The following is a 62,921-nucleotide window of genomic DNA, read 5'->3' on the forward strand; positions in this document are numbered from 1 at the left end:
TCTGCAGTCGAAAAACGGCTCGCTGTACGACGTTAATCCGCTTAAGACAAAGCTATAGGCTTACCATGACGCCAGCAGGTAAATTTACGTTAACTACGGTAAGGGTTGTAGGGTGACAGTTGCATGTTGTTGCGCGAGTAATCGTGAGGTGTTGGTTTACAGCTGTGCGCTTAAAGCTCCGTGGGCAATAGGCACATAGTTTACCCTTAATCCCGGAAGCCCATTAGTCCAAAAGGGGCACGACGATGTTAAGAACCCCGCTAAAGAGTCGTAAACGAAAACTGGCCTCCGATTCAACTCAATTCACCCGAACTTTATCTGTCACTTAGTCACTAATGTAAACGACTCAGGTGACGGCAAAGGAAAAGTAGAAAACTTTATCAACTTAAGTACCATCGACGCTGCACCGGATAGCAGACCATTGCCTTCTGTAATGACGGGGACATAGTGACCCCAGCCGTAAATATTCCATTTAAGCATCGACGTCTCACGCAGTTGTCTCTAGCGATATTGTTGCTTCGCAAATGAATACCACAAACACGCACATCTTTATAGAGCCATTAAATTTGCCTCCCGCCTTGACAAGCGCGTATTTTTATACGCTGCTCATCTATGATCCGTCTATGACACGTCCTTCTGCGTCGTGCCTCACGCAGGGGCCTGGAAGGCTTCCACTTAGAAGCAGTTCATGTTTACATCTACCTCTGCATTGTTTAGATGAAGAGACCGGCAGATACGATTTAAATTTTAAAAAAAAAGCTATTAATTCCCCGCTGCTCACACGGGAGGCCTAGTCTGTAAGCCCATTAACATATGTATGCGATATCATGTAGTTACATTCGTGCGTAACGAAACGTTTCAGTATCGACTTCACTGATCCAACTGGATGAAAGTTGAAGGGATCGGGTGTGACCATATCGAGGGTCATATAGAGAACTGCCGTTCATATCAATGTTATTGCTGCTATATCGCTGACGTTGTTTACATTAGGCACTGTTATCAGCACAGAACGTGGACGAATTTGATTTAAATCTCGGGAGTCCCCTCGCACTAAATTCACAGCGTGTTGGATATCTGCTCGTTTTGGTAACTTGGAAATTTCGTCATAGGCTTCAATCTCATCGCTGCTCGATTGGCCCGAAGTGTTTGAAGACGCCGCTTTGTATAATTGCTAGCGATACCGATAGGGGGACTATTATTTACGAGCTAAACACACTTGAAGAGGCAAGCTGATAACCTTGTCTAGGATTAGGTCCGAGTTACTTCCAGCAAAAAAGAGAGCGAGCAAAAGGATGAGGGAGCAGATGGAAAAAATGAAATGCTAGGGCTATTGCTTTAGAAAAGAAGCAGCATAAACAAAAATTTAACCTAAATCTTGTTCTTGAAAGGCGCAAAGCAGGGGCCAAATGTAATCGAGTTGCGTCAGGATAGAGTGAGGTGCGAAGAGCTCAGTTAATGTAAGCGGCGCCAATTTTCCCTTCTCCTTCCCGAGATAAAATAGAATTCATACTCCTTTTTGAAGGGTATCGCCTTTTCTTAAAGGAATGCGACTTTATTCCTTTATTTACAGGTTTACTTTCCTTAGATTTACCCCTCTGAGGTTAGCGAATATTAGAATAGAGGTGAGAAGAAAAAAAACTAATCATATGCACGTAGCAGATAGCTAAGATTTACAGAAACGCAAAGGACAGCATCTAAGCTGAAAATTCCCAATGGGACCCTCATGAATTTCATTTTAGCAAGGCTTCGTTTATATGCATATACGACTTTCTGAGTGAACAGAATTGTGTTTTGGATACTTTAATGGGTTTCTCTTGTAAGCATTGGACTATTATTTTGCATATGCCTGATCCGATGCATATGAATTCTGATACCGCTACAATGGCCATAAAAATAGTGACCCAAGACTTAGATATTTTAACGAACCTTTTCTTCGATTTCAGTTTCTTTCAATTGAACCTGCTTAACGTCGTGTAGACAAAAGTAATTGCGTAATAAAATATTTCATCAATGCAAATACCGGAGTTTAGGGCATCATCTAGGGGTCATTCGTTTTGCCTACGAATTACAAAGTCTAATGATGACGAGCGCAAAGGGCCTTGTCACACATAGCGACAACGGGGTAGAAGCGGCTTGCAACAGGTTAAGCGTAATGACCAAGTACCGTACACAGTGAACATGTTCCTACAAGCACGCGTGGACGTACGCATGCTCCAGATATGTCCGTATAAGGAAATTCTACCGTGGCTAACGCCTAGATGAAAGTAAAGCTGAGGGGTTAACGAAGATATTTTCGGATGAAGGTCTATTTACATACGCCTATATGCGTATAGGCTTGTGCACTGGCCTGTCCGTTGGGTACTGACCCGATCTGTATGTACGCCGTTTTTGCTGGCGCCTAAGCAAGTCTGCATCTACACTAACTTCCGAATTGCAGACAGCATTAGTGGACCATGATGAAGGCGTTCAGAAAAGGTCTATCTTGTATAGTTGTCCCCCTTTCCAGCGCTACTCCATATTGATCTTTCCGACCTTCGAAGCAGATTGGTTCTGCACCAAAACTCGATGGCTCTTCGGGCAGCCAGCCGCTTGTATTTATATGCACTTTTCCCATTAGCGTAACCTGTGTCATTTTGCTTGATCTAACAAACAGCAATTGCTGGGGATTTTCGAAAGCCTCCTAATTAAACATACTAAAAGCTAATTAAACACGCGACTCGTTGGCCATGATCCATGAGATACTCAGGCTTTCTACTAACTTATTTTTTTACTTAGCACCGCAAAACATTAAACGCTGTGGAAACTTGCCTCTACTAATACGAACACACGTACACAGATACATAGAGTGAATGCAGCTTTGCAATACAATGCAGTACAAACGACTAGGTGTGACGTATTCAACTTTGGGATATAACTTGATAAGACAAATCGTAATTCTTGAGGTGATAACGTAAGAAAGCTTTTTGGTAATGAACCCTAACTTCGAACACTTTATATCTTAGGTTTAGCTAATCAGGTACTTAGGGTCAGCGATAATATTCGCACTGAACTATTTTTTATACTTTCCAATGTCCAGAACTCATGTTCTGCATCACCACTGTTAGCTTTTATCCTTTCATCTTTCTAACATTTTATTTGAACCTTTATAACGTCCTATTGGTTTCTAGATGGCTACAGCGCTCACAAGTATGGTCTCCGTTTCATCAAAAGAACGTAGGTACTATATAAAATCTTCAGGACAGTTTTCTAGAATCGATGGCTTCGGAGGAAGCTTCGGAGGATAGCTTTTGTTCATGTAAATTTATTGAGCTGTTAAGCATCGCATTTCCTCACCAAAGAGATGACCTGCGGATGCTTTACAAATTACATACAGGCAACTCTCTTAGGGTCTCTTTGATATTAAACGGAATAATTAACACAACGGCGTATCGACCAATGTTCGAGAATCTTGATACCGTTAAAAATTTGTTCTTGCGACTAGTGGCGCATTTAGCGCGCCCTATGCAATTATGTTGTAACCACTATGTACACTCATTGAATAAAGGGGGCGATGTATTGAATAATGTACAAGGGTTTATAGTTTTTCTTCTATTCTTTTTTTGGGATGACAGTTAGGTCAAAGCTGAGAATCTAACGTGATGTATTATTTCAAATCAAAATTGGGCCTCATTTATGCCGTGAACTCCTGAGATCGGCTTAAAGACGTTTAATTATTTAGTTAACTGACGACTTAACGTCAAAGGACAAATCCGAATAAGTTTTAGACATCTGGATCGATTGTCGAAGGTCAAAATTAGTACAGGTTAAAAAGGCTCAACTTTGTTAAAGCAGGACAAACTTAGGCTGCAGTTAACCGTTCTGGATCGTTCAGTCGCTGGTTTGTTGTGTTAGAATGTTTGGTTTCTTAAATTAAAATAATTGAAGGTCTATTGTCTGACTTCTACAGTTTCTGAGAATTGTTATTAACGGATACAAACAGGCTTTGTATCGATATAAATAAGGGGATAAATAAGCTGCTTAAGAAGGACGTTTTCAGCTCAAATAAAGGATGCCACACCCGTGTGCCAGCGGGCTGTACTATTCAGTGAAATTGGCCTTCGACTTCCTTAACCGAAAAGCGTTTTTTTTTTTAACTATTCACTTTAGTGAGTTTATTTCTATCTCGTTATGTAATTACGCATTTCAGAAGGATCTATAAACTTCCACGAGAACAGACAGAGGAAAACATCCTTTCCGTGAATGTCCAATTTATCTTTTAACAAACCTATGATATTTAACACTCTGCATTGAAGTAGGTGGAACGTTATGGTTAGCCAGTGGTATTTTTTGTGGTAAATTATTAAGTCGTGTGTGGGCCAGTGCCTTGCCTCAAGGTTCACTTTTCTACAAATTTTTTTTTACTTTTAGCCCATAACGCGCCCTGACGCCCAGTTCTTCATACAGCTCCTGCTATTTTGTCTCAGCTGGATGTATCTTATGGCCACTGGATGCAAACCACAGATCTTTCAAATGACACGTAAAGCGATGTCAGAAGAAGAAACAGGTCGAATCTTCAAATAATGCCCTTACAAAGCGTGATTAAAACAGTCCTCAAACTTGAAGCTTAACATTTTATATGTATATATAATATTTACATACCTAGTAGGTAATTGTCTGGTGTTATTGTAATAACTGTCTGCTGTTGTTAATAAGGCGAAACGCCGACATCAGGCTTTCAGATATAGATCCGCGGAATCTTCGTATATTTCCGTAAGAATGTCTTCTTACGGAAATGGTTAGAATTTACCTACATTCTCTAAACACGATGGACGTTAAAACTGGAAATTTCCAATCAAACACATTGAACTAAGAAGAAATTTTTGGGCTATAACTGGGTTGAAATGTATAATTAAATATTTCGCCAGCACTTAAATGTGTTAATTATGTTTAATGTGTACGCATTAAGGACGAATCCTTACTATATATTCCATAGCTCGTTTTGAAGCGACGTGAAAACCTTTAACTCAACCCAGAGAAGAGGCAAAGCGCCGCACGCGAAACACGAATGATCATCTCATTGTTAATGCTATGAACTACCGTAATGATGTTTTCCATCAAGGCCCTCATAATGCCTAATAACTTACCTTTAAATGAAATCGGTTAACATTTGCGTTGACCTTGAGCCGAAGGTATGGCCCGCTTTTATTACATTATAATTTGGACTTTTCACACAGGCCAAACGGTTTCTATTAGAACGGCACTCAATTTTGTCGTCTAGATCTATTTAATCGTTCCATAGGATTTTCTTCCAATATGCTTTCCCCTGATGAAGCCTTGGACAGAGCTTAGTTACCTTAAAGTTCTGTAACGCCTTCCGAAATAGTTGATTAGAAGGCCAAGAAGTTGGTCCCAGAAAATCGATTTTCGTTGAACCGGACCAACTAGGTTCTGTGATGTTTTAACGAAAATGAGACTATTGGGGGCTTACAGCTCCTCGTCGTACTGATACGCGATATTGCACTCTTCGACTGGAATGTTTCTTAGGAAAAATTACCCTGACGATTTTCTTGTTATATTTTTAATAGATTTCCTGCCTATTAGAAATAGCCTGTGCTTACAGATTTTTGGGGTGGTTCGCTTGGTGCTTTTTTTCATTTTCCTATTTAGTCTAGTGAAACTGCCTGTTAGGTCAGGAACCTCAGATGCGTTCGTTCTACTAGCGGAATACTACAATTTAATTTCTCCTTATATAAAAGAGAAAAGCGCGACATGCACACATGTTGTCATAACTTATCATGGCTTCAGAACCTTTGCTGTATTAAGTGTGATTCTGCACGTTTAAAGTGTCAAAGTTACTACAGTTATTAAATGAATAATGCGAACTTAACGTATTGAACACGAAACAATTGAAACGTAAAAATTCGTACGTGGAATGATAGCAACTATAGTGACTCGGCGGCTTTGTTTCATGCTTGGTAAGCATATACAGTACGATAGCTTTTTCAGGTTTTGTTAGCCGGGCAAATATAAGACAGTGCTCTGCTGCAGAAACTACACAAGGGAAATGATTTGCCCAAGGTCGAGTTAGTAAATTGTGTAATGTATCTTATAAACGGTTTCCTTTTCCACTCGAACCACTGGACCAACTGACCCAGTAAGGCTCTAGGGTCACAACGAAGCCTACATACAGTGAGTTAGGTACATAAACGTACGGCGTTTTTACGAAATACAACAAACGTACATTTGAATAGCACAAGACTTTGTTGAATAAGACCTATGGATACTTCGGTAGCCACAATAAGCAGGGCCCTTGCCTTCCGAGAGCGAAAGCACAACTAATAAACGCAACAAGTTTGTCAGTAACTCGGAAACTACATGCAGACATAATAAACGGTAAACAAAGAGTACATGGCATTTATATATTTATAGGCAATTTTATGATCGTTTGCCAGGCCTCTATAGATAGAACTGAATCGCTTTCGTTTGGCCCCGCAAAATTTTCAGGGACGCCTGCGCTTCTACAGCGTTTGCATGACTGGTTGGTACAAAGTAAGTGTTCACCATACAATTGTGTATTTCTCAAAGACAAAATAATTGATAGTGCTCAGGAGTTCAACTATTCAAAATGGATTTGGCAGATGCTTAGGATTAGCGACCGAGCTGAACCTGACTGTTATGTGATTACCTCCGTTATGTACGCTTTGCAGACTATTTAAGTATATTCTGTTACTTTCATCTCTAACATTCGATTTATCCCTGGTGTAGTGTCTAAAATAGGCATTTCACTAAAACAATACAGATGCATCTGATGGATGTTTCGTGCTTTACGCAAATCTAATATACATACGATCTGTAAGTAGTAAACTTTCACCGCAAAGCAAAATAGAAGGACCTATTAAGGGGTGCATTGTCGTTACAATGCCGCACATTGAAGCACATGCTTTCCACTTCAGCCCGTCCGCATATATGTAGTACTTTAGCAATTCATAAACTCTCATCATGAACGACGCACGTATGTATAGCCGTACGAGGTATACAGAGTGGAGCAAAAGTTACTTGGCATAAAACGTATATTATACGACATACTCTATGTATATATACTGTACAGTTTAAAAAGGAAACCTCTCAAGCTGTATACATAAGACAGACAAAAGATACACGTTCTCATATATAGCATGCACAATGTGCGGGTTCTGTCTATGAGCTGATTCGTACCTTTTTCTTTTTAGTGTTTTTTTTTTTGTTGTTTTTCGTGTTTATATCGGCAGTGGCCGTAACCCCTGCTACTGTTGATATCACAATCCGATTGTGTCTTTTCACGTGCTCGTTTTGTCTTGTCCTTCTTCGTTCTGCTAATAGGCCTGTTCTAGTTGACGATCTATCCTTGGCACCTGTGCATGCAACATAGCTCTCCTGTGACGAGACGACCGTCTGCTGCAAGGCTTACCGCATGGCGCCGAGTAGCAACAGAAAAGTTAAATTCTAGTGGTACTAAGTCGTCAAACCGAGCGACCGACCTCCTTTGTTTCTGTGGTGCAACTACAGCCGACGACATCGTCGAAAGTTCCTTTTGGAACGACTCAGAACTCACCCGAATAGCATCGGAACTACATAGACAGAGCAAGCACGAAATGCGGCGTTGGAGGCGGCAGTATTGATGGAAGCCGGATCGGGCCCTATCAGGCCTTCAGAGGCAAGCGAATCGCATTGTTTGTAGCCATAGCAGGCCGCTTTTTTCATCACATTAAGCGGCCTGTCCAGTGAGGCCAAGGACATCCCTCTGTGATATTAGGGGCACTGTTCACTTGTTTGTACTGCTAGCATATCCTACTCGTCAAAGTGCCCTACAGCGTTAAACGACACGCTGAATTCCGTCTAAAAATGCTTGGAGAGGAAGAATCATACACGTAGAGAGCGAGCGCTATATCGAACGAAGTTACTTGATAGCTGGAGGTTTTTTATTTAATAAAGACGCTTTAACCGTCAAGCGGCTTTTCCCCCATGTTTATACGTACTAAGTTTTGTGTTACGCAATTGAGGTTAGTGGATTTTTCTTCAGTCGAATTTCAAGAAGTCGGACTATAGGTCGGGCAGCCTGGCATTTTTTTGCGTTTCCTCAAACTTTTGTCGAAAATAAAACCTCGTTTCTCTACTACAGTCTCATCGACATGTGCATTGCTAAGTCAATAATCTTAATTATATAGAGCGCTTTAAGAGCATATCATCGTTAGTGTCACCCAAACGCTTCATTCTCTTGATCAGCAGTGAACTATCAACAAGAGACAAGATTATCAACAGGCCAAGAGTTCAAATGCTTTGTTGTTTTTTTGAATTGAGTTTACCCAACGAATTTGTTTAAGGCTTCGATAGAGCATCAGCAACACCGTACAACGTTGTCGACAAATGTGTGAAATTTAATGTGTAAATTTCCTGAATAAATTAGACGCTGTGTTCTGTTAATTGACGCTCGATGCTACGCGCCAAACGATAATCGAAGGCACTCTGCCCTAGTATTCCTTGTCGTCATCACTTGTCTAGGAGCGATCGAGACCACAGCTTTTTGCCTTGTTTTGTAGAAAATTACTAGAGTTGTTAGCTACTTGTGGGTTCAGCATTTCAAAATGGTGCATACAGGACGCATGCCGGAACTGTGCAAAAAGCCACTGCGACGATTGTAGCTCGAGACCTTTCCGCTTGTGAATTTAGGATGAGTAACGCCCTGTCCTAACAACGGCAGCTCAAAGCTGTGGAAGAAGCTGCAAATGAACTCGCTTCAGGCAACCTCAAGGAACTACGAAAGTTGCATGTTGTGTTGAATCGCGTGAGAGTTTGCCAAGAAGTCGAACGTAAGCGTGCCGGAACGTTAACATCTCGAACAATGCGCAGGGAAGAATTGGATGATGTTTTCCTTCTAACACGGTACGATCAACTTTTTTGTGGAAAAAGAGGTTTTTTTTTGTACGCACAATATAAGCTTCGATAAAAGAGCGGTTCACTCTTTCTCGAAAGTTCAATATATACACTTTTATTCTGTAAATTATTTATATATACAATACGAAACACCCTCCATATAGTGGTGGATTCTCCAAAAGTGATTGTGCTTAAAGAGATGACTCTAGTTATTTAAATTATATAACAAGGACGCGTATAACAAGAACGCGGAAAACTTGTTAAAACGCTTGTCTTCGTCCACGAAAACAGAAACAGAAATACGTTGTGTTTCGTATTTCCCAGGGTGTACTTCGAGGAACATATGTTGATACCTTTATTGCTCGCCAAAATTTTGCAAAGGTACCGCGATAGGTCGTAGAGAAAGTGTTTCGAGACTAAGAATTCCATCGTGACCGTTCCGTCGAAAATCTGCACATCGTAATCATAGATAAGCACGAAATCCTATGATCAAGTTGGCTTTCGATAACGGCATCAGCGTCGTTTTATTTTCTTCCCACGTCCCGAATAAGCTATGGCAATCTCTTGTGTTTGAGCCATTAAAAGCTCGACTTCGTACAACTCAAGAAACTGTATTACTATATACTATAAAACGATTACAATTTATCAAGTAATCGGATTGGCAAAAATCGCGCAAGAAGAATCACTTACAACGGCAAATGTTATTACAAGGTTTCAGAAACAGGTATTCTTCTGCTAAACAAAACCGTATTTACAGAAGACTACTTTAATAAGACAGGTTGCTAATGAGCCCAGGCCATCGGCTCACCATGGGCTGTCATTTCAGCCTTTCGCCTTCTTTAATGGAAGCTCTGTTATAGACAGCTCCGTCGCTGATTTCCGCCCTATCGCAAAAAGTAAAGGGCCGAGCCTGGAAAATCATCCATCGACCGTACAAAACAATATCGGTATCTCCATTTTTGAAAATATGGGCTTCTTGGCTTCAGGCGTCTTACGGGATTGATTACATTTAATTATGCTGGTCAAGTAAATGTACTTAGCATTTGCATATTTGTTCTCTTCACAAAAACAATTAAATATTTGAAAATGTTTGACTAAGGTTATACGAGCAGTAGCTGACCGCCCTAATTGGCTTCTTCACACAGAACAGTTTGCGATCCGTATGGCCTTACCTCGGATCCATACGAACCCATCTGATGAAACTATATCAGCCAACAATACTGTGTGTCTTACTGCGATGAAATTTCGTAAACTAACGAATTATTGCTTCCCCATGTTGGTCCACGAGGCTCATGAGGTATAACTTTTTTCCATGGAAGCGATTTTTCACAAAAGTAACGTTTAGTGAGTTTTGAGGTATATATACAACAACCTATAAGTTGCTTCCAGGTTTACTTTCAATGCCAGAAAGTCAAATGTATGCTAACTTCCAATGTAGTGTTATATAGCCGACAATCGCGGAACGTTGATTGACTTCAATGAGCTTTTGATGGTCGACGTTGCCCTGAAAAGCTCTCCTGATTTGCGGACATTCGCTTTGCAGGTTAAAAACCTTCCATAACTCGCGGTATCCAAGAATTTGCTGGTACCCTAAAATTGGAGGAAGTAATAGCATACTGACACAATATATTAAGCTTTTTTAAATGTTGGGGTCAACGGAATATAAGTAATTGTGTAAGCACAGTTTATCGAACGTCGTGTATTAACTAAAAGCGTAAGGGGTGGAGGCGGGTTAAAACATGTACCGTTTACTTAGCTGAACTAATAGCATCATATTTTACGTGCGCTATCGTCAGACAGATGGCTGACTGGCTGGCCTTCAGCATAACATGAAGTATACTTACCTGCCAGGCTATCACGAGGCAGTAATATCGTATAAAACCAACACTAAGTTATTTTTTTCTAAGCACAGAATATTTTGAAAACTTCAGTACAACTGGTATAGAAAAGGACGCCTTGTAGCCTATAAGCAATGCATCAGATAGGCAACGACATGCCTCCGTAGCTATATACGTTTATACTCCTTTCAAACAAGTGTAGCAGTGACGCGTCCATGAGCGGGAACTCACTCGGAAAAATGGCGAGACGTCTCAGAAAAATCACGTTAAATTTTGGATTTGTTTGTTTATTATAGAACTTATGGATGATACTAATTTGTGAAGAGACAATGTACAGTTGTCTAGGTATCTCCCTGGAATTTGTACAGAGATACTTAAATTCAAGATAGTCGCCCGAAAATGGAACCAGTGGGAAAAGTGTGAACAACCAAACTGCAGATATCAGATCGTGTGTCTTAAGTTGTTTTTGTAATTTTTGTAGACGTTATAGCAGTAATAATACATGCAGCGACGTGCAAAAGACCGATGAAGCCATAATAACTTCGACATGACACAGGTAATGAACTGTTTTAATATTGCTAGCTGCGGGGTTTACACCACTGTGTGGAACAAAATAAAGTGAAGTTTTCTCCAGCGCAACAACGGGTTGTCACAGGTGCTCATCATCGCAGGAACGTCCTGGTCTGAGCATTACGCGAGCAAAGATACTATCAAATAGCTGTAACACAACTAATTATTTAGGATTATCAACACTCCTGGCTGGCAGAAATCGACGGTCGAAGTTGCAAGAAGTGACTACATTGTGCCAGAAATACGTAGGAAAGACTCCATACACTAACGTGGAAAAGTCAAAAAGAAAGTTAGACAAAAAAGGCTCGAACATTTATCAAATTTCCGCAAAAATTTAAGATTCTGGGCAGTTAATGTTGAATTTAGGTTTTTTAGGCAATTTCGGTGGAAACGAAGGTATCTTTTGTCTACCGGGTCATCTAGGGACATATAATAAACCCTCTTTTTCAACGTTTTACACATTTTTGATTCTCCCTCCTTTTTAAGCTTTTGGTTTCTAGGATTTTTGGTCGACTTACAGTCCAATCTACAATTCATTGGACCTTTAAATATAGGGCATATTTGGACGTGAAGCACAGCGTTATATATATATAGGTATAATATTATAATGCATATACTGTTGTCGCTTCCTAAAGTATTCTTGTTTTATTAACTAAGATATGAATAGCATTTCAGTTGCTGAATGCTAGGGTGGGTCTGTACGATTGGTTACGGCTCAGCGAGGCCGACAGGAACAGCACAGACATAAGACAGAGGGAGCGTCCAGATTGAGGACTTTAGCACAGTCCTATCCTACGTCTGTGTATCTTATACGGACGAACAGAAAAGGGACGAAAATAAAACATTCTGCCATCACCGCAGTTCATATAGTAAATTATAGGAGTAACTTGTTTTCATTTAGTTAGGTATTGAACTACTAGTAACTTGACAGTTGTCTTGCGACATGTCTTTGGCGATAGCAATATTCGAACTAAGAGCCGTTTCCATAAGACTTTATAACATATATGCACATACTCTTACTCTGTATATATAATCCACGGCTACGAGAGTATCCAGTCAGTAACCTGTGTACACAAATAATCTTTGGCTCCACCACAAGCATCCCGAGTCTATGTTGCGACGACGAGCCGTACCGGCAATGATTCTACTGGCTTTATGGGTAAACGTGGCAAAACGTATTTCTCAACGATATAGGGCAGTGTGGGTAGGGCTGTAGATGTCGAAAGATTGTTTAACGAAAACTCGGGTTTGGGGATACGAACGTACCGAGCGTGGTACGACCGGTACGAAAAAGAGAAAGTTATGGTGTGCTTCTATTGCTTTCAACGACGAACAGTGACGCTAAGCGATAGCAGCAGATAAACAGGGCAAAAAGACAACAAACGAGTTGGATCGAACGAGTGATTTGGGCAGCATAGCTTACATGCGCCGGTGCTGCAGAACCGTGGTAGCGGCGAACCTTCCAGAAGAAAGAAGCATAGGATCTCCACGCGACTCAAAGGTGGACGGATTTATCGATTTCGAACAACATCGAAGAATGTTGCTTTATTGTCGACTTGTTGGCAGGACCGTCGTCTAAAATAGCCTACATACAGTGCTATATATATTACTTTGCCTATGTCTACTCCTTTATGCCCGAATAGTTGTTTGAAAGGAGGATTTTTTGGGCAGGCCTGCGTGTGGCCTTGAGGACTCGGGATGAGCTCAGTAAACAACTAAGGCTACAATCATTTATTGAATATAGAGTTAAAAAATACTCCCGCAACGGTGGTGATAACGACAAATGCAGAGACGGATTAGAGTTGAGTAGGTCTTTAGGGAGTGTTTACTTCCATTAACAAGTGCGGATCATGCATCTATGCATAGATTTTTTCCGTAAATCAGTAGAATCAAACGTTCCTACCCGTCGACTGTGTACATATGCGCATATATAGAATGTTCAAGAAGAGAGCGGGAACTGTACCCCCCTTTAAAGTTAACGTACCTCAGAGGGCAGTGCAGTAGTTCTAATCAGAACAAATTCAACCAGGGACTCTAGATCGTGAATAATAGTGATTAGCAAATTTCGAACATTCGATTATCTGTTTGGCCGCTTAACGATTACTCATAGAAAGCTTTTGCTAAATTCGTCCTTCGCAGATCTGACATGGAAACTTGTGCATCTAGCGCTTCCTTCTTAATTAGTTCGGCACCTATACTTTTAAATGAGCAAAAACTTCTATCCATAAGAACCTTGATACACAACTGCGGGCAATTATTTCTATATGATGCGTTTATAACACGTTCCAATAGTGACTATGCTCAATGTGAATTTTCATATGTAGGTTTGCCATGTAGTCACACCCATCACACAAGATGCATTCTTTGACAAGGGTTACGGCTAGTTTTATGTTAAACGTGATATTTCAATGCATGAATATCTGACCTAACTTGGATAAGCCAGTCATTGATTGCGATTATTACATACAAGCAGATTCTGCATCAGGCACTCTGATATGCAAGCTGCAAAAGAAACAGGCTCTTTTCATTAAGGCCAATAGATAAAGAAGAGACAATTACACTTAACAAGCATCGTTCAAGGGTAACAACCACATCCTACTGCAATATGCCGAACAAATCCAGCGAAACGTTTTCAAAGGAAGTGTTTTCCGCAGGATATGCATGAATAACCTAAACCTGAATGATTATTCTAGAGATTACATATGTTTCCGCTTTTATGCTAGGTATTCCGACGAAAACTATAATGATTTTGCAGCACATAGAATATTGACTGTTTCAAGTATACCCCAGCTTGAAGCGGCGAGCATCGCCTAACACTGCTCTGTGTTACAAAATCCACTCCAGAAGTTCCCATCTAAGCAGTAACGTGTCAGAAGAGGTGTTTGTCATCGAATTGTAGAACCATAAACTAATTTAACGGCTTGTCGTTCTTAAAAAGCAAAAAAAAAAATATGTGGGCTGCAACGGACCTTTGTGATGAAATTTGATTGCGCATACGCTGTCGTGTAAGAATCGGTCTTTATTAATACTGAACGACCTCTCAGTTGTCTGCGTGACGGGTCCGTCTGACGTCTTACTCTTTTCGAGGCTGCGTGACTGCGATTCTCCCTCATTATCGACATAGAGAGTATTCACCCAAACTTGCAGGTTAGAGTGAAGCTTGGATCAATAGTCTCGTTAAGAATGGCACGCTCATTTCGCTAGGCGTAATACATTGGTTGACTTATCAAATTAACATTATGCCTACAAACAGACAAATGATATTGATGACTCTTATACAGTTACATCGACTCGTACTATTCTACTGAGTCGTCCATAGATTTTACTAATTGAAGCTTACATTTAGCTGTGGCTTTTCCAATTTCTATAGGATTCCGTATAACATAAATGAATGCTTTAAATTTTTTTATCCAGTGCCGTCCTTTGAACAGTTTGATATATCTGTGACAGAGCAGCAACCCGCACGTGACCGTCTGGCGCTGGGACGCCGTTACCCATTCTGTCCGACGCGAAATTTACGGCTTCGATTTTGCTAAAAACACACAAAGTTGACTGTGATCCTAAACTATTCATATACTTTAGAACTGACTCTTCATTTAGACAAGCTTTGCTTCGCGTTTAAAAGGCTCTCTGCATTATTTTTAATTCTCAGAACTTTATTTCGGACATCGCTTGCTTTTCGTGGCCATCTTTCCTTTTTATGTGCAAATCATACTCGAGTAGCTTATGTACATCCTATCCTTCATCGATAGCCCGGACGCTTTTTTTTTTAATTTAGGTCCTCCTGTATTGGCTGTGCAAAAGTGGTAAGTTAATTTTCGTTATTGACTACAATGACTCACCCGATGCTTAATGTTAATAGGGGTTCGCGAACTAGTAGGCCCTCATTCGTTGATGTCCACACTCAACCCTTACTACTATTACTACCAACCAGAAGATAATTTTAATTACTTGAATTCGCAAACAGCTCATTACGATACATCGGCTTCAGGCGTGCGCCCCTCTCAAATTCGACATAATGTTAACCCCTTTTTCTAATATACGATAATAAGTTTTCCTTTTTACTGAAAACTGACAGTTAATATTAACATAGAAAAGTTTGTTCTTAACGTGTTTAGATAAAAAGAATAAAGTCAATTTTATACTCTTTTCAACAGTACCACACGTATTACACAAGCTTGTGGTGAAAATTATACTAGACCGAACGAACACATGATTCAGAATCTATTGTATTTGTTAAAAACATATTACTCAAATGCGTCCTTAGACTTCACTCTGCTTCGGTCCGATAAAACGTTTTTGATAAATCGTACAGACGAAATTTTCGCATACGTAATCCATAGTCTGTAAACAATCTTGTGTCTTAAGCACCATGTGTTGATAGCTTAGTGGATACTTTAGGTACTAATCTTGGAGACACGTTGTGACCTGTGGCATAGAAGCCAGCCGTCTGATAAAATGCCTAGAAAAAGGCGATATCGGATGAAAAATTCAGGCAGTATATATTGCCTTTAATATAACGCTGTAAGAAAAATTTTTGCATATACACTTTATCTATGCATATATTTAAAAAGAAAATGATTTTTACTGTCTAAAGTGGAGACTATTCGTGAAAGCGCTGTGTTGCTATGAAGCAAGGCTTCAACATAATTTCAATGGCCCGACAGCGTTCGTTTAGCTTGCCAATGGGCAATAGGAGCTTGACTAATTGCTATAATCGACGTCCATTACATATACGCCCCGTATTCAAGCAGCCTTCCAGAACTGTACTTATGTTAAGACCCTAACATTTTCCGAGTTGACCAACGAGCTATGGTTTTGTACTGAAAAAGTTTAGACTGCGGCTGGATATTTATTTTGTACGGAGGCCGTGCGTGTTATGTATTCAAGTGTTTTTTTTTTTTCACGTTTAATATGCTTCTTTAAAATCAAAGTAATCCACAATGGATATGAGAGTTCGAGCTGTCCATTGTTTCTTTTTTATAGTCAGTATCAATAATTCTTTTGACAGGAACGGCTGAGTGGCGATTGTTACGATTAATCTATTTCGTATAAAACCCTAAGCGAGTAATTTTTTTTTTTTTTTTTCATTTGCAAATAAGTATTGGTGGTAACGAACAGAATCTCCAAGGCCAGTACCATAGTGCTTGGAACTTCAGACTTCCCCCCTTTTACGGTATTCTGATTAAATTGGCCGTCTGCATGCTCGCGGTATGACTGCCAGAAATCAATACATTGACCAAATAGGCTTAGCACTATGTATCTATAATACACTTAGCTTAATTAATCATATTATACATATTGACTCGAATCCGCAAAGGGGCCCCAAGCTAGAATGCTAGAACTAACTGATCGAGTACCGCTTTTGGTCCGTTACATTTTTAGGACACGGCCTAAATGATCGAATACGATGCAATACAGGCAGCTGTTCATATAGATTATCTCAACTTGCATGACCTCATAGCTCCATTACAGGACTTCTGAAATGGAGGCATTTGTGACCTGCTTCGCAGACGCGTACCAATTAGTTTTATATCTTAAGAATGATAATTTCCATTTAGCGTTTTCTGCTTTATGTGTTTCAATAAATCACCCGTATGACTATGACATTTGAAGTCCTCTAGATTGCGTTTCATAGAGAAAACTTCGTATACAGCCCTGCGTTGATCCACCGATATAGGTTTAAACAAGGAAACTACCCCTACAATGCAGATTGATCATAAAATATTAACATTTGCTCCAATCTACGGCTCGTTTCTCTGCAGTAACGACTGTCGGAGAACGATAGGATTTAGAAGTGGCGACCGAGTGAAAGCTCAGCTGGTAGAAAACGTTAATGCAGAGAAATTACACTGAGATTATCTCGTCAGGCATCGGTAACCATTTTCCGAGCTTTTTTCGCCCAGACGCTGCAAAACACTGTCAGCTTAAATAGCACCCCATTTCCCAGTTGTCGGCAAAGTAACGGGACGATTAGGACTTCACGTCCTTTAGTTTCCACTCTGTTTCATCATAAAAGCGTTCAAACAACGTGGTTTCCATAATAATTTTGTGTCCTTTGTATAATTAGTCTGACAAGTCTGTTGGGGATTATCCAGTGCTTACGCTCATTTGCGTCCTTGTGAAACGTTGAACTGTTATGTTTACGCGTTCGTTGAATATTTTTTTAACCAAGACCTAATTGCACACTTTTTTATTCTTTAGTTTATTTGAAAAATATTTAACACATAAGACTTTTTCCGTTTGTCTCCTTGGCAAGCTCCTTCATCGAATGCTCACTATGTTATGCCACCACCTATGCAAAAGGACAAAGGCTAATCGTAAAAAGAGTGCTTTTTTATCTTGCAGTTCACAAATGTATTTTCCTCTCGGCCCCTTAGTAAATCCTGCCTATCACAGTTAAACCATGTACTCACGCGTGGGCTATACCAACGCTCAACCCGGCTTACCAAAGGGACAAACCAGCTCACAAAGTTTATATTTAAACATACATAAATGTCAATAACACGCAGCTTATATCATAATGTTTATAATGTACTCAGGCTTTGCATTTGCACCTGTGAATAGTAATGATATTATCTTAATGAAGTTTTCCTGTGTAAATTATATTTTATTTCTGTTTAATATATATCGTACACCTACCTACCTACCTACCGTTAGACTTGTCGGCATTCACGTACGTTTTGACCACCTTGGCCGAAAACAGAAGTAAAGCCAAGGCAAATGCAACAAAAAAAAAACAATCTGAGTGATGGACATAAAATTAATGGAGTGCCGAGAGAAACAGATACAGATCACCCGGGCAATATAACGGAGGACCTGCAGTAAATTATCTATATTATATTATGTCCCGATGTTTTTGCTGTATTTCTTATTTTCCCTTTTGAAAGCTAACTTTAGCTAAAGCGGGCAATGGGAAAAAATTTTAAGTACTTTTCAACGAATTAAAAAAATCTTCATGCTCATCGGCCTTCTTTTTCTTTAAATCTGTTCCTTATCTTTATTGGTGCAAATAAATTGAATTTTCATTTCACAATCGGGTACGCTGTCGTTGTTATGCATTTGCTTCGTGCAGCTCGAATTCTTATGTACCCGTCTACATGCTATCATCTTCTTTTCGTTTTGTTTCCGCGGTAAGCGGGCATTAGTTATGGCTGGGAAACAGCCGGAAAGAGATGTTTGTTGCGGTATCCCGCTAATCCACTTAGGCCTTTTCATCGTCTGTGGCCGCATTCGACCTCTGTGCTGCTCATTCTTTCCTATTTCTTTAGTAAAAGACCTTTTGTTGGGTTCCGTACATGTCTTTCGACAGGCAATCTCGTTCTCCTTTGAAATATCGCGTCGCGCTTTGTGCGTCTTGCCTCAGCTTTCCTATGTACTGCTTTGTCCTGATGACGTTTTCTGAATAGTAGGAAGGAACAGTCGGGTCGACGGCACAGAGAGACAGTGAAGTTACTCCACAGACTGGAGCCAGAAACTGGAACCAAACAGTTCAGGAAAACGTTGCGCTTTTGTGTTAAGAAATAGATAATGGTAGAGGCATGACGTGGATAACGAGTCGTGGTTGGTGCCTTCACTATAGCCGCTTCGTCACCAATCGCTTATCGATCGGTCCTTTAAAGCACAATACGCATTTGTGCTGCTAGCTCGAGACGCCATAGATGGCATTAGAAGGTATGCAATGGTATCAAATGGCTAGTCGACTAGTTGTTCAAGATGCCGAAGATCTCCAACAAACTGAGATTAGATAAGGGTTCGATCCTTGAAATAGATTTCTATGTTAAACGTACAAACCTCGAAACGTAGAGGATTGTTATGTTGAAATAATGCAAAGTTGCATTTACGATGAAAACGAATAGATTGCATTAGGCGTAGCCTTACGTCAATGCCAGCAGATACAAACCCGAAGGTTTATTTAGTTTATTCTAAAGCTGTGCTCGCTCGATAACAAACGAGTATGATAGCGCTGTGGTAGCTCTGGTACTGTAAATCAATTCAAGATTTAGTTCCTGGCGGAGGAAGAGCGCTAGCTACTTCATTGTAGCGTCTTCCCAACGTGTCATCGCTACTAGACTCTCGGCCTCTGGTTTGTCTCACCCACTCCTTTCTCTCCCACCTTTTTCCTCGCCCCAGCTTCGAAGAGTTGGTCTCCTTCAAGGCTCGAAACTTATCAAAGTAACTGACCCAGCGTCGAACAACAGCCACCGTTACACGGCCTATGCTTTTGCCAGTTTGCAGCAATACGCCACGCAAACAAGCATACACAAGTGGAACACTGCTGCTTACCTATATCGATATTAACAACAATAGATGGCATCATACACTTATATTTGACTGCCAACTCACTCTTGTCCTGCTAGTATTATATTATTCTTGCCACAGCAGAATTCCGTAGCTCTTTCGGCAGTACATTGGTGGCAATTTCTGTCTCCTTCATTAGATTTGGCTGAATGGGGCTTCGTATAGGGGTAATGGCAATAGCGGAATATCATCACAGTTGATATTGCTGGCGAAATCGTAACTACGAGAACAAATTATACCTGTAAGCTTGACGTTAAATTCATATTGCGTCCTATATTACCCATCGGTTACATAGAGGTTTAGTGTATGCGACAGAGCTGTTTCTTCGTAAGATTGTTAGGCCCGATTATATATACTAAGTGTTTCTGGTGCTGTATGTACATTACGAATTACCTGTTATTAGAAACATTTACTAACAACTTTTGCACAGACTCCATAGTATAGGTATATCCAAGCTGAGCTAGAGTACGTGAAAAAGATGAGAAAAAATAGTCTATGTCTATCTGGTAGAAGTATACAAGAACTTATCGATATCATCAATTTGCGATTATATGTCTTCCTCGACTATTATACATAGGCGCATATTCAGCTCCATAACATCTAGGTAGAAATCTCTAGCTAGATGCGCTGATTCAAAGGACTGACTACTCTAAGCCAACGTTTCCATCCGGCGAAACTATGATTGATTATATAAGGGAAAAAAAAAAGGGACGTCGTGATATTCTATTGGTCGTCAGAAACTTAAGCCAGCAAAAAATCAAGCTGATGGAAGATCATTAATACAAAATGACGACAATTCATCGTTCTATGCAGCAGGGTAAAAGTCATGCTTTCCATTCGTCGAACATTCAATATATTGCTTATCTTAATCACCCGATCGCGAACCGTCTTCTTTGACAGTGGAAGCACATACTCTGATGGTTTCACTAGACTAGTATTACTTGCTGATTAAATCATACTCATCTGTACCTTCAATGATTTGGTAACTCTTATCAACCTAATTCGTACATTCCTTCCTAAGGAAGGATGTTGGCAGAAGCTATTGAAGGACCCCATACCACATCTTATAGAGTGATAGCAAGTCTCGCCAAACCATGATACACTGGATTTGATACAGGAACTATAGGAGCATTACTGTACTTTTATTATGTGTCGATAGTCGGATATTTTCCTGTGAACTATTATAAGCTATTGTAGACTTGAAGGCAACTTGTCAATCTTATGAACTTATCCTTGTATTACTTTCAGACGTTGTCTCTATGTAAACAAGAGTTTGGATTGTGTTTGGATTTCAGATTTGGACCCAATTTCCACGTAGCAGGTTAGCGCGTAACGTCTGCTGCTAATCTTACAGACATTTTTTTGGTTTAGGTTCGAACCCGGGCATAGACACATACGTATAACGGTTAATTATTTGTGCCGGACGTAAAGCACAAGGCGTAGAGATATAGCATCAATGGCGCTTCCCCGCGAAAAGCCTAACCGGGATTTTTTTTCATTTTTCCGCTATAAAAGAGCACGCTGTCTGTACGAGCAGCTGTTAATCCTAACAATAATCGTAATACTTTTCCTTCATGCTTTCTGATGATTTTAATGATTACTTTTGTTGAGACTGCAATTTCAACAAATATGGCACCATGTTTGTAACTTGTGGCTACCATGGCAACGCCCTTAAAAATGCGCACTTGCCACCCGACGTACGTTGAATTATCTCGAAGATAACTCATTGAGATCTGTTATATGTTGTCGTGCAATTGAAAAAAATGCACGAAGAAACAAACTGGCATGTTTTTAGCGTTCAAACAGCACTACGAGTGAAGTTAAGAATTCCGTCGCGTTGGACTATTTTTACGAACCATCAAATCCACTGACGTCAACACGACAGTCTCGGCCGTCGGCCGGCGGCGAGACATTTTTTTCAGGCGGCGGAAGTCTTTGCATCAAGCAGCTCTAACAATAAACCTTTTGAATTAGGAAAGGCCTTTTTGTCAAGGTAGTAGTTTCACTGGAATGTTACATGGAAAAATTATATACGTGTATATATATATATATATATATATTATGGTACATGATAGATTATTCTGCTGTAAAATGTACAGTCAAGCGTTTGATTGGAGATTAGACAGTAAACATCAACGAGGCCAATGGGTTCTTTTAGCAAACAGTACATTCCGAGGAAGCAATTAGTAATATCTTGATTAGAGAATGGAGCTTGTACTTTTGTGCCAGGCGATCCTAATTCGAGGTTAGTAAAATGGGCCTAAAACAGAGACAATTCGATTTGGTTGTTTGTTACTGAGCCAGGACAAAATAAAGCAAACTAACTGGAAATAACATAACATATGTTTGTTATCGTTCTTGTCCAATGGCACCATTGTTCAGAAGCCGCTTCGCAGTAAATTACCACGGGCATTTCCTATTGCTTTTATGGATGATCCGGCCTTCTATCGTTTATGCTAATACTAATTCAACATAGAAAATGCAATTTTTGGACGCCAGAGGATTATTAGTTGACGCTGGATATGGTACTTAGAAGATAATTGTATGTAGTGATACTTAGATATCATCCATCTATTGGGATAACATACTATTATTATAAGAATTAAATTAAAGGCATAATAGGGGTTCACTAAGGGCATATTCGTTTGGGTACTTCACATGTAAGATATAGGTTTTCGTCGATTGCCTTCATACTTCATCGCTGAAACCATCAGCCATGTTCGATTCAATGATGGTGCTGGCCATGAATATTACGCATATATGGGGAAATTGAAAAGGCTGATGTTGAGCGTCAGACGAACGGAATGAATTGAACATTATTTTATCCAGTGTTTTTTTTCCGAACTTAGTTTGTACTTCTTCGCCGCCCTTCACTGTTTATTTACACATCTATTAACTTCGATGCTCATCGACTGTTTCTATGAAAATGACCGCGTTAAAGGAGCCATTCCATATATTTTTGAACTGATATGTATGTTACAAATCTATCTACATTGGAGTAACAATTAATTCAGACATTATATTTTGCATGACGTAAGGGCAACTGAGATGTCCATATGAACCGCGTGTTAAGAGACACGTTCCAGTAGAAGAAGACAAACGTAGTCCTAGCAGAAACGTAGATCGTGGTCTACTATACTTATATAGATAGTGCATGCTTGACCTTCTTCGTCCTAAGAAAGAAACCATTTTTTATGGACTGCAGCACTAAGCCGCCTTCAGCGATGAAATAATCCACATAGGACAATCGATTTCTTCAAACGTTCATTATCACGTGGTCGTGTTTTCCTCTCAGACGCCCTCTACCTGTCACAATGGTAATGTGCCAATGTTTTAATAAATCATAGCTCCGACCCGGGTGATACAAGTATCTCTGACAGAGAAATTTCTCCAGTTTCTCTTTTATCGGCAATCATGATTAGGCTTTTAAGGAATGGGTGCTTGCGTTACGAATCTCATATATCGAATCACTCAAACATCATATTGAAGCAGTGCCTACCTCAAGCATGAATAGGAGGATTCTGTGCCGTGAGCTGCATAAAGTTACGGTAAACGTCTTAGTTGATAGTTACGCAGTATATATATATATATATATATATGCGTATATATTATCAAGCGCATAAGCAGGTTACAAGTTATCACCCAGCGACGCATAAAGCCAAACGACTCATTTCTTAACAGAGCGTTGTATAGAAACAGGTTGAACTATACTAGCTACTGTTGTTTCTCTCGTTAGAAAAACAACGTTGAATCTAACTTTTGATCTTTTTAGATGATCTTTTAGAGAAATTTATTGCAACTAATTATCGAAAAGTGATGCTGTCCGGGACGGCAAAGATTCTTTTCATATTTCATTAAATTTTAGTTAAAGTACAATGATTATTTTCGTGTTCTTTGCTTGTCCCAAATTTACAGTTTCAAAGGCAGACTAAAAGCAAGTCACCCTTTATAAAATCTATTGCATCGAGGCGTATTACATGATTACTCTAGGGGCCGTATGAGGCAGGATGAGATGAAGCTATATGGCCATTGCATCTCAAGCATATATGAAATGCTGTATTGTTGACGGCAATTTGAAATAGCAACTGGACAGGTGTGTAGTCTTCGAGTACGATTGAACTCAGTAAAGATATGTATATATGTATAGATATATATGTGTACGTAATGTCAGACTAAGGCGTCGTAATCCCGCACCCATATGTCATCATTGTCGACACGCGTGTCATGCCACGGTTGTCTTTAAAAAAATTTTGATGAATTTATTGAGATATATACTGTTGAGTCGAAATAGTACTATCGATATATGTAGCGTAATGCGGATATATATACGGCTCAAAATTTACCACGAATAATTATCTATACCAGATTCGTATATGAGCGCGACAGTTCAATGAAGGGGACTTTGAGAAATGGTAAGCAGATTATAAGTGTTCCCACAGTCTTCTTGAACAAAATACGACTTGTGGATGTGCCAATACCAGGGTAATTCAAAAGCCGATTTGACACTATGCAGCAGAGCTTTATGTACATCTATGGCACGCGACTAGTAATATTTAACTGGCTTAATTTGGTAGTAAATAATTATAAAGCGTTTTATATATACACACAGAATTTTTCCTCCATTTTGAGTGACGCACGAGATCATCTATAGGCTATACGAACGTCTAAATTAGTAATCTATTAAAAACAAATGAATTAAAGCAAGCTCATTTCGGCAACATAATAGAAAAACAAATATACTGACTAAATAGTATCCTTCCGTAGCACGCATTATTTTCAATGATAGCGATAAGTACCATACATGTGCATAAATAGATCCACCGTAGTCTAAATATGCATGCAACATATTGTTACTTTCGCGCTATAGAAACCTAGCTAGATAAATCTAGCAAGATACATTTCGGTTGGACTCCTAATTAGAAAGGACCCTTGATGCTAAACTAACGAAGGTTATTTCTTCATATAACAGATATAGCTAAAGGTGGCAAAAACTCTATCTACCATTGATGCCTTTTTTTATAGCTTTAATTGTTGCTCCTTTTTTGCACGTCAGTGCACTTGGGGCACGCTCAGTAGTTCAACGCTAAAATCGAAACTCATGAGCTCAAGATTCGATGCGGTATGAGCCCTCCTGGAGTGTTTGTTGTACTGTCGTCTCACCATCTAATAACGAGCACTGATCATAAAGAATGTTCTGTTGTAAGTTTCTTTGTCGTTCTGTATCCTAGCTATGATAAAGCTACCTAGCTTTAATAAATCCGAGTTGATAAGCAAAATACTCGTATTTTCTGCGTCTATCTTCTTAAAGGGTCAGAATAGTTATATGTCTTTCTGAAAATGAAAACCTACATTAATGCCCACCCTCCGTTCAGTGTAATAGTAGAAAGATATCGTGTTTAATGACATCTGCAGCTAATAAAAGATAATGGTAACTGAATAAACTGTATAAATTAGCATTCAAAGAAAAAAGAGGAAAACTAAGAAAATTAAAGGAAAAAAGTATACACTACCGTCTAATTGTGACTTCTCTCTTAGACTTTATACGCAAGTATATTAAAGAGCACATTTCGAGCTAAAAAGCTTTAGAAAACGAGCAGACTTTGAAGGTGGTAAGCGTTAGTTAACGTAACGCTGTTGGTGATCCAATTTGCAAAAATCATAATTTTCTTCAGTGTATCATATTATCTACTTATTAAGATACTATATACTAATTACTGTTGTACCACAACGCTGTCTGAGATAACTATCCGCAGCTAATAATTGGCAGCACTTTTGAGCCGGTGATGAATAACCCCATTTACTACATGGTATAACGGGCCATAATATATAAGCCAGACGAACGGTATTTTCAACGTTAGCTCCCGTACCCTTGACTTTTGACGACCGAAGTGATTTCGCCTATAGATATATAGCATTCAGCGTGTATGATATAACTATATTCAGATATATTAGCACACATAGTTAAAAAAAAAAAGTATAACAAACATCCACAAAGATACTGATATTATATTGTAATCGTCGCGGCAAAATTACATAAATGCGGCACACTTTATGTCAATAACAATAATGAGAATTTTTACTTCTATATACTATAGTAGGTGCGGCATAAATACGTGAGCAGGCGTATCGACTTTCGTTTATACGCCGGCTCTGGACTGATAACAGTCTTCGTAATTGCGGCCACTATGCTGTGTTCCATTTGTGAGCTGACATTAAATCTGTTGCCAAGTGCTTATTGGCTTCTTCCTTCCGTCTATAAACGTATTTAGCCATATAAATGAATGCCAAGGGAGTAATTTAAATAGAGTTATGTCCTAACGCGATTTATCAGGCGAAGGACGGTGTACCTACGCGAGTAATATTACCTGTTATGCGTTTACCCGCCCTTTTAACTACGCAAATTACTTACTTTAGTGCATGTTTAAAAACAAACAGAATGGCGGTAACAACATAAGGATGCCTTTGGATTTAGCGGGAGCTAAAATCGGCCAGTGTATACATGTTACAGGCAGCGGTTCCTGAAATGTTTCAAAAATGCTTTTTCCACGTAAGCGCACATGCATCACGCAGCTCGCAACCACAGCCTTCTGACTACAGAGGGTCATAATGCAGTTCTTGGGGGTGCGTTTTACTTCCGGCGACTCGTGCAGCTAAGTGTCCAACTACGCGAACAGAAGTGCCTGGTTCAAGACCCGTAATGGGGCATAGATTTTTCCCCGAAATATAACGTTGTGAGATTGATATTATTCATAAACTAAACAAAAAAAAAAAACCATAAATAAAGTTAGGTGTATTGAATGGTGTGATTTTTGTTTTACTCTTTAAATTGAGCTGCTATACTAACTATTGTCCATCAAGAGCTGTGTATTCGCTTATTGGTTTCGGTTCATTATTTAGATAGGAGTGTAAATTTATCGCTGCAGACCGAGCGAGATGTTGTTAATGAGCCGGAATCGTGGCACCTTAAATTTTTCGAACAAATAATTTACTCTTTCATGCTCTTTAGGCTGACGTACATTAGAAATGTCATAATAAATTTTCCTATTACCCCCGGCGTTTTTATAAACTAGGATTACTAAGAATGATCTGATTAAAAGCATATGTACGGAGAAAGGACTCTTCACGTTAGCTATGGATTTTCGCCAGTCAGCATTACCGCAGCTCGCAGTACGACTAAAGTGAATAACCGCTATCTCCACCCCAGTGAGAACTCGGAGGGAAAATACGTTGCAAACCTAAACAGTAAAGAGCTGATGTCGATTCAACCATGCTCCTCTGCGTAACGTCCTACTATTTACAATAGCTGACTCCTTTACGAATGTACGCAATTAGCAAGATTCTATCAGCGTCATTATTACTTTCCTTTATTTGTTTATGGATTGTATTAAACTAGCCTAGTAGGCTTTACTGCAATTACGTAGAAGTCCGTTACATTGACAAATAGCTACTGAGGCCAGAGAGGAATAGCTAGACGTCTTATAACTTAGCAAGTTTTGCAGAGTGGAAAACTGTGCAATATTACATTCCGGTCTTAATTGAAAGTACTGCTGTGAGTTTGTTTTGAGGTAAAGGGAACGATATGTTCCGCTACTGTGAACCTAATGAGTACGTGCCTTCAGCTGGAAGTATGGCAGTGGCCGACAAGCTAAGTTTATGGGACCTGGGTACCAGTTCTGTTTTCATCTTGTCGTTGCTTCGCTTAATGCGATTAGCGACATAAGTGGCAGCGGTAACAGTAAACGCTGATGAAATGCAGATGCCTGGGCGCTAGCTTCCACGGCCTGTCTTAGCGGCCCCCCTCTCGTCTTGTTGGTCTGTGACAGCATTTAAGCCATCGCTACTTTTTATCCGCCTTTTCGTAGCTTCTTCAAAAGGACTGATTCCTCTATCCGTAACTTCGTGCACGAGGCGACAACGACGACAAACGACAAAAGCAATGTCTTCCCTTGAGCCTTGAGTCAGCTTGCCATGACTGAAGCTGCTTGGCGAAGCCTACTGGTAAGCCTCAGTTGGCGGTCGCCAACATATGATCATATCATATGCCAATAAAATGAATTGTTCGTAGAAGAGAGAAAAATTACGATAACCTCAGCTACTAACGTAGACAATGCTTCCGCCTTAGTTACGGTATTTTGATATGTGTATTAGTGTGCATGTGTACACTACAACGACTCACAGGCCCGTACACACTCGATCAGACTATACGGTCTAGGAATTAATTGCATGGCAAAGACCCAGCTATCATCGGGTACTCTTATCGAATAAAAGGGCAGAAAGGACTTTTGACAGCAAGAGAAAATGGGACCGGTTAGAACACGAGATAGCCGTTAGGCTACACACGTACAAATGAGCAGGACACCGTTTGTGTGTATAATCGAGTTAGGGATTTTCTCAACCACCGCGCTATCGTCGGCAGGAGCTCGTTCATGACGCCACTGTAATGACATGTAAAATAAGGACAAGGCCATTCGTGAGCAAAGTACATAATGCTTGCCTTCGAGGTATTTAATGTATCAAAATGCGAATAATTTTATCTATGAAAAATTATTCTACGAATCTTGAGGTTACTCTATCTTGATTAGTTGTCAGTTATCAGATCCGATCGCGGCTTAATGATATGCATTTCCCGTAGCTGTAACAACTTCTACATCCTTCCTACAATGTAAAGTTGCCGCTTCATAAGGAAACGACACGGAACGAGACGATATATCGGTCAGGCTACCACGGATTGTAACGACACATCTATTTCGATCATTTATCATAGTCACTTCATAAAACTACTGCTAATACCTATAGCATTTTAGCGGCATTCTTTCTAACAGAGAAAATCGATTTGAACCCTGCTGTCGAGCTATAGAAAATTAACCAACTAAAGTCTATCAACGCTGTCAATTTAACGGACATAAACAGGCAGCTTTCGGCTGTTCACGGCAGTGTTGTTTAATATGAATAGCCCGATTCTAGCAGGACATATATCAGTAAAGTTGACATGATGTCAATTAATGAACTCGGGTCTGATTGGTCCCTTTGTAGAGTTTACATTTGTAATTACTCATGCTCATCGATGACATACTGACTGATCCTTTGAGTTCTCCGCGCGCATCTGGAAAATGTCCGACAACACGGTCTGATCGTCAGTCACCCCATGTCAATCAAACAAAGTAAACTACCAGATAGATTTCCTTGTAAAACCTTTTAGCTAGCTGTTTTCTGAGCGGATGGAACAACGGACGTTCGCCCATCCATGCGTACGTAACCTAGGATTGAGAGGGACATGAAAATATGCATATACATACCATATGTACATATTAGAAATTGTGGTGTGCTATTTGTACGAAGGGCAGATAACGTCATAGTAGAATACGTTGCTGGGGGGATCGACTTTGGCCAAAACATCGATAGATATTTTCGGAATGTATTGGTCCATTCGATAAAATGCTTATTTAATTGATGTTTAATTATTAAATTAATAATCCTGGTATTTGTTTTCATATCTAAAACGATGGTACGGCAATGCAGCTTTTATTGTTGGATTCTGCGAGACTTTATGCATTGAAACTAGGCTAATACACGAGCTTTTCCCTCTGCTTGATTGTACGTATCCTAATCATGTCGTAGGTTATGATAATAATAATACGAATGTAAGCAGAGATTGTCAAAGTAAGCTCCCGTGATATTTTTTCATTTAATTGATTGAAAAATTTAATTAATGGATTACCAATACAAAGACAGCTGAAATATTGAAACGTACTATCAATTTTCAAAAAAAATTGAATTTATCTTCAGTGAGTATAATTCGCCAATTTAGTTATTTTGCAAAGCATACACCCGAACTAGTTGTTCTAAGCGATGATGGACATCAATATCGGTTCATTTTATGCTTACGTTTACTATGTTTCTTTGCAAAAAGATTAACAAATCTATTTGTTTTATAACTCCGAGCTATGGGTACGTTCTCTCTTCCCTTGATGCCGTCGACGCTCTGGCAAAATATCCCAATGAAAATTCGTGACATAGGCATTTAAAAAGTTGGCTTAAGCCGTACTTAGGCAAGGCGTTCTCGGTTTCACATAAATAAAGTTTATTAACATTTATTAATTTTTTTCAATTTGAAAAAGTCGATTGTCTCATTTTATTATATCAAGCTGGTCTTAGGTCTTTTGATAATAAAGATCCATCGCCTCTAGAAAGTCTAATGATACTGATAAAGAGGTCTCGCATAAGCCACAGATGTGCGTCTACGAAAGAGCGACAAATAAAATTCACTCATTTGTACACGCTAGCTCGTCCTTCGATTGTCCTCTAAAGTACAAACCCTTTGTTTGCAAAACGGATTTCAATGCATAGTCTAAAAAAGCCTAGTAGCGGACCTCAAAGAGTAACCTTTACGTTCAGCTAGCTCACTATGCGTTTTCAGTTTTGGCTGTGGATACTCTTGTCTTCTGATCACTCCCTTATGGGTCTCTTCCTGTGAATTAGATGTAAACAGAGAGGGAGAGAAAGAATATATAGAGAGAGCCATAACATTTTTTTTTAAACAAACGACGCTGGAACTGAAGGCGTACATTGCATGCGTAAGCCTAAAAGGAAACTTTAAAGCTTTCCGTGCCTTCTCTCCATTCTAAGATTTTAAGCCCGTTTTGTTCTGGCCGGTGTGTTCCGATTTCAGACTGTGCAGGGTACGAACGAAGGGACTTACGGGCGCATGGGTTGCAGAATGGACGCACAAATAGCAGCAAAGAAGCAACGCAGAAAAAGCGATGTTAACAGGTGTAAGAAAGAACTTTTGAATCAGCGGAAGGTAAAAGGTTAAAAAGGAAGAATAGCGGTATGACACTAAGCGAAGAGACCTGGACTTAGAGATCTAACAGGTGGTTACACACAGAAATAACACGTAAACGCCCACTGGGTAAGCGAGCAAGCGGTCTTATCGGAAGATAGGAAGGAAGATCAGCATAAGAGGCATTTAATGTCTGTAAATACATGGCTTGAAGGAAGAACTATAAGATATTTTCGTACGACGAAGCAGTATAAGTGCCATCTACACGTACGAACGGACGTAAGTGCCCTTTGCAATGGTCCAGTATAAGCAAAAAAAAAACAGAGAAAAAGTAACAAAGGTTAACATAAAGCAAAAAGGAGTTTGCTACAATGATTATTGTGTGCAGACTGCACATAAGTGCAACAGACCATGTTTCTGCATAGATGTGACACCTGGTGACATGTATGTCTGATAATTTGTGGCTAACTTATTCACTTATTATCCAAGGTCTTTTTTTCAGAGCGAAAAACACCAGAGCAGGGAAATTATGCAACCTCGAGGAGCAAAGAAGCTCGAGAGAACAGATATCGACATGAGAATAAAGGGCAGGCTGAGTTGCGTATGGAGAATGCCAGGAGGTGATAGTTTACGAAGCTCTGAAAATTCCGGTCTTTACTGATGTGATGTACTGATATCATCGGAGTGTCTGGTGCAAATTAATACCTCAGTTTATGTAAAACCAGTGTAAGTAAAAAACTAGGAGTATTCTTTGTATATTAGGTTTCTCAAAGGTTAACGTATGGGACATTCAAGATTTAAATCGGCTTTACCAAGTACTTAGGTTCTAAAATATACAAACAACCCTGGCGCCGGCGGCAACCACGGTGGATACCTTTGGTAAGTCTGAAATATGCGTTTCTCAGAAAAAAAAAAAAAAAACTGTTCTTATCCACTAGTTGTGACTAACAGTTAAAAGTGCAAAAAGTGCCGCGCTATCCAACAAACTTATACATTTAGTTCGACTAAGTATAATATTTGTAGACCCAATCTATTTGCTATGGAAATATTTACTTTCAGAATTTCCATAGATTCAATATGTTATATGTAAAAAACATATCAAGCTATAAGACCATGCAGTATCCCTAGAAGCGTTCCTTGCATTAACCTTTAACGGATATATTGTACCTAGTAAACTCGACTGACGCCAACAAATATCTCTTTGCAGCTTCCTCCGCCAAAAAACTTTCGGTCTACCTGGTGGTGCTCTTAAAACTACGATTTGGGGAGTTAACTACCAAAGGTGGCAGTTAGGGTAGAGTACCCACTGGGGAAATTTGAATTACTTGAAATTCAAAAAAGTTTCGCATAGGGCTCACCAAATCTCATTAGAAAGCTATTGGCCTTCGTCCAGTAACGCCAATGTTACCTTCCTTATGTTGATGTGGCTTATAGACGCAGCTACTCGCCGGAGGTCTATTGCCTAAAGTTAGAGTGTCTGAGGGGCGATCGTCGTCTAACAACTCCTTCGAATACTTCCTGGTCGTGTCATGCTTAATAGAATCACTTAGATTGACGGTTGAACCTATTTTTCTCCGGAGTCTGTTTTTTTTTGTGTATGTGCATTAATCTTTGCTGATGAAAATAATGGTCTAGCTTAAAATTTGTCGTTTTCAAACTGTAATGCCAGTCGTAGCAGCTCACGTGTGTCACCCAACTCTAAAATTTTTGTTCGTACTATTTATTCATTTCCATTCGGACTAACTTAATCAATTCCTTTCTTGTAAAGGGGGTAACAAATTTACAAGAAACAAGACCCCATTCTTAGGAGTTTTGAATGTTAAACTTCTTCCCAATAAATCACTATAGGATCAAGCTCATGTATAATAATACGCGAATGACCCAAGCTTTACTAGACGAAATGAAACTACGTCTAGCCATTCTCGCTATAAATATATGTGTTATAATCAATATCGGAGTATAGTTGTTCAAGTAGATAATTGCCCCATTCATAAGAAGTTCGGAACGGGATCAGAGTTATTACTGCGACATAACTGAGAAAGATGTCGTGCTGTTATTTGAAGAGAACGAATGTTGAAATCTGGTAATGTCCAACCACCTACGTAAGGACGTACAGCCGCCTTGACTGGGATCCCAGACAAGCCTACGTAACGCATGGAAGGGTCATTTTTACCCACCCGAATCAATACATCGGGTCGGGTCCTTTCTGGTCTTTGCCCACTTATAATTCAGAAAGTAACCATTTGTCAGCGGGCACCAACCACTGTTGGTACTGAACGAAAGCCAGCGAAAAATTGCGCCACTGCAGCAATTAGAATTTAGAAAACCAGCTATTATGCAGTATCTTTAAGTAAGACGAACCCTTCGCCGTTACTGAAAACCTTTTTTGGCTCAAAATCCATTCAAAATCCACGTCTAGATTTTTTTATTTAGTGTATTTGAGCCATCTATGAATCAGTATTACTTGAAGCAGTGTCACTACTAAAAAATTATCTACGGCCGAAACAAGGAATATCATGAAAACTACTAAGGATTGATTTAGATCTCAAATAGAAACTGTGATCGCGGTGGGTACACGGAATAAGCATGACCGTTAGCACTGAAAATTATCTGATAAAGAATTCGAATTTAGAGGACTCACAATTTGATCGACGACCTTCTGCCATTTTTCTTAAAAAAATTCATATAAACAAAATTAACACTGTTAAGAGAGTTTTGCAGAGATTGAAACAAATGATTGTTTGATGGTGTACCTGGGTCATACGATAAGTGCGTACAAATTTTCCATCCGAGTTCCCTTGTTGCCAAATAGGTAAAGACGTATGTGATCTGGCATTGTCATAATGGAGGATTACGCTTTTCCTATTCAATGGGTCCGGTCGATTTTTTTCAATAATTTGTTCTAATATTGCACGTTATCGACAGCAGAGAAAGAAAGTTTGCATATTATGGTCTTCGATAACCTACTTTTTACCAGCTATGAGAAACCACTTCAAAATTCTGTGTCTGCGAAGTTACGCAGTTGGAAAAATACGGTCAAGTAAGCTCTTTTGCGTCAGTTGGTGTTTCCTCAAAAGTGCAGCTGTTTTTTTCAAATGGTTTACAACTGTTTAGTGCTGGACGTTTGGTTTCTCGGCGATACCTAGCTGATCACGTGTTGATCCTGCTTAAGTTTTCCTATTTCATCAACTTTTTCCGTTATTAATTTGACCACTACGGGGAGCTGCCTTTACATCGAAATTACCAAAACACAGAACTTTCCATAGCTCATCTTGTTTTTTATAAACCACGCAATTATTATATGGGCCTAACAATATTTGTGCCTTTACTATAATATCATCGTAGAATTGATCGTTCTTAACGTATTGATGTCAATAAAGAACATATTGAGTAATGGAAGTAACACATTAGCGATCTACCGCATTTCTTAATAATTTGATACGTTCTACTCACGATTTTAATGCATAATAATGGTGACTACGGCTTTTTCTAAAAGTTTTCAGCACGATGTAATTTGTGTTACAGCCCACAGCTGGCTAACAGGATTCTGACGTCCGCGAAACGGTGGTTTTACGTGCTGCTACAATAGTGTACATTAACCTCTGCACCGCTGTTTTGTGTTTCATCGAACTCCGTTGTGAATGTTCAGAGAAGCATGTACATACATAGAGTTCAAGTTGGAAATAGAGTTACATGAAGCGTACGCCAAGCCCCATGTGCCCGTGGACCCCTACCCAGATCCTTACTTTTTCGCAAATACACTTGTATTCAACTGCATAGCCTATAGATCAGCGTCTGAAACAATAGATCACCATGTAAAAAGACGAAGACATGCAAAGAACAGTGCAGCTAGCCGCTTGACGTACGCGATTGATCTGACTAGAAGCCAAGAGACCGCGTAACTGAAGCGTCGTGTCTAAAATGTACAGAAACGGTAGCATTTTAAGCAAGATAGCGTTCATTTGTTTTGGAAGGTGTCGGATAGTTCGAACGAATAGTCGGATCATCATCATACGCGTCGTTCGAGCCACACGCAGATCTACCACGCTAGCTCCTTACTTATATTACCTAATTATAGTTGTCCGGGAATTGAAATAGAAGTATTTGACATGAGTGTTCTTTCTTTGACCGCAAGTAAAGTCTCAAGTATTTTCGTTACGGTCCATATTTTCCTATGTCCAATATGTACAACGTTTAGTTTACTCTGTTCGTATTTATCTATTTGCACAATGCCGATAGTGTTGAAGGTAGAGGTTGTAAGTTCATAAGGGTAAATGTATTTGAATTTTTAAAAAACAGGCGCAGGTAAGCTTCTTAGTTAGCGCCATTTCTTAGAGACTAACAGAAAAGACTCAAAAGTTAATTCAGTGTAGCTTTGTTCATATGTCTAGTAAAAATAGTCAGTAATAAGTGGATCATATGCCTTCAACATTCAGTTTAAAAGACAAAACGAGGTCTTGGTGACGGCTTAATGTAACGCTTCCGGTGTCACCGCTGTCATAAAGTTTAAATCTATATGTAGAAAGAAAATTCTTATAGATAGGCCGGCTTTACCACGGTCATTAAATCATTCGATATTAGCCCGGAAGATAAAAACAGAAAGCTCTGCTGTGTTGCCATAAGGTGAGTAAAAAGGTCCGCATAACAATTGCCATCATCAGCACAAACTAAATATGAAACACCGTTTCTGATCTACTATTTGGTTTGCTTAGGAACGATGTTGATCCCACTGTGTTTTTCTAAGCAATACTCTGTAATATAAAAGCCGCTTAACAATAGGAAGAAAAATACCGCCGAAGAAAAATTTTATGGCTAGTTCTGTGCGGAGGCACAGCAATCGCTCTAACCACGATCCAGTCTTCGCTTCGTAGCAGCTCGATTTAATAATAAGGGCAACATTTTGTCTACAAAATAGTGAGATTACTTTTTGTTTATTTTGTCCTCGGTACTTACATTTACTTACGTGGTGGTAACAAGTAATCTGAAGGTGGTTGTACACGGTGATTTTTATGCGCGTTTGTCTAACGATACGAGGGAACGTCTATCCAATACCGTTTAGAAAAGATTTCTTTTTACATAACAAGGTTGCCCATAAGTGTTCATCACAAATGGATTTCGATTCTATCATGGAAGACTAAATCAAGAACATGATTGCGGCTACGAATCTCTACCGAGCTTCAATGCAAAGATATGTGCGCGTTATACAGGTGTGTGGGCATCAAGGTATTATAATTGGACACATACGTGACCAATTGAGCTCCAGCGAAAGGCAACCTGGTCTTTCATCTGTTATCGTAAACAGAAACTATGCATTTGCAGGTATTACCTCTTCTCTATACGTATGTCCCGGTGGACATAGTCTGCAGGCGCGCCATGAAGATGGCAATCTATTACCCTAACCCAAATACAAATGCTTCTTAATGTTTCGCTTAATACTTTTCTTGTTATTATCTTTGATAATGAAACAGGTCGAGGGCAAAATCTGTTGTTGGCTTACGTATCAGCCCTTTGCCGTCCTCCGCCTAGGATGTTAGCCAATGCATTTAATAATAGTAGTTTCGTAAACACAATCATTTACGGACTTCGTTCACTGAACAGAAGAGAAAGGAAGTGAATGAATATCACTTCATTATAAGTAGAATTTTATTCCGATCTTACGCTTTGCGGGAAATAAATTAAAAGCTTACGTTACTAATCTACCTGCTATTTTCCTATTTCGCTACGTTTATTTCTTTCAAAAAGAATAAAAAAAAAATAGTATTTCCCTATTTATACCATACGAACAAGTTTTTGCCTCTATTCAAAGGTTTAACCGAAGAGCTCTTGCTGGACTAGTCTGTGCTTTCCCTTATAGACCTATGGCATTGTAAATATATGCCATGAGCGCTTTTTGCCAACATTGACGTTAAAACCGGCGATGCTCGCACGTTTATTCAACGTTTTTACCTAGGAAGATTTTAAAGTACTAAATATAAAATATATGGATGTCTGTTCCATAATAGTATGTTTTTCTATTTGAAGTGTGATTCTCTTTGCAGCCTTCTCCGTGGAAAACAAATTAACCTGTAGCAGAGGGGTGAAACAGTTGTCGATCACCGGGTAATACTTTGTGCTCGGTAGCTTAACTAAAGATTGATGCAGTACAGATCATTTACATCCTCAGCGTAACGAGTTTCATTATACTTGTGGACATGTGTCTTTCAGTCAGTTTGTCGTTGACGGGAGTTCTTGCGACGCTAGCGTTTACCTTCATTAATTAACAATGATATGGCCCAGTTAAGCCTCCCTCATTGCAGCCTGCTCGCCTATCTGCAAGCTCGATAAAGTTTCACCTTTTGGATGGAAAGGAGCTAACGTTCGCCAACTATGTGTCAGAGAAGGACCGTTTCAACATCTGTTATGGCGGCCCTGGTGGAGCACATATAGCTAGGAAACGCCCTATTGTAATGGGCTAAGTGTTAATAGATCCGAAAAATCCACAGATGAGATCGGTTCTTCCAGGTGGCTTCTTTAGGCTTGATTCGGCCGCAAGCAAATGCTCCATGTCTGTCCTGGCGACGCGCTAAAGATGCACGGCATGTAGCTTTTTAGAACCACCGGGTTGCAGAACGCCCGTCCTGCAATTTGTTGACTGATCGGTGGAATTAGAGGAGATGTTCATGCCATTACGTCAGTAAATGCTCATTGGAAAAACCTCTAATTCAGCCGCATGCGTACACCTACAAGCTAAATTTGGATCAGAATACGACTCGGTATTTTATTTGCATACTTATATTTTCCAAGACAACGATATGGCTGGTAGCCATAGCAACAACATGGTGCTTGTGACAGTCCTATAATGCATATGACATTTACTTGATTACCAATTATTTTTATCTGGTAGAGGGTAAATGAAATGTCTAAGTTTGAAACCGGCGTAGTCCTCTGAAACATTGTATAACGGCAGTACCAGATTTAAATCTCGATAAATTTATTTATTTCAGGGAACAAAGGCTTGCTTTTAGACTTCGGCTGTTTACGTTGTTTGAGTCTTTCTGTACTGCTATTGAAAAATTGCCAAATTATCTTAATAATTCTGGCAATACAAATACCCCCAAAAAGTTTCATAACTTCATGAAATGAAGCACTCCTCATGCGCATAAGAGTCTAAGTCTACTGCAATACAGGATGATATTGCAAACACTAGGGTACAACGCTGGGTTTTGCCAAGCTGAGCAAACATACGCAGTAAAAGTCTATAATAATTCTAGTTTGAGGACATACATTTCAATACAGAACTGGGACTAAAAGGAAGTGTGAATTTAGTGGGTATCGCAGCTAAAGAACCCAGGTAAACCTAAAACCCAACGCTCGTAAACAAGATTTGTGCATTGGTATTATTTAAAAAAGAGTACTACGAAACGACTTAACCTTGGTATAAACATTTATGTGAGAAATCAATTTTCTCAATTATAAATCTCGATATGCTCTCCATATGGACCACTCGTAAGTTCTATCAGAGAATTGTGATATTTGTCATAAAGTAACATCGAGTAAAAAAGTTCAACAAACATCGTGAAGTTAAGAATTATATCTGGGTCTTCATTTTTTTTGATACCCGTGCCGCCAGTTTGCTGAATAGAATTTTTGACGCAGCAGCTGTACCAAGCGCAAAGTTTGCTTCGGCCAGATCATTTAAAGTTTGTAAACACCTGTAAATGGAGATAAGCATAGCCTGTAGGACCCTGCACTGTGCCTTGTACAGTTATCTATTTGCATTCTATCGTCGATGCTCATGCATACGCCATCAAAGTTAGTATTCAATTTCCGGGCCGAAGAAGCATCCATCTTTAAAGCCTGAAGCCGTTGAAAACTTCGATTCTCGTAATGCACCATAAATAATTAACAACAACAACGGCTATTTTAAGTTACAGTTTTTGCGTTAGTTGTTTTAGGTCACTTCTAAGGTGCTATGTGATGCATTTAGATTTAAGCATATTTTTTAATAGACGCTACTACGGCTACTTTTAATTTACCATTAAACATTCTCTTTTTCTGCTTCTATCTAATGGCAAGTGTTATAGCATCAGGCATTTTTATCAGGGGATCTGGTTGGTAGTTTGCGATGTGGGGGACGGAAGTCAGATTCATTAATGAGTCTACTAACATTAAACATGAGATACCAAATCGATTTTGGGTTGAAGGTATATTAAAAAAAAAAAAAAAAAAAAAAAAAAATCGCAAATGAACAGGATAAAATATAATGGATCCGTTGTGTTGTCTTCTCTAATAACTTAACGGCTCTGTTTTCGATTTTGTCATCTAATGAGTTACAAAATAGGCGGTCATACTATTTCCACATTGAAGAGTAATTAACAGTAATTATGTTTATCCGCTTATTCTAGGTCTATGTCACAGTAGACCACAATTACCACTACCAATCACGAAAAAAAAATGTAGGCAAAGATACTTTTTAATATCTTTTAAAGGTTACGTCCCAGCATTTAGATGGCTTCCTACGATGACTAAAACACGACCTGGTGTCTAATTCTCTCAACTTTAAAAATGTTCACGATCGCAATGGGCTGGGCCAAAAAATATTTATTGTATCTGCTGGTTCAGAGTTACCCAACGTGAAAAATTGATATTTTTTTCAATTAAGAAATAGAATATAACTATCTTCCACCTTATTTCTTTAATTATTTATCTAATTTATAAATTATTTGTTAATAAACAGTAATATATTAAAAATTCTGACGCGTGGTCTGCTTTATCCCAAAAATCTTACTCAAGCGGCGTCATCTTTTCCAGTTCTCCTCGCATAGCATCCCAAACAAACACAGATCTGTTAGTCCTGTGTACGCGCCACGCTTATTTAGGTGATCTCTCCATATAGCTACCGAGTTGCTGCTTAGACCGGCAAATAATCCTCACCTCACCACTATCTGGCCGTGCTATCTTTCAATGGACTTGTCACTTCTGTGCCGAAGACTGCTCCCACTGTTGTAATCAGTAATGATGATTAAAGTTACTGCTACCGCCCTCCTAAGGATTTGCGAGCGTCACCTTGCAGAGCTTACAGGGCCTGCTGCAGGTCGTATGGCGGCTGGTGGTGTGCCGACAGACCACGACGGGCGCCTATGATGTGTCCATAGATTATTCCATGCCAAGCTAACCGGCCACTTTACAATTACTTTTACTATCACTACCACGTGTATATTTCGGTTAAGCTATAGAAAAGACAGGCTCATAGATAGGAACTGGCTTTAGCTACCATTATTCTTCGCAAAGAAGGTGTATGTACGAGAAGAGGTAAAGAAATATATAGCGGAGATGGAAGAAAAGCTTGAGAGCACCTAATGAATGCGAAAGAAGGGTGCGGCGCGCTACTTAGACGGGCGGGCCATTGGTCGGACTGGGACATGCTCAGGTCAATGCACGTTTGGGTTTTTTGCTGGGACGGACAGTCAAGTTGGTGAAATATTCAGCAGTGTTACCTATAAATGGGCATGCACATACAGGCATATTAACTAAATAGAATATAGAGCTACTTTGCCAAATTCTTTATCACGTAAGCTTGCGATATGATATTCCCAATGTACATATGAACGTGTGTATACAAAGCTAATATGCAATATGATATTGCGGCTACTTTTTTTTTGTCGGTACTGCTCGAGACTTTTATTATATTACCGTCGCTTTGGCTGTATAAACAAATAGTGTTTATGAATGCCATAGAGATACGTGTATAGTTGCGTAAAACGAAGCCTCGGAAGAGCTTTGTAGAAGACAATTGCTTATATAGGAGAAAGGAATCATAACACCATCGTACGCAATATAGACGCTAGATCGCGTTTTCCATTGTGTAAAAAGAAGCGAACACAGTTATTACATTCAGTTGAGGCAGCGTCTGTTGTCAAGCGAGCTAGATACCTTGCGAGGGATTTAATTATAACGGTACGCGCTCCTTACGTTACTGCATTTTGCAAGAAATTGATTTTCTACGTATATATAAACCTTAAAACGAAAATCGACATAGGATTTGAATCGACATAAGAAGATTTGCGTAAGTAAAGGGCCCCCCGAGACTGTGTGTACGCTCGCGCCCAACTTGCACGGGCTCCGGTGGTCACATATGATCCCTGCACTATTTTATGTGCCAGATTTAAATGCAAGCGTTTTACAACGTTTTTTTGGTAAACGATTTCAAGGGAAGCAGTGATAGCAAAGTACTGCCGGCGTTCTATTAACGCAAATTCACGTTAGAGAGGTAGAGATCCACAATCATTTTTATTTGATTTTGTCGTCTTGGATGTTTCCAAAAATCAGAGGACAGAGAACTCATTCGGCTAACATGAACGATGATTCGACTACTTTAACTTAACGAGCCTTAACATACGTCTGAACGATTCCCAGGGAAGCTAGAGGACGTTTAGCTAATACCTGAGCAAAACAGACTGCAAATATCTATTTACACTAAAGTGAACTTGTCTAAAGAACAACAATAATTCAGCTGAGGGATTCCAAGTTACGCTTGCTAGTTCTTAACTTAATTTCCTCAATATTATTTACCGTCCGTATTCTTCATTCGACGATCCATTTGTGATCTACATTCACTCTATAGAGTCCATCAGTGTTGTCCATTCTGCTTCAGTATATATAAAATTTTGACTGTTAAAACATAGTCACAGTACTTGTTAAATGGCGCAAAGTCCCTTGAGTTTTCGTAATGTTGTAAATGCACTTTATATATAAGATGGAATACAAGTGGACAGATTTCTATTATTTTTAAGAACAGTTAATTGGTTAGATAAATAAATAACAGGGACACGTGCGACGCGGGTCTGCATTGAGGGAACGGTAGGTCTTTTTTTCACTAGAATTTTCGGGGACCGTTCTGAGGTTGGGCATCGTAAGAAGTCTGCATATCAGGCCCCGGACAGCGGATGCTTTCGACATCTGGCCTAGTGCCTTAGGCGGCTAAGTATGGCCTGAATATGCTGTTCAAATCTTGCGGTGGGACATGCAACCGGTCGGCCTTCAGGCTCATGATAAGGTTTAATGTGGATAAAAGTACTGAAGCTAAAGCCGTTTGAATTATATTTGCTATTCCTTAAAGCTAGTGCCTAAAGTTTATGGAGAAATTATGCACGAATAAAATCAAAGCGAGATGAATGCCTTCTATAGTTGCTTTCAGCCATATGTAACGTTTACTTCGTAAAATTATGATAATTCAAAGTTTTATTCAAATCAAGGAAAAAAGCGAAAGATCTTTTATCATTTAGAAATGACCAGATATTGTGATCGACAGTACGCTGATACTTTCTTCTATCTATATGTTCCTTGTAAGCTTAATAAATAAAATCCTCGATAAACCCGAAGATAACCTATCTTCCTCCTATCCTATTAATATACAGCAATATGCGACGCATGTATCGTTTCTTCAGGGCATAATTGAAATGTACCTCTGATTCTAACAATATCTTATTTACAACAATCAGATATATTGTTACCTAGCTCCTTAATTAAGAGCTAAACGATCCTATCACTCTTCCGAAATGAGTAATGCTTGCTCAATAGTGAAGTACCCATCATGCCATCGTGTTTCTCGTGCCGCAGTAATACGATTAAATAGTTGTTATTTTTGCTTATTATAAGTTGCACCTTTTTGCACTACTGCAGGCTTCGGTGTCCTCCATCTAATTGCTACCTTAATCGCTAATCTCGGACTTCCTTTCGTTGCTCTCTATGAATTGACTCTTAATTGGATCGTCTCACCTTGGTGATACTTTGCTAGATGAGCAAGTAAGACGTTGGCTAGGATATTATCTGAACATCGAAGCGACAAGTCCGCCCTTGACCCACTGCGTATTGAATACATCAGCAGTGGATAGCGAGGATGAAAGGGACGACAGAGATGTAAAAGAAAGAAGAAGAAAACCTGGAAAAAAAATCAGTAAACGCTACATCACCAACTATACGTCAGCTGGACGGTATGCGCCCTGTGTGAAATTAGGCCAAAGACAAGGCCAATTAATTCTGGGACGAGACCTTAGTCTATCCGTTAACGGCCTCTCGGTGGTTTTGGATTGAGTAGGCCTACCTGTTAGAAAAAAGCCAGTTGTTGTTCTACCGAGGACGAACTTCACGGAATTTCAGTGCTTACATTTTATTTTACAATAGAGATACAATATGTTCATAGATTGAATACTTTTTCTCTCGGTTTAAATTGTGCCCTTCATTATCTAGACACGGCTAGGGACACGACATTTATTTGACTAAAACGCCCAGATTCGGACACATAGGATCCCAAATAGTTTGTCTGCGTTATTTATCTATACGATACAAACACATTTTAATAAGAAGAATATAACAAACAATAAGTTATTGTTGGTTATATTATAACAGCCGAACAGCGAACTGTATAACGCCGTCATTCGTCAATGACGAATTTTCTTCAAAGCACTCTATTGCCGGTTTTTCTTCGGCAAAACATATCTTAAGATGTCAAATACACTAGGGTCTGATGTTGAGGGTCTTTCAGGCTAGTCATATTTGGTCAAATCTCAATGTTGAAATTACGAAGAACGAGTATTGATCTTAGTGAAATTGTAAAAAAGAAAATCCTTCTTTATTCTATGGCCAAGTCGCTCATTTACTCAGGTATACGCATACGTTGGGCATGATAATCAGCAAAAACATTGCCTTGCGCAACAGTGAACTACTACTACTCTATCGGATTATAGTGACACGGATCATGCGACATTCGAAGCAGTGATGGATTAAAATAACCGTCTGCATGTTTGCAATATGCGGCATATATATGTGTAGTTCGTGCTTTCACGATCTGACGCGACATCTGATACTTCCAGCAGCCTAAGTTTCCGGAAGACGCAGAGTGAAATTAAAGGCTCGAAAAAAGCCTTTGCTGGTGAGGACATCAGAATGTTGCTTTGTTTTCCCCAAAGTGAATTGTCAGATCCTGACAAAGCTCTACTGATCAGATGATATAAGTCGCCGTTCTAGCACTGTGCTGCGCCCTTCAACGTGTCCTATCTCTGAACGCTAATTCGTACGGAAACATTGCATCACGTTACTGATCCGGAAAGATAAAGGTTCAAAAATTGATCGCCAAGAAAACCGATGCCTGCGAATGGTTGGCGAGCCTATTTGTTGATCAGTTTGTTGACTACAAAGTAGTCCTTCCTGACGAAACCAAAGATAAACGCCGATGCCGTGCGTCAGCTGCGATGTGTTGAACAAAAACATATATATAGAGTATACGTATAAATTCTCACGTGACTTGCAACTCGAACACGCGAGCTCTACTTTTAGCCACTGCCATTTACTAGCCACAAAGAATATCCTATAAGCCAACTAAGTAAACAAAGAAACAACTTGAGCCTGTTTTTATTCGATATCGTTGTTGGCTGCCCCTCAGGCCGGACACGGAAACGCCACCGCGCTGTGAAGAGCGTTACGTATGTGGACGACTTGCTTCTCCGTAGCACCAGCAAGCAACCACATGTTGGGGGGGGGGGGGGGGGGTTCGCACTCGAGGTCAACACAGAAAAAACGGAAATGAGAAGATTCGGAAGCAAGCTGGTCAAAAATGACGTACTACGATTGACGATACTGAAATTCGTTAACAGATTTACTCATCTTGCTAAAGCACTGTATCTATTAGCTAAAACTTTCGTCTACTCCATCAAAAGCGGTCTCAAAAATCGTATATCGCGGTAATGTCAATAAAAAGTTTTTACTTGCTTTTTACAACACAGCTCTTATGCTGTTTAATGTAAAATAAAGTAAGTTCCAGCAATCGCTTCTTATTGGGTTCTTGGGTTGTTAGGTGAGTGTTGAGTCGGTGAACTTTGAAGTTCGAAGCAAGGTAAGCTTCCAACACGTACCAATCAGAAAATGAGCTTGCCTGTATTAAGTGACGCAGAATCTATTTTCACTATGAATGTACATTTCAATCTGTGGTGTGCTAGGTCCTACAATTAATGTACAATAGCTGTTTCTTTGAGAAGACTTGCACAGACGTTCTAGCCTGTTACATTTTGATTTCCTTTTTACTATTTATTATCACTGTTTATTAGTGTTCTCTATGATTGTTGTGATAGGCAAATGACTGGTATATTTTTAGGGCTGTTTTTTTTTTCATTATTATTGTTAGTTGTTTGTAGCTGACAAAGGATACTAGTAAGGAAATTTGTATTAGCACTGGTGTAGATGATACCAGCGGCCTTATCATGCAACCAAGGCTTCGATATTAGATCCGAATGTTTGAATGAATTGTAATATACACAAAAGCAGGCTCGATGCAAAATATGACAAACTAAACTTTATAATAATGTAGAGTCGACCTAGAGACTTGAACTCGCTGAGCCTTAGCGGACACAAATTCTAGCTTGGGGTTACCTCGAAAGCCCGGTTTTCCACCTAGGAGTCTCCTAGGATATGGTTTCAAGGGCATTGCTACAAAACTTTTTAAAGTAGGTTGGTGTTCACCGTTATCATGTTACCTACACCCTTCAAATCAATATATTTCAGAAGCATGCGTGGTGTAGCTTGCAGGAAGCTTCACTTTACCTGCTGAACAACAGTTAGATAAGTTAAGTGAGACCTCGCGTAGAACTTACAAATGAATAATTCTAGATTACTAGTCAGAATTAGCATACACCTCCTCCTGTTAACTTTCTGGCTCCAAAGACATGTGCTAGATGCACTTACGAATCATAGCAGGTAAAATGTCGCTTATTTATGATCGTAGGTAGCTTGATTTTTGCTTCGATTGGTGATAACCCAGTTCCAGTAACCGCTCTCAATGGTCTTCATATAGCAGCGAAGGTTTTTTATTGAAACACGGCTTTGGTGTGCAATATAAACGAGAATTCATAAGACGCTTCCAGTCTTAAAGATTTGGCTAGTACTACTAGTTTGGCAGAAAGTCTGCATGCAAACGCAGCCCTTGATGGTTTATAAAGTAGATACAGTATGAATCACAGTTAACACTGGGCAATTCGCTCTTATGAGGGCCAAGAACCATCACTACATGGGAAATAAACACTATGAAGCATATCCGGCCCCCAAATTAAAGTCCTTTCGAAAAATCCGTTATAACTTGCAGCGATAGGCTTCCTTACCGACGCTTATATCCGTCATTTTCTTGGGTGAAGTAAAAAAAAGTTGAAAGGTTTATAGAAGAAGAGGCATTTTCAGGTACGAGATGCGACGAATATTAATGATTTACGACAGGTAGTCGACAGAAGCGGACAATTTAGGTTGCAATTTTAACCTCTATCGGGTATAAAAGCTGCATTTCGTTAGAGAATTAGGCGTACCGATAACTCAGTCGACGAAAGCCAGGCCATATATGGAAGCAGTTGCTTAAAATTTTCGCGAAGGGATTAGGCCTTTTCTTTCCTGCATGAGGCTAGATACGTGGCTATCGGATGGCAGCATTCTATGATCGTTTACTCGTTTCTATTCTATTTCGGCATCAGCTAGTATGCTCGTCTCAAGGGTTGACGACCGTTTTGATGGTGTACACCCGTATTATTTTCAGCCCATTCCTGGATGATCATTGCATATCGTAGAAAGTAATACATGTGGTTTTAAATAAACAAGATAGATATTATATAATACATATTATTTTATTTAAATGCACCTCCAGGCTATCCGCGCAAACTACTCCCATCCGATGGAACAGCCTTGACCATGGCTTAGCCATGATTACGTTTGTTGCAAACAAATCTATGCCTTCATTATGAGTTTATCGTAACGCCACCCTTTCTACAGAAAGACACGAATGGAGGCGGTAAAATTCTGTCACCCATTTATTCGGCCCTTGTCCTATTATAGGTACGTTATATTGACACAGAAAACGAACCGTTACTTTTTTCAATATATAGAACATATATATTTATTTATTTAGTTGTTGATCGTCTTCTGTGCCAGGCCTTGAAATTGCGCTGACTAATGCACCGTTGCGTGCCATGGGCAGTGCTAATCGCGTTGATCTGGACCTTGAAGCTGATATTAGGAATAGAAACTTTTTTAAGAGATAAAATAAATTTTATTTAACAGTTGTACTCTTAGCTCAAGTTTTGTAACTTCACCAAACTACAATTTCCAGCGATTCTTCTTACGGATGACATCCATACAAGTTTTAAATTTGACCAAGGTCGGTAAATATTTCGGTTGTAAGACGTTATTTCGCCACTGAGATAGACATAGTGATCATACGCGCGCTGGAACCTTTTATTGGCTTATAAAGTATAACATGAATAAGGGTATAATAAATAATAACAATTTATAACAAATTTTTATTCGATCTAGATATTGTATATGGATATTCGTAACCTGCTCGATAACATTTCGCTGCTTTCTAAAGTAAAGAAACCATGCAATCATCCTGTCTTCGATATCTATACGTGCAGTAATATTGAGCTAAGTTACTTTTCTTCTATCCTGAACTAGGGAGTGATGCCATGGGTTTGTCGTTGGAAACAGGGATCTCTTTTAGCTGCAGAGGGACGTCATCCTGGCTTAACCTTCTTTAGTCTTAAGGGAGAAGCAGGTAGCATGCGTTGTCCTGTCTAATGAAGCAGACCACCGCTCGTTAAAAAATGCGATCCTTATCTACCCTCCGGATCTACCCGGCGGGTATTACTTCTAAGGTTATTGACACATTGCAGCTAGTCCAGGCTGTCACGACCTACCGTGAGGACGTACAAATCTTCTCAAGGTGACGTAGACAGTCATTACTAAATCCGAATCTCTTCTTACCTGGAAATTCAGCTCATAAGACGATGCAAACTATTCGCTTTTATGCAGATCTGCTTGTAGGGGTAAGCGAGGCAAATGGGTCTGTAACAATAAGTATCTACGTAAGTGATCGACTGTCCAATACCGCATATATTTTCATATCTCAAGGGCCAATAACCATGCTCAAACTGCACGGGACAAGGAACAATACATTACTACTTAAGGCTTCTTTTAGAGCTCGCCATTTGCTCAGTAGCAGAGTTAAGTCAAGAGGGCACTGTATCCAATTAGGTATTATTATTAGATAAATTACTTGCCATTTAATACTGCAAAAGCTACACAACTAATTGTTTTGAGGTAGCTTAGAACATGTCCTCTCGTAAATGCCAGATCACTCCCGGCAGGACAACATCTCCGCATCGGGAAATCTCGTTCCCTAACGTTGCTGTATGGTAAGGAAGGGTCGTCATAAAGCTTGTGTAAACTAGAATAAATGGGCTTCTAGGCATCGATGGCTCATGCCATTGTAGCGTTTTATAATAAATTTAATAAGTCGAGCAACCACGACCGTCGTACTAGAAGCTATAATTTCCTGGAAAAAAGAGAAACAACGAAAATATGAGTGCCTTATCGACATTTATTAGATACGAAGTTAGTTCGCACACAATTGAGCTGCAAATCTATTGAATTATGCCTTCTAAGAAAGCACCATTGGAGTTAGTGAGACAGACACTTACTAATAACCGTTTCAGTATTCTGTTGGCATAAAACATTTGCGTTCCGTGTAAGTTAATTATTTTAGAAATGGCTAAATCAAATCCTGGGTTCCACAACGACTCATATACATAGCCTTTTATGTTATTCAGTATATTTTTGCTTCTTTATTGTCTAATATCATCTTCGCAGCCTACACGGCTCAGATGATGAGCGTCGTACGGGACCACTCGTTTGCTGCTGAATAGAGAATTCAGATCAGTTCAATATGACTCACCGTCCGATCATAAATTTCTCAAAGTGAAGTTTTGGCATGTGGCATAATAGCATGGCGGATGCCAAAAACAGGTTCCATCGTTTTCCTTATCCCCTAAGCCAGAGTATTTCATTTAGCCCTATAGAGAAAGAAGAAAGTTCGCCAAAATGTAAATAGAGAATAAAGATCAGGGGCAAAGGGACATAAATCATAGGGGATTGCAGTATCTTCGGTGTCAGTTCAAGATGGCCGACTACCCTGAATCCGAGACAAGAATTTTTGCCCATAAAATTCATGCGAACTGCATTGTCAAGAGACCTCATAACGTAGTCGTTGGATAGAAAATGATTAGTTGAAATGAAGCTTTGATATACATAACGCATACATAAAGCAAATCAGTATTATGGTACCTTTCATCACTGGCACTCCATTCATTCGCTGCTTCATCTCTGATATTATGCAAAAGCAAATGTATGGGTAGAAAATATAGAACAGAATAAAATGATCAATATACCTCGGCAATAGAGCCGATAGCATTAATATCTCCCTTATATCAATGCGTTGTGCCTCACGGGCACTCTCAATGAAATTTGAACATTCTATCACTATATCAGTGATTCTTCCGGTGAAGGTATTGGTTAACTTAAGTTATGGTATTACCGTACACTTATCTTACAGAATTGGTCTACAAGGAAAAAAAGAAAATGTTCACTTTTCTAAATTTTCATTACATATCTTTATTTTAGTTGAGAAGGTTACCCATTACGGTCGAAAAATTGTACTATAGGAAATGCAAAGAACTTACTTGAAGGATATTAATTCTACAATTAGAAACAATAAAATATTTCAGCGGTCTACCAGTTTTTTTTACAACCATTCGAAAGTGATATAGCCAATTTAGACAGTTTATATATACGGTTGGTATGGTCAAAAAATGAATAGAAGCTTGTATTGAGAGCAGTCGGAAATGTTGACGAGGAACACGCATATATTTGAAAAAAAAAAACAAGAAAGAAAAATTTACGGCTTTGCACCGACAACGGCATTAACAGTATAGCTAGTACACTTAAGAAATAGATAAAAAATAATCTAAGGCACGCATTTGATAAATTCAATAACAAACGATTTAATAAAACTACAATGCGACCTCTTGCAACGATGAACAGCACGAGCGATCGTTTTCCATATAGAGTTGGACTTGTGCTTCTTTTAATTGAACGCAATGTAGTTATTTAAAAAATTAGTTGAATGAGTTTAGCCTCTATCATATTCGCCCAGCTCAAGGACGGCTTCAATAAAATGCGCGATGGTAGCCAGCAATTCATAGCTAAAGGTCAGCGCATGCCACCACTGTGTATAACTTCTCATTCGCTGAAAATGTCACATATTATAATGTCAACGATACCGCACAAGCATGTAAGCCTGCAAGTCGCTGCCCTCACCGACACATCGGCCTTGCAAAAGGACCACTGAATCGATGGATCTGCTGACTGAGCAGTGTGCGAAGGTTTTGCCGGTCAGGCTGACGCAGCTTCTATCAAAATCCGCTTGGGAAACGCCTCTGCCCGAGATAAATATGAGACACAACGATCTGGGCAAAAATTATGAAAACTGTTAGCCTCCAAGACGCGGCCACGTCCAAGGTAAAACAGAGTGGTATGCTAGAAGGCACGTCAAAAATGCCACCCTGTTTCTCTGAACCTAACTAGACTAGTTAACATGCCCAAAAAAACGTATAATCTATTTTGTTACTCGTTTCCACGTTTACTGAATACATCACATTAGTAGTGGAAAAGGCTTTCTTATCCATTTAATATAAAATTTCAAATTTCAAAGGAGAGACGCTATGTATGTAGAATTTTTTAAAAGCCTAAAGGGCCTTTTGCACCATGTGGCAGCATTTTATGTCCCTCGAAATATAGTAATACATCTATCTATACAAGATACAGTTGGGGATATTTAGCCATATAGCTGAGTAAGAACAATATGTTTGAAAATGTTTTCTAATTATTATTGAAACTTTTAAAAAGACTGTTGAAATAGAATTTAAATCTATTACTTACTATGGATGCTCTTTTATTCATATTCTGTTTAAATATAGCATCGGCTATTTTACTATCGGTGATTATTCGATCGACTATTATGTTCTGCGAAAAGCTTTGTTTGGGGCCAGATGGGTGGATGGATAATCCACGATTTCCAAGTCCAACCGAGCCAATTTAAGTGTCGCTAACTAAATAGGACCTAAAAATATAGAATATATAAGGACCGTTACGATAAAACAGGACGTTTTTTTCTATACACCCAACAAGTACTCGTGCGTGATTTCCTTCAGTTAAGCTAAAACTAATACATGATATTCCTCTATCAGAGTTTAACCTATATTTAAATGGTCAATTATACAAATCACGCTCACGTCGCGGAAGACGGCCGACAAAAGCTTCTTCGTCGACATACTGATATTCATTAAACTTATAAAACTTTCGTTTCAGTCAGTTTTTTTAAACCCAGTTGACTTTTGCAGCGATGACGAAGGCTGATCCAGCTTTTTTTCGACGTTTACTAATTTGCTTCAAAAGCCTTTTGGATTTTTGTTAGAAATTTTCTACCCCATCGAAAGCGACGATGCGATCTAGCTTCTGGGCAGAGCGGAACGAGGGTGGTTCACATTCTGCGAATTCGGTATTCTTTTTCAAAGTCAAATGCCCAATAAAAGCCGCTTTGTTCTCGCTTATTCCCGCTAACTCACAGTCGTCTATGTCATTGGTTTCTGCGCCTTCCGCGCATTCTCTGCCGTTTCTGAGCGTCTCGAGCCGGGTTCATCTCGGAGAATGGTATAACAAGCTTTTGCAAACTCGCTGAATCCCGTGCAGCCCAGTTTGTTTTTCGTCCCCACTCCGCTAACCTCTTCTAAATGAAGCATCCATGACGTTTAACGTTTAGACTCGACGCTCCTCTTACGACACGCCACAGCAGAGTACAAGTATCTCCTGTTATTATGGACAATATAAAGGGAATTGATTCTCTGGAGTACTAAAACACTGCCATCTGTGGTGCTTTAGCCACTGCCGCAGGTGACCTGTAGGTATTTCGAATTGATATTGCTTTAGACGGCTGCAGCCTGCCACGACGGAACAAAGTGTATTGATTCAAACCTAGGCCACTACATGTCCTAGAGTTCAGTAGGCAAACTAGTTATCATAGCACCGACGCGGAAACTCAAGTGACCTAGTATTTGTTCAAACGACATGTATGGTTTACTATACCATATGACGCGGCAGCGTAACAGGGGGATATACACGAGCACGAGCCAAACACACCGCAACGGTACTGGATCGTCTGACATTTGTACATTCCTTCTTGTTATGTCGTATCTGACTTGACCATATAGTGTTGGCTATGACTGTGTATCGAACTCATAGACTACAAAGAAATGCTTTCAGGACTGTCTCCAAGGCACACCGCCCTATAGCTTAATTCTAGCTTTGCAGGCGGCGTCGATGATACGTATCGATCTCGCTATCATCATCATCATCATTATTTAATCTTTTTTTTTCCATTCAAATTACCTTATGATTACCGTACGGCAGAAACCCTTTAATGCACTAAGAATCAATCCCTTTGACGTGAAGTTTGGCGCCTAATGGTATGAAAAACACCCCATCTGTAACACAATTTGAATCGATAGATCAGCTATCGCAAAATCGCTAACGTCATCCTTTCGAGCTCATACGCTTGTGTAACTTAGAACTGTATGTAGTTCATCTATTTTTCGATACGAGCATTTTCTTATAGCTCCTTTATCATTGTTAGCGAAACATCGTCGAATACTAATGTGATCTAGCTTTTATGCTGTTCTGCTTTCAAAAAGAACTGTAAGATTATTTGATCACCATGTGTGATGTAGCACACTAAAAATCCATAATGACACAATATAAAACACACAAAAAGTTCCTTAGCATCGACTGAAAAAGGCCTCGATCTATAACATCAGCTGGGATTTGGGATAATGAAATTTGCGATAAAAGACAAATCCAATAGGCTCCGCTAAATACAAAATTTCCACCTTTCCTTGATATCTGGCTGGAGCAGTGTCTTAGTCGGCTGCCAGAGTCGTTTCTTCAGAGAAACGTGCGTTTTCTGAAAAATGAGATTCAATTTAGATAAATGAGGCTAGGTTTCATACTCTGATCTAAGTGAGCTAGGGACTGGAAAACATCTTACGTTAGAAGACACGAGATCAAGCAATAAACATTTTCGAAATTCTAAATGGCGGTGTGTAGCAGAAAAGCAGATGTACTATTAGAGCTGGCCGGTCATCTAAATCAAAGTGTCGATGTAGAACAAACAACGTTTATTCTTCTTCGCTGTACGTGAGCTGGGCGTTCTACGGAACGCTTGTGCTTAGCATGGAAAAGCACACTAAAATCGGCATAGCGCTTCAGACAACCAAAGCGTGGTAATCCTGCTAAAACAGAGATTTCGAGGCTGAACGCAGCTAAACATTTTTCGACCACGGTTTGAGTTCGTTCTTTCACCTAGGTTCGCAAAGGAGACAGATTCTAATGAAAAAGGAACATTTTCTACTACTCATATTCGTATATTTAACTCTATTAGAGGACCAATGTTATAGCAGAGTTTAGCATGTATCCGCTATCATCTGAGCTAACTTATACGTAATTTATTATTAACAAGTGTTTAATTGATTGGATTAAGACCGCATTATGGCAAACATTATCCTGAAATGTTCAGTAGATCTTTATATATTCGCTAAAAGTAGGTTGTCTCTTTATCAAAATCTGTATGCCATACGTTCTCGATAGAGACCATAAAGTTGATATTACGGCAGCGAATCAACTTACTAGATTTATTCATTACATGATTAGATTCATAAGGGCAGGGGACTGAAGTTTAAATGTTAAGCGAAACTACGTATATGAATATTTTTGCGCAGAGTAGATTAAAGATATACGATCGTACGGAGGATATCAACCTTCACATAATATTAGGAAAAAAATCTTATCAACATGTCAACGTGGAGGGCAATGGTTGTAAATTGTGTATTTTCGTATCTTATCTTGCGAACGTTGCCCTTGATGGCTTCAGTAAATGAAGTTTAGTGCTCTTAATCGCTAGAACATCGTTGGTGGATTCCTCATACTCGACTGACTTCAAATGAGGTTGAACAATGTTAAACGTAGCGTATGTTCTTTATGCAGCTTCAACTAAACAGTTTACAAAAACGTTTCGCGCTGCGAATCAAAGCCCGCGCCCAAAAAGTTCGCCGCATTGACAAGAATTAGCTTCACAATAGGGCAATAGTTTAGTTTTATCTCAAACGTTAGAACCCGGAACGGTTCCGGCGCCCACGCTTTAGAGGACATGGAGAATTGTTCTGGTGTAACGTACTGCGCAAATGAAAAATGTACTACAAAACTTTATGCTTAAAAGCTAAATAATGCAATATCTCCTTAATAACAGAGCTGAAAGCTATATATATATATATATATGTTTCCTTTTAGGTGCTCTTCTCTCTTAGTACCCTTCGAAGCATCATGCTCTTCTGCAACTGCGATTAGCGGCTATGTTACGTTGTTGCGTAAAGAATGATCACCACAGTGATCTTCTCTATGGCTTTAAACTTCAGTTCTCTTCTGTTGCTCAAATCGACTGCGAAAATAAATTCATGTAGCGATGTCTCTTAAGAACTCTATGCATTTTTGTCGACTTCCAGTGTATGACCTCCTACTCACATAAGCTATTAATGTGTATATCTAGCAACCCAAGTCCATACGTAATTACATTACTCCCAACCTTGAAACATTAGAAATCTATCCCCGTGACAACTTAGTGGGTAACGTATTGGCCTACTACTAGTATTTAGGACATGTTGTGGTATAGGTTTGAATCCGAGCACAGACACGTTTCATGTCGTGCTGCATATCGGACGTAATGCATGGCCCATAGCGCCTTAAAAATCTATTTATATGCATATTCAGAAACTTTAGATTGAAGCGCGAAAATGCTGCGTTTACCGAAATAAGCATTTTGATAAGTTCTTGCCTAAGTATAAGCATTAGTCGGCGCATGAGCGTACGATAACAAAAATTCAGAGACGACCTACATATTTTAGCATCTCAGCATTGCAATTCAGCTTAGTCCAATTTTTGCACCTGCAAATCACACCTAAGGCCGCAATTTTCTCTCTCCTCTAACGTACGTCCTTTTCATGACACGACATAACGTATTCTTTATGACTAGTCTATGGCCAGTTTACGTGTTCTGAGCTTCGTGCTTCGTTGAAAAGTGAACGACGACAGGAATGTTATCCCTAGCATGGCTTTAATTGCGCACCTACATCAACTGCGTCGACGCTAAACTCCAGTGATTTGGGTCGGCCTTGGCAAAAGCGAGCTGGTTGGGTCGGGGAGTCCGCAGAAGGAGAGGTAAATCCTCGATCAACACCTGCTTGCTGTATGCAGATGACGTTACCCTCGATCTCTGTCTCGTTTAACCGGGCGGTCTCTGTCTCGCTTTCTCATCTAATTCACTTTGTCCCTTATCTAGCTGCAAGAGTACACGCGGCTGGGCCGTTATTATATCGTTGCGCCCTAAGTTAGTACTTCGGTATGTTACCATAGCCTCTATAACACCTCTGCAGCAATGTTTTGCTGAGTATGACATACTGACACAAGTATTTTCATTTACTTCACGTACGTATCAGAACCGCCGGACAACAATATCTTATAAAAATTTTCCGTAAATGCGGACAGGGGCTGGTATGGCGCATAGCGAACTTTAGCCGACGTCTACCCACGATGGTGTTGCAGGAAGACGTTGGCGTCGTTTTCGCCTGACTCCCGTCCTTTGTGGCGTGCCTAATCTATTTCACACGTAGTGTAATATGTACTAGAGTGCTCTATGACGTTTGTAATCGTTTCTAAATACGACCGTACGAACAGATAGGCACGTGTCCTGGAAGAAATACAAGCGACGCATTTGGCGGTAGAGAGGAACTCTAGCCGCTCAAATAGTACCTGACTAACTCTAAAAAGAAACAGTCTGACGATAAGGATTAACAGGCGCTTGGCAATAACACCTAATAAGACGGATAATCACTGATCCGAGTCCGTATGAAAAAACCGCTAAAATTTTGTCCGATTAGGCACGCACTATCGATTTCAAAAGTAAGAGAAAATGATATATTTAGGTTAGAAAAGAGTGTGAGAAAATTTAAATCCGAACATAGCTACCGACTGTAGTAGCGGATCATCGATGTGAGCAGAAAGAAGATAATAGCTTTTTTATCAGTTTTCCTCTGTTTACTGAAGTATTTCTTTGAACCACTTGTCTGCATATCTTGCTACCCAACTTCGCTATAAACAGCAACAAACTTAAGCCAAAACAAAGTAACTTTTTCACGCCACAATTTCTTGGAAGTATCGAAACAGCTATTTTTTTGCCAAGGATGTAATTACTACCGTGTCTACTTATCTTCGCTTTGATGGATCACTCGACGGAAGTAGAGTTGACTTCTGAAAGCTGTAGAGGCATTGATGACGCTTAATATTACGTTGCAAAATACCAAAATGCGAACATGTCTGGCCAGATGTTGTCATTCCAATACCTGAAGCTTCGAAAAATGCCAACGCGTACTATCCGGAGTCTTTAATGTTTTCGATGTCCGTCCTAGGCACGCAGCGCCAGTGAATCGTAACCGCTCCCATAGGCCAGTTCCTTCCTCGATTCTCTAATTGTTTATTACGTAGAGCAGAGTTGTTGCTTCTATATACAAGCAGCTAACGGAAGCTAGCAAATACAGTGGCTATTTTCCACCCGCGCGATTCAATTGGCCGATTAATTAACGGCTGCGTAGTTTAGCTGATTAATAAGTCATGTTGTCACCCATTTATTTGTCTGTCCGTTGTTTCGTTGCTGCGAAGTAATATACCGACGAATTACGGAAATGCCGGTAACGCTCACGAGAAGCAGCAGAAGTAAATCGTCTGATTTCATTTTTATCTATCGTCACCTCAGAGAGCAGCGCGTTAGTAAGCAGTAGAAATCTCGTCCATTTGACAATCGCCATAGTTAAACCGGTGTAAGCGACAGTATCTGCTCACAGGGAGCACCCATTCGCGTAGCGGGTATTTTCAGCAGTCGGATCAATAACTTAGCACATCTAAGAACATGAACAAAGGCTCGTATTCTTGTATTTTTTATAGAGTCGGTTGTGGTCGTTGTCCTTACTTGAGACGGAGCGACAAGTTCTTAGTTAGCAGAAGCAATGGCAATTATATGGCTAGAATGGACTATTTTTACCCCAAGTCAGTCGAAATGACAGCGTTTACCTAACGTGCAAATTTTCGCGTAATTGCAGCCTGCAGAAATTCATAGAGTCCGTTTTCTTCCAAATGCAAAATTCGATCGAGATGATCGATCGAACGAATTCGTACGAATATGGGTCTCGCGTTGGACACTGGAAACGCACGTCTTATTCGAGCTCAGGTTTTAGCTCGCATATCTGTTTTTTTTTTCTGGGAAAAGGGTCCTTTCTGATCTTATAAAAATCCGTGACACTCCTCAACGTATTAACTTGGCCGCTCTTTCATTGATTCTCATTTTAGACTTTTGAGAAGTATATGAGACCTTCGCAACTCCAGCTGACGCTGAGAATTCGAAGTTTCTGTTTGAAGCATAGATGTATAACCTCCAAAAGTGAGGAATAATGTAAACACAACAAGGCCAATGAGAACGTTTTTCGGAACAGAATTCTATTTTGCTTGCCCCTATACAGTGTGTATTTAATGGGTGACCAGAGACGAGGAATGTCCTGGGAGAAGTCATAGGTGGACCTAGGGCTTGACTGCCTTCTTGGAGGAGAGTAGTATATACGAGTTAATTTCTAAATTTGTTTAAATTAAAAACAGACATTTTCAGTTTTTGAGTTACGCTTACTTCGAACAAGGCAGATTACTAAAAACACTATTCTTCTTGAAATAACACCCTATCGAATATAACAGTAAGTGCTCCCGTTCGCTGCCTGTATATTGGAGAAAACGGTCCGAAATCTACCAAAACATTCCAGATATGTTAAAACCTGATCCCCGATCAAACTTCGGGCTACCCTTCCGACCGATAGTAGTCCTTTAAGATTCACCACAAAGATTTATCTTTCCACCAGTCCACACTAGAACGCGCCAGTTTCTACGGAAGATTTGTTAGCTTAGGCCGGTGTAGGATCTGTATTTGATTCCAATTTGGATCTCTAGAAAAAAAAAAGTATACTCTCCCCCCATTACTAAACCATTACCTATTGATATCAGCAGTGAAGCAAATCGAAGAGATCACAATGACGTAAATGACACGCTGTAGATGCTAGCACCGAATGAGGCAAAAAGGTAGGTTGTCTAGCGTTTTAAATACAGATACGTTTCAACGGCGGTAGTCGACGTTGCATCTGATGGGATTCAAAAAAGCTTCCTCAAGCAAGGACAATGCACGTATATCTGTTTACAGGAAAACATAAGGTCTGACCGCAAGGATGACATAATTAGACAGAACCGTTCACATTTTAGGTGAAATGACAGCCACTTGGTACTAAAAAAATATTCAGCTGAATGTGGAAAAAAACCCACGTACAACTTATTTTTGGGACCAGCTGCTTGTTGCACATTAAGGGTAAGGCTGTTTAAAGAATAAAAACTTGAATTAAAGAAACTTGGCATTTAGACTAATCGGACCTGGATAGGGCGCGTGATTTCGATAGTGTTTTCGTTAGTTAATGCCACACAGTGATACTTCCTACATGTACTTCACCATATAAATGGTGGTATCTGAAGCTCGCGACAGAAGCAAAAAGTTCGACACAACCATAGTTGAAATGTTCGTATTACTTAATTTACATAACTCGCTAATAGGTTCACAGTCTTTGTTTTGTCAAATGAGCAGGGCAAGTAGTGATTACAGGGTAAGGTAAATTGGTTCGAAAGGAAACACCGCACTTCAATCCAGTTGATACATTGATTTAATTGTCGTTATCCATTTGTGGCGAAATAAAGTGGGCAAGACAAACTAAGATTGTAGGTAAACTCTAGGCCTAAATGTAACAGCTGGCGTAGACGCGCTTGGCTTTTGTTGGCAGCCAGCCGTCCTAAACAGTGCTTAATGGCTGCATCGCATGGAAATATTCCTGTGATTTAATTCTGACTAAACTGCAATAGCCGTTCTGCCAACTAATGGTCGAAAAAACAATGGCTGCCTAGCTTAAGCAGAAACGAAACGAAACGAAACGTAAACTCTTATACGAACAACAATCTTCACGAAACTCGTTTCCCAATCTTTTTAAGCCAATACCATCGTAATGGAAATTACCACCTATGACAAAGAAGGTAGCAATACTCACATCATCGAAAGCGTGCAAAACAAATGTGGAAAAGTCAAATTAAAGTTGGCGGCTGAACTTAACAGCGACCTCATGCCTGTGCTCTCTCGAGCGAGGGTTAAGTTGAAAATAACCTGGCACAGCCAAAACGCGCAAATATCAGACCGTTTTTTCTCAGCCCATCAACGGATCGTCCTCTAGTTTCCTATCAGGCGATCGGAACTCCGTTTTCCCCTAAGTTGCTGCGTCATTGTTTTACAGCGAACCGCTTTGATACGGGTAGGTTAAGCGCCGTGGCTCGGGTTGAACCCGGCACCCTGTTTGTTGTTCCCGTGACAGTCATTTTCTAGTCCGTTTCTCATTAACTTTACTACGTCTACAACTTACGTCTAGTTACTGGAACGAGCTAACAAAGCTTATTTTTCATATTGATGTGGTTCGGTTAAATGGTTTGCTCAGACACAATGAGCCATAGAAGCCAGTGCACGATCTAGCTATTTAACATCCGATTCGCCTGGTCTTCATAGAGCCTTTCAAGTCTTGACAATAACTCACGCATGCTCTATATGTTCACTGATGCATACATACTATCTGTATGCTTTGCATGTATGCCATTATATAAATTAATCACCCTAGCCGAAGTACCGCAATACCCTTGTGATTGGAATCTCACAAAATCGTACACTTTAGTCCCTTGCAAGCCTTATATAAAAACTGCATTATTAAATTTTGCCGTTTAAAAATATATACATTGTGAGAGCGCACAACTTTAAACCAGTATGATATTTTTGTGCTACCTTGCTTCCTGCTTTGGGAATATAAAAACCACTATCATGCACAGCTATTCTGCTATCACTACCACCGAGAGGCGTGCGTGAAATATTTTATATATGAAACATTGACATAAAAACAATTAAAGCATTTAATTATAAACGATTGTTGATTAGTAGACAGTGAACTAAGAACTTGCCTTTCCGACACCTAAAACTCGATTGTAACAATGATCCATGTTAACTTGCCAGGAATTTCTAACAATTATAGCACTTCTCATAAAAGTATTGCTAAATAAGCACAATATACAATATTACACCGAGGTATGAAATATACCAAAAGACCAAATGGGCGTATTAAACAAAAGTGCATGATTTAGGGTTGCTCTGCCATTCTTTCAAACATCCCTTTTCCACCTACCCCTTACCGTAGCAGATGCATAAAGCTTGTTTTTAAACTTTTTTGTGATGCTTAAATATCCATTTATTATTCACATAAAGCTTTGAGTTGTCCAGCATGAGAAACTCAAGGTTTTATCCGTGCTAAGGCATTTAACTTATAAAAATTTCCATATTATTCTTAGACGACAGCGTATTTGGCTTGTCTCTCTGTAGAATCTGTCGTATTCTTATGAAACAATTAAACTACAGTATGCTCACAACACACAAGACAACTGCCTGGCTATTTTGGGCCAAAAAATGCTAAAAAATTGCCCAAAATTAGAGTGCTTGCACATACTAGTATTGCTATGATGTGCTAGTACCATGTTCGAAGTAATGTGCATTTTAGGCATCACATAAATCGGCCACATTCTGATTGCGGAGCTACCACAATGACAATATGGCGTTGTTCTTGCTATTCTTTTTTCACGCCTTTGGTCGGTTCGCTACTCAGTCGGCAGCTAATGCACAGATCTGAAACGTTTACGTAAAACCTGGCGTAACTTACTTCATAATTTGAATCTCATATATTGCTGCTCATGCACCTTAGACTGTCACTTCTTGTGCCCTATGACGAAATCTGTATTTTTCCTGAATGCGCAAATCACTGGTAACCCATAGGCATACATACGGCCTTGACAAACCAGGACTATTTGAAAGCGAAAATGTCGCGATGCCCGTGTATTATAGTAACTAACTTGCTAGTTTTGGTGAAATATGGGCATTCTCTCCCTTAGCAAAATCCTCTAACTCTGCGTCGTTTCAAACGAATTGAGGGGACTTTTTCCCAACTAGTTGTAACTAGTCGTCATCGTGCTATCTTTTCGACCATAGATCCAAGTATCGTGTTTATTTGTTTTGCCAATTTTTTCTGTCATCTTTTGCTACCGAGTCTAATGTGTAAAATAAGCCCTGCCTAGTAGATTCTAGGTAATCACGTCTTCAACGTCCACTTACAATAACCTCACATCAGCTATGACCATCAACGTAATGTTTACTCGAACTTTTTTGCGCTGGTAATTATTGGTTATACGGTAAACTTGGCCTAGCTCTAACTGGTCGCTATGGTTGAGATCTTTTACGTTCTTATTTCGCTAACGCTGCTGATTCAAGGTACATCTTTGACCGAAATGGAAGTTGATTGTCGTGCTGAAGATGGCAAAAACGTTTTTTTTTTGTCAAGCAGCTTCTTGTGGCTTTTTTTTGCCAAGACAAAGTTTCTCACTTGCCGTTACACTCGACAGCGACGCTCAGTAGATTGTTGGCACTTTTTGCCAATTGTGTCTGAAGCACCTATAGGTTATACAGATGGCCGACATCAAGCACATAAGGCACTTCGGTGTGAACAATTATGGTATGCTTTATCCTATCTATATACATATAGAATTTGTACATTGAGTAAATCATTTTATATTAATGAGATTCTATATGTTTGTATAAAAAATAGCTGAAACGCTTTGATTAAAAAGTCGCAAATATTTAAGACTATTATTAATTTACTAAAATATATAACAATATGGATGTTTATAAATATATTATAATTTACGATGTCATGACTCCGTCAACTACATAGTGGTAAAGATATGAGTACGGCGGGTTATATGTCACATGTTCCTTGATATATCGTAGTACCCCACTCATTGAAGGACATGGTAGTTCGTTTGCCGCCATCCAGTTAATGAGCTATTAAATAAGAAATATTGAATTTAATTGGTGGTTTTTATGGCGGAGTCTAAGTTAAGTAAGTGATAAGTTACAAGTAGTATACACTGAGATAATTCATATACTTTCTCACTGATCCGTAGGGAATCAACAGGTGTTTTGACGAAGCAAAAGCTTTGCTGTAATAAATATAATAAATTTAAATCAGTATTCTTAATTACTTTTCACAGTTTTTATCTCCTGTATCTACTGCACTGAGTTCAAGCTAAAAAAATATATATTGTAATATTTTTTTTCCAGTATACAAGCTATTCAAGAAGTCTCCTAAAGCGTATTGAAAACATATCTGGCTTACCCAAAAAACAAATGGCTAAGCAGTACAAACAATATCTTTATTAGAAAAATACTTTTCCACATAGTACAAGTATGTTTTACACATTGTGTAGATATTTAGCACTTTTTAACGGTAAAAAGAAACCGTTCCCTTGATATTGATGAAAAAAACAGTAAAAATGTGCCTTATCGTGCCACTAGGGACAGGAACTGTTTTTGCGTTTGATTGGGCGTTTTCACTATTCTTATGCCATTTTCGTTAAAAAAAAAAACTACTGTCCAACGATTTAAGTTGTTAGTAACTGTGCTGTAGCCAAAACAAAAGGTCTACGACGCCTCCAGTGTTGGTGTACCACATGAGCGGTAACTGAAGTTATTATTTGTTGCAGTTAACTGCGTTTTCCACAGGAGTTTGCTCTTGCTTACATCTTTGTGTTTCGAGGAAACATTCCTTCATTTTCGTTAGAAATATGTATGTCGCTACTGGGCATTTTCGAGTTTGTTTTCGGGTACAAATGACCGATACGGAGGGGAGGGACGCCGCAAAGAAGTACTCGGCATCCCGAGAACGACTTTGAACTGGAGTTTGCCGAGAAACCGAACCCCTCCTGTGCTCCTAAAAGAAACGAGAATGAATAAAACACAGTAGTACTCATTAACGAATGGTATGTGCAACGGTTAAAAATAACTGTTACAAGCTGAGAAGGCTTTTGTACAAATTGATGAAACAGAACCGCTGTAGAATCGTTGAAATTCTTATACCCCTGCCTGATGTTCGATCCGTAGCGTAAAGACCACTGCATATTTACTGATTTGATTTAGATATTTGTAATATACCTATATTTTAATCGGTGAAAAAGGAAATTTCGTTTCGAATATTCCACCTCTGTTTTACATGCTGTAAAAGTGTTCACCTTAGGCACGTCCAAGCTTGATGTAAAATTGGAAACGTTCCATAGCACATTCGCTCTATGTAAAAACTCTAATAACATGGTCCAGTTGCGCGAGTTACCAGCCTTAAGACTTCTTCACGCATATTTAACTCTAAGAAATAAATCATAGCGAAAATTATGAAGGGGAAGAGACGGATTTTGGTCCAGCGATGCCTAAACTTGACAGTGATCCAAATGATAGAAAATAAGAAGCTATTATCTCGGAATTGTTTCACAGTCTGCAGGACCTGAAATTGCATCTAAACGTTTATCTCTGGTTTGCATCGCTGCCTATATAT

The 62,921-nt window shown here is 39.4% G+C and overlaps 2 long non-coding RNA genes across 3 annotated transcripts; both read right to left on the reverse strand.

The window, feature by feature from the left end:
• Positions 1-46,200: 46,200 nt before the first annotated feature.
• On the reverse strand, positions 46,201-48,592 carry LOC147758779 (uncharacterized). Its single transcript, XR_015329469.1, has 3 exons — positions 48,122-48,592; positions 47,085-47,722; positions 46,201-46,395 (listed from the first exon to the last, which is right to left on the reverse strand). It is a non-coding gene; the product is annotated as an uncharacterized LOC147758779 (long non-coding RNA).
• Positions 48,593-50,544: 1,952 nt separating this feature from the next.
• LOC147758780 (uncharacterized) lies at positions 50,545-60,458 on the reverse strand. Of its 2 annotated transcripts, none has more exons than XR_015318787.1 (5): positions 60,204-60,458; positions 54,459-54,667; positions 52,167-52,240; positions 51,670-51,764; positions 50,545-51,090 (listed from the first exon to the last, which is right to left on the reverse strand). It is a non-coding gene; the product is annotated as an uncharacterized LOC147758780 (long non-coding RNA). The 2 variants fall into 2 exon arrangements; XR_015318788.1 differs by having other exon boundaries at positions 54,455-54,667.
• Positions 60,459-62,921: the final 2,463 nt, after the last annotated feature.

Source organism: Varroa destructor, unplaced genomic scaffold, assembly GCF_002443255.2.
Source record: "Varroa destructor unplaced genomic scaffold, Vdes_3.0 BEIS01000001.1, whole genome shotgun sequence".
Taxonomy (NCBI): Eukaryota; Metazoa; Arthropoda; class Arachnida; order Mesostigmata; family Varroidae; genus Varroa; species Varroa destructor.